This window comes from Symphalangus syndactylus, chromosome 16 (genome assembly GCF_028878055.3).
Source record: "Symphalangus syndactylus isolate Jambi chromosome 16, NHGRI_mSymSyn1-v2.1_pri, whole genome shotgun sequence".
Classification (NCBI taxonomy): Eukaryota; Metazoa; Chordata; class Mammalia; order Primates; family Hylobatidae; genus Symphalangus; species Symphalangus syndactylus.
Genome location: NC_072438.2, coordinates 55,987,443 through 56,059,531, shown reverse-complemented (window position 1 = coordinate 56,059,531; position 72,089 = coordinate 55,987,443). Strand labels below are relative to the sequence as shown.

The window sequence follows — 72,089 nt, the reverse complement described above, 5'->3', positions numbered from 1 at the left end:
GAGTGGAATGGAATGGGATGGAGTGCTATGGAATGGTATGGAATGGAGTGCAGTGGAGTGGAGTGGAGTGGAGTGGAGTTTAGTGGCGTGGAATGGAGTCAAATACAATGGGACGGAATGGAATGGAGGGGAGTGGAGTGCAGTGGAGTGCAGTGGAGAGGAGTGGAAAGTAGAGTAGTGGAGTGGTGTGTACTTGAATGGAGTGGAGTGGAGTGGAATGGAATGGATTGGAATGGAATGGAATGGTAAAGAGTAGAGTGGAGTGCAGTGGAGTGGTGTGGAGTGGAGTGGAGTGCAGTGGAATGCAGTGGAGAGGAGTGGAAAGTAGAGTAGTGGAGTGGTGTGTACTTGAATGGAGTGGAGTGGAGTGGAATGGAATGGATTGGAATGGAATGGTAAAGAGTGGAGTGGAGTGCAGTGGACTGGTGTGTAGTGGAGTGGAGTGCAGTGGAATTGAGTTCAGTTGTATGGAGTGGAGTGGAGTGTGCTGGAATTGAGTGGAATGGAATAGAACAGAATGGATTCGAGTGGAGTGGAGAGGAGTTTTGTGGAGTGTAGTGGAATGGAGTGTAGTGGAATGGAGTGGTGTGGAATGGAGTGTCGTGGAGTGGAGTGGAGTGGAATGGAATGGAATGGAATGGAATGGAATGGAATGGAATGGGATGGGATGGAATGGAATGGGATGGAATGGAATGGAATGGGATGGGATGGAACGGAACGGAACGGAACGGAACGGAACGGAATGGAATGGAATGGGATGGAATAGAATGGAATGGAGCAGTGAGGAGTTGAGTGGAGGGGTGTGGAGTGGAATGGAGTGGAATGGATTTGGATGGAATGGAGGGGAGTGGAGTGTAGTGGAGTGGAGTGGAATGGAGAAGAATGGAATGGAATGCAGTGGAGTGGAGTGGAGTGGAGTGGAGTGGAATGGAGTGGAATTAAATTGGATGGAATCGAGTGGAATGGGGTGGAGTACAGTGCAGTGGAATGGAATGTGATGGAATGGGATGTAATGGAATGGAGTGAAGTGGAGTAGAATGGAGTGGAGTGGAGTGGAATGGAGTGGAGTGAAATGGAATGGATTGGAGTGGAATGCAATGGAGTGGAGGAGAGTGGAATGGAATGGAATAGAATGTAATGGAATGGTGAAATGAAATGTAGGTGAGATTCTGCAACTGCACTCGAGCCTGTGTGACAGAGAGACATCTAGTCAAAAGAAAGAAATGGAATGGAGTGGAGTGGAATGGAATGGAACAGAGTGTAGAGGAGTTGAGTGGAGTGGAATGGAATGAAGTGGAGCGGAATCGAGTCAAATGGGATGGAATGGGATGGAGTGGACTCTAGTGGTGTGGAGTGGAGAAGAATGGAATGGAATGGAGTGCAATGGAATGAAATGGAAAGGAATGGAATAAGTGGATTGGAGTGGAGTGGAATGGAGTGGAATCGAATGGATGAAGTGGAATGTAATGGAGTGGAATGGATTGCAGTGGAGTGGAGTTGACTGGAGTGGAATGAAGTCGAGAGGTATGGAGTGGAATGGAATTGGATGGAATGGAGTGGAAAGGAGTGGAGGGCAGTGGAGTGGAATGGAATGGAATGGAGTGGAGTAGAGTTGAGTGGAGTGGAATGGAGTGGAGAGGACTGGAATTCAGTGGAAAGGAATGGGATGGAATGGGATTGAGTGGAATGGAGTGGAGTTGCATGGAATGGGATGGAACCAAGTGGAATGGAATGAGATGTAATGGAGTGGAGTGGAGTGGAATGGAGTGGAATTAAATTGGAAGGGATCGAGTGGAGTGGAGTGGAGAGGAATGGAATGGATTGGAATGGAATGGAATGGAATGGAATGGAATGGAATGGAATGGAATGGAATGGAATGGAGAAATGAAATGTGAGGTGAGATTCTGCCACTGCACTCCAGACTGGATGACAGAGTGAGATGTGGGCGAAAGAAAGGAATGGAAAGAAACGGAGCGGATTGGAATGGAATGAAATGGAGTGGAGTGGAGTGAAGTGGAGTGGAATGGAGTGGAATGGATTGGGGTGTAATGGAATGGAATGGAGTGGAGTAGAGTGGATTGGAGTGTAGTGGAATGGAGTGGAATCAAATGGGATGGAAAGTGATGGAGTGGACTGGATTGGAGTGGTCTGAGGTGGAGTGGAGCAGAATAGAGTTGAATGTAATGAAATTTAATTGAATGGTATGATATGGAATGGTGAAATGAAAAGTGTGCTGAGATTGTGCCACTGCACTCCACCCTGTGTGACAGTGTGAGATCCTGTCCCAAGAAAGGAACTTAATGGGTTAGAATGGAATGGGATGGATTGTTATGGAATGGAAAGGAGTGGACTGGAGTGGACTGGATTGGAGTGGACTGAAGGGGAGTGGAATGGGGTGAGATGGAATGGGATGGAACTGCGATGGAATGGGATGGAATGGAATGTAGTTAGTGTGTTGGAGTGGAGGGCACAGGAGTGTAGTGGACTGGAGTGGAATGGAATGGGATGGAATGGAATGGAGAAGTGTGGCATGGAGTGGAGTGGAATGGAGTGGAATTGAATTTAACTGAATAGAAGGGAGAAAAATGGAGTGCAGTGGAGTGGAATGGAATTAAATGCAATGGAATAGAATGGAATGGAATGGAATGGAATGGAATGGGATGGGATGGGATGGGATGGGATGGGATGGGATGGGATGGGATGGGATGGGATGGGATGGGATGGAATGGAATGGAATGAACTGGAATGGAATGGAATGGAATACAATGCAATGAAATGGAATGAAACGCAATGGTATGGAATGGTGAAATGAAATGTGAGCTGAGATGGTGCAACTGCACTCCAGACTGGGTGACAGAGTGAAAAACTGTGGAAAGAAAGGAATGGAATGGAATGGAGTGGATTTGAATGGAATAGAATGGAATGGAGTGGAGTGGAGTGGAGTGGAGTGGAGTGGAGTGGAGTGGAATGGAGTGTAATGGAATGGAATGGAATGGAATGGAATAGAATAGAGTGGAATGGAGAGGAGTGGAGTGGAGTGGAATGGAATGGAAAGGAATGTGATGAAATGGGATGGAGTGGAGTGGAGTGGAATGCAGTGCAGTGGAGCGGAATGGAATGGAATGGAGTGCAATGTAGTGGATTGGAGTGGAGATTATTAAAGTGGAAAGGATGGGAATCTAATGGGATGGAGGGGAATGGAAAGGAGTGGAGTGGAGTGGAGTAGAATGGAGATGAATGGAATGAGATGGAATGGAATGGAGAGGAGTGGAGTGGAATGGAGTGGAATGGAATGGAATGGAGTGGAATGCGATGGAGTGGGGTGGAATGGAGTGGAGTGGAGTGGTATGGAATGGAATGGAATGGAGTGGAGTTGAGTAAAGTGGAGTGGAATGGAATGGAATGGAACGGAGTGGAGTTTAGTGGAGTGGAGTGGAATGGAGCGTAATGGAAAGGAATAGAATAGAGTGGAGTGGATTGGAGAAGAGTGGAGTGGAGTGGAATGGAGTGGAAAGGAAAACGATGGAATAGGATGGAGTGGAGTGCTGTTGAGTGGAGTACAGTGGAGTGGAATGGAAAGGAATGGAGTGGATTGGAGTGGAGTGGATTAAAGTGGAAGGAATGGGAATCTAATGGGATAGGGTGCAATGGAATGGAGTGGAGTCGAGGTGAGTGGAGTAGAATGGGCAGGAAGGAAATGGGATGGAATGGAATGGAGTGGAGTGCAGTGGAATGGAATAGAATGGAGTGGAATAGGATGGAGTAGAGTGGAATGGAGTGGAGTGGAATGGAATGGAATAGAATGCAATGGAATGGAAAGGTGAAATGAAACGTTAGCTGAGATTGTGCCACTGCACTCCAGCCTGAGTGACAGAGTGAGATCTTGTCGAAGAAACGAATGGAATGGAATGCAATGGAATGGAATTGAATGGAATAGAGTGCAATGGAATGGAACAGAATGGAGTGGAGTGGAGTGGAGTCTAGTGGAGTTTAGTGGAGTGGAATGTAGTCGAACTGAATGGGATGGAATAGAATGGAGTGAAGTGGAGTGGAGTGCACTGGAGAGGAATGGAAAGGAGTGGAGTGGAGTGGAATGTAGTTGTGTGGAGTGGAGTGGAGTGGATTGGAGTGGAGTGGAATGGAATGGTATGGATTGGAATGGAATGCTACGCAATGGAGTGGAGTGCAGTAGAGTGGTTTGCAGTTGAAGGGAGTGGAATAGAGTGGAGTGGAATGGAGTGGGTTGGAGTGGAGTGGAGTGTGCAGGAATGGAGTGGAATTGAATGGAATGGAATGGAATGGAGTGGAGTTTGGGGAGTGGAGTGGAGTGGAATGGAGTGGAAAGGAATGGAACAAGTGCAGTGCACTGGAGTGGAGTGTACTGGAGTGAAATGGAGTTGAATGGAATGGGATGGATTGGAATGGAGTGCAGTGGAGCGGAGACAGTGGAGTGGAGTGAAGAGGAATAGAGTGGAAAGGAATGTGATGGAACGGGATGGAGTGAAGTGGAGTGCAGTGGAGTGGATTAAAGTGGAAAGTATTGGAATCAAATGGGATGGAGTGGAATGGAATGGAGTGGAGTGGAGTGGTGTGAACTAGAATGGAGTGTAGTGGAATGGGATAGAATGGAATGGAGTGGAGTGGAGTGAAGAAGCATGGAGTAGAAAGCAATGCAATGGAATGGGATGGAGTGGAGTGGAATGGAGTGGAGTGGAGTAGAATGGAATGGAAAGGAACGGAATGCTCAAATGAAAAGTGAGCTGGGATTGTGCCACAGCACTCCAGCCTGGGTGACAGAGTGAAATCCTGTCAAAGAAACGAGTGGAAAGGAATGGAGTGGAATGGAATGGAATGGAGTGTAATGGAATGTTATGTAATGGAGTGGAGTGGAGTGTAGTTTAGTGGATTGGAATGGAGTAGAATAGAATGGGATGGAATGGAATGCAGTGGAGCAGAGTGGAGTACAGTGAAGGGGAGTGGAAAGGAGAGAAATGGAGTGGTGTACACTTGCATGCAGTGGAGTGGAGTGGAATGGAATGGATTGTAATGGAATGGAATGGAGTGGAGTGGAGTGGTGTGGAGTGGAGTGGAGTTGAATTGAGTACAGTTGTATGGAGTGGACTGGAGTGGAAGGGAATGGAATGGAATGGGATGAAATGGAATGGAGTGTTGTGGAGTTGTGTGGAACAACTGGAACAAATGGAATGGAATGCAATGGAATAGAATAGAGTGGAGTGAAGTGGAGACGACTGGAGTGGAGGAGAGTGGCATGGAGTGGAAAAGAATACGATGGAATGGGATGTAGTGGAGTGGAGTGGAGTTGAGTGCAGTGGGGTGGAATGGAATGGAATGCAATGCAGTCGAGTTGATTAAAATGGAAAGGATGGGAATCTAAAGGGATGGAGGGGAATGGAATGGAGTGGAGAGGAGTGGAGTGGAGTATAATGGAGAGGAATGGAATGTGATGGAATGGAATGGAATGGAGTGGAGTGGAATGGAGTGGAATGGGGTGGAATGTAATGGAATGGAGTGGAATGAGATGGAGTGGGGTGGAATGGAGTGGAGTGGAATGGAGTGGAATGGAATGGAATTAAATGGAATGGAATGGAATAGAATAGAATGTAGTGGAGTGGAGAGGAGTGGAGTGGAGTGGAATGGAGTGGAAATGAATGCAAAGAAATGGGATGTAGTGGAGTGGAGTTAGTGGAGTGCAGTGGAGTGGAATGGAATGGAATGCAATGGCATGGAACGGAATGGAATTGAGTGGATAGGAGTGGAGTAGATTAAAATGGAAAGGATAGGAACCTAATAGGATGGAGTGGTATGGAATGGAGTGGAGTGGAGTAGAATGGAGAGGAATGGAATGGGATGGAATTGAATGGAGTGCAGTGGAATCGAAAGGAGTGGAATGGAATGGGATGGAATTGAATGGACTGGTATGTAATGGAGTGGAGTGGAGTAGAATGGAGAGGAATGGAATGGGATGGAATTGAATGGAGTGCAGTGGAATCGAAAGGAGTGGAATGGAGTGGAATGGAATGGAATGGAATGGAGTGGAATGGGATGGAGTGGGGTGGAAAGTGAGGTGAGATTTTGTCACTGCACTCTAACCTAGGTGACAGAGTGAGATCTGGACAAAAGAATGATATGGAAAGGAAGGGAGAGGATTGGAATGGAATGAAATGGAGTGGAGTGGAGTGCAGTGGAGTAAAGTGGATTTTAATGGAGTGGAATTGATTGGGGTGTAATGGAATGAAATGGAGTGGAGTGGAGTGGATTGGAGTGGACTGGAATTTAGTGGAATCAAATGGGATGGAATGTGATGGAGTGGACTGGAGTGGAGTGGTCTGAGGTGGAGTGGAGTGGAATAGAGTGGAATGGAATGGAATGGAATTCAATGGTATGGAATGGAATGGTGAAATGAAATGTGAGCTGAGATCTTGCCACTGCACTCCACACTGTGTGACAGTGTGAGATCCTGTCACAAGAAAGAAAGGAATGTAATGGGCTCGAATTGAAAGAGATGGAATGGTATGGAATGGAAAGGATTGGATTGGAGTGGACTGGATTGGAGTGGACTGGAGGGGAGTGGAACGGGGTGTGATGGAATGGGATAGAATGAGACGGAATGGGACGGAATGGAACGTAGTCAATGGATTGGAGTGGAGTGCACAATTTAGTGGAATGGAGTGGAGTGGAATAGAGTGGAATTGAATGCAACTGAATGGAATGGAGCGGAATGGAGTGCAGTGGAATGGAATGGAATGAAATGGAGTGGAATACAATGGAATGGAATGGAATGAATTGGAATGGAATGGAATGGAATGGAATGGAATGGAATGGAATGGAATGGAATGGAATAGAATGCAATGGAATGGAATGGAAGGCAGTGGTATGGTATGGTGAAATGAAATGTTAGCTGAGATTGTGCCACTGCACTCCAGACTGGGTGACAGAGTGAAAAACTGTGGAAAGAAAGGAATGGAGTGGAATGGAGTGGATTTGAATGGAATGCAATGGAAAGGAGTGGAATTGAGTGGAGTGGAGTGGAATGGAGTGTAATGAAATGGAATAGCATTGAATAGAATAGAGTGCAGTGGAGAGGAGTGGAGTGGATTGGAACAGAATGGAAAGGAAGGCAACGGAATGGGATGGAGTGGAGTGGAGTGCAGTGGAGCGGAATGGAATGGAATGGAGTGGAGTGGAGTGGAGAGGAGTCTAGTGGAGTAAAATGGAGTCGTATTGAATGGGATGGAACGGAAAGGAGTGAAGTGGAGTGGATTGGATTGCATTGGAGAGGAGTGGAAAGGAGTGGAGTGGAGTGGAGTTGAGTGGAGTGGAGTGGAGTGGAATGGAATGGATTGGAATGTAATGGTGCAATGGAGTGGAGTGGAGTGGAGTGCAGTAGAGTGGTGTGGAGTGGAGTGCAGTGGAATAGAATGGAGTGATATGGAGTGGGTTGTAGTGGTCTGGAGTGTGTTGGAATGGAGTGGAATTGAATGGAATGGAATTGAGTAGAGTGGAGTGGAGAGGAGAGGAGTGGAGTGGAGTGGAATGGAATGGAATGGAATGGAAAGGACTGGATTGGAGTGGAGTGGCGTGGAGTGGATTAAAGTGGAAAGGATAGAAATCTAATGGGATGGAGTGGAATGGAATGGAGCAGAGTGGAGTGGATTGGAGTAGAATGGAGAGGAATGAAAAGGGATAGAATGGAATGGAGTGGAGGGAATGGAAAGGAGTGAAATGGAGTGGAATGGAATGGAATGTTGTGCAATGGGATGGAGAGGGGTGGAACTGTGAGGTGAGATTCTGACACTGCACTCCCGCCTGGGTGACAGAGTGAGATCTGGTCGAAAGAAAGGAAGGGAAAGGAACGGAGTGGATTGGAATTAAATGAAATGGAGTGGAGTGGAGTAAAGTGGTTTGGAATGGAGTGGAATTGACTGGGGTGTAATAGAATGGAATGAAGTGGAGTGGAGTGGATTGGAGTGGATTGGAATGGAGTGGAATAAAATGGTATGGAATGTGATGGAGTGGACTGGAGTCGAGTGGTCCAAGGTGGAGTGGAGTGGTCCAAGGTGGAGTGGAGTGGAATAGAGTGGAATGGAATGGAATGATATGGAATGGAATGGTGAAATGAAATGGGAGCTGAGATTCTGCCACTGCACTCCAGACTGTGTGACAGTGTCAGATCCTGTCACAAGAAAGAAAGAAAAGTAATGGGTTGGAATGGAATGGGATGGAATGCTATGGAATGGAAATCAGTGGATTTGAGTGGACTGGAGGGGAGTGGAATGGAGTGGGATGGAATGGGATGGAATGCGATGGAATGGGATGGAATGGAATGTAGTGAGTGTGTTGGAGTGGAGTGCACAGGAGTGTAGTAGATAGGAGTTTAATGGAATGGGATGCAATGGAATGGGGAGGTGTGGAATGGAGTGGACTGGAATGCAGAGGAATTGAATATATCTGAATAGAATGGAGTGGAATGGAGTGCAGTGGAGTGGAATGAAATGAATGGAATGGAATGGAATGGAATGGAATGGAATGGAATGGAATGCAATGCAATGCAATGGAACGCAATGGTATGGAATGGGGAAATGAAATGTGAGCTGATAATGTGCAACTGCACTCCAGACTGGGTGACAGAGTGAAAAACAGTGGAAAGAAAGGAATGGCGTGGAATGGAGTGGATTTGAATGGAATGGAATGGGGTGGAATTGAGTGGAGTGGAGTGGAATGCAGTGTAATGGAATGGAATGGAACAGCATAGAGTGGAGTGGAGAGGAGTGGAATGGAGTGGAGGGGAATGGAATGGAAAGGAATGCGATGGAATGGGATGGAGTGGAGTGGAGTGCAGTTGAGTGGAATGGAATGGAATGGAATGGAATGGAATGGAATGGAATGGAATAGAGTCGAGTGGGGTGGACTGAAGAGGAGTCTAGTGGAGTGGAGTGGAGAGGAGTCTAGTAGAGTGGAATGAAGTTGAATTGAATGGGATGGAATGGAATGGAGTAAAGAGGAGTGCAGTGGAGTGCATTGGAGAGGAGTGGAAAGGAGTGGAGTGGAGTTGTGTGGAGTGGAGGGGAGTGGAGTGGAGTGGAACGGAATGGATTGGAATGCAATGGTATTCAATGGAGTGGAGTGGAGTGCAGTATAGTGGTGTGGAGTGGAGTGGAGTGGAGTGGAATAGAGTGGAGTGCAACGGAGTTGGTTGGGGTGGAGTGGAGTGTTTTGGAATAGAGTGGAATTGAATAGAATGGAATTGAGCGAGTGGAGTGGAGAGGAGTGGAGTGGAGTGGACTGGAATGGAATGGAATGGAACAGAGTGGAGTGGAGAGGAGTTGAGGGGAGTGCAGTGGAGTAGAGTGGAGTGAAATGGAGTTGAATGGAATGGGATGCAATGGAATGGAGTGCAGTGGAGTGGAGTGGAGACAGTGGAGTGGAGTGAAGAGGAATGGTGTGGAAAGGAATGTGATGGAATGGGATGGAGTGGAGTGGAGTTGAGTTGAGTGTAGTGTAGTGGAGTGGAATGGAATGGAATGGAACGGAACGGAACGGAACGGAATGGAATGGAATGGAATGGAATGGACAGGAGTGGAATGGAATGGAATGGAATGGAATGGAATGGAATGGAATGGAATGGAATGGAATGGAATGGAATGGAATGGAATGAAGTGGAGTGGAGTGGAGTGGAATGGAATGGAATGGAATGGAATGGAATGGAATGGAATGGAATGGAATGGAATGGAATAGAGAGATTGAGATCCTGTTGAAAGATAAGAACGGAAAGGGAAGGATTGGGATGGAATGAAATGGAATGGAATTGAGTGTAGTGGATTGAGGTGGAATGGAGTTGAATAGTGTGGGATGGAATGGAATGGAGTGTAGTGGACTGGAGTGGACTGCAGTGGAGTGCAGTTGAGTGGAATGGAGTGGAATGGAATGGGATGGAGCAGAGTAGAGTGGAGAGGAGTGGAGTGGAGTGAAGTGGAATGGAATGGAGTCGAATGGAATGTGATGAATTGGAACGAAGTGAAGTGGAATGCAGTGGAGTGGAGTAGAGTGGATTGGAGTGGAATTGAATGTGAATGAAATGGAACTGAATGGAGTGGGGTGGTGTGGAGAGGAGTGGAAAGGAGTGGAGTGGAATGTAGTGGAATGGAATGGGATGTAATGGAATGGAGTGGAATGGAGTGGCGTGGAATGCAGTAGAATGGAATGGAACTGAATGGAATTGAGTGGAGTGGAGTGGAGAAGAGTGGAATGGAGTGGAATGGAATAGGATGGAATGGAGTGGAGTGGAGTGTGGTGTAATGGATTGGAATTGAATGGAATGGAATGGATTGGAATGGAATGGAGTGGAGATTAGAGGAGTGGAGTGGAGAGGAGTGGAGTGGGGGGCAATGGAGTTGTGTGGACTGGAGCGGAATGGAGTGGAGTGCAGTGGAATGGAGTTTAGAGGAGTAGAGTAGGGTGGGGTGGCATGGAAAGGAATGGAGATTAATGGAATGGAATGGAATGTTATGGAGTGGAGTGGTGTGGAATGCAGTGGAGTGGAGTGGAGTTAAATGGAATGGAATGGCATGGAATGGAATGGAATGGGATGGTGAAATGAAATGTGAGCTGTGATTTTGCCACTGCACTACAGACTACAGGGAGACAGAGTGAGAACCCATCAAAAGAAATGAAAGGAGTGGAATGGAGTGGGATGGAATAGAATGGAATGGAACGGTGTGGAAAGGAGTGGAGTGGAGTGCAGTGGAGTGGAGTGGAGTGGAATGGATTGGAAGGCAGTGGAATGGAATAGGATGGAATGGAATGGACTGGAGTGGAATGGAGTGGAATGGAATGGAATGAAACGAAATGGAATAGAATGGAATGGTGTGGAATGGAGTGGAATGGACTGCAGTGGAATGGAGTGGAGTGGAGTGGAGTGGAATGGAGTGGAAGGGAGTGGAATGGAATGAGATTGAATAGAATGGAGTGGAGTTGAGTGGATTGGAGTGGAGTGGAGTGGAATGGAATAGAATGGAATGGAGTGGATTGGGGTGGACAGGAGTGGAGTGGAATGGAGTTGAATGGGATGGGATGGAATGCAGTGGAGTGGAGTGGAATGGAGTGGAGTGGAGTGGAATGGGATGGGATGGAATGGAGTGGAGTGGAGTGGAGTGGAGTGGAGTGGAAAGGGATGGGATGGAATGGAGTGGAATGGAATGGAATAGATTGGAGTGGAATGGAATGGAATGGAATGGAATGGAATGGAATGGAATGGAATGGAATGCAATGGAACGGAATAAAATGGAATGCAATGGAATGGAATGCTGAGATGAAATATGAGCTGACATTGTGCCACTGCACTCCAGCCTGGGTGACAGAGTGAGGTCCTGTCGAAAGAAAGGAAAGGAGTGGGATTGAGTGGAATGGAATGGAAAGCAATCGAACGGAGTGGGGTGGAGTAGAGTGGAGTTCAGTGGAGTTTAATGGAGTGTAATGGAATGGAATGGAATGGAATAGAATGGAATTTATTGAAGTGTAGTGGAGTAAAGGTGAGTGAAGTAGAGTGGAGTGGAGTTTTGAGGAATGGAATGAGATGGAATGGGAGGTAGTGGAGTGGAGTGAAGTTGAGTGGAATAGAGGTGAATCGAATGGGATGGAATGGGAGGGAGTGGAATGGAGTGGAATGGTGTTGAATGGAATGCAATGGAGTGGAGCAGAGTGGAATTGAGTGGAGTGGAGTGGAATAGAGTGGAATGGAATGGAGTGGAATAGAGTGGAATGGAATGGAGTGGAGTGCAGTGGAGTGGAGTGGAATGGTGTTGAATGGAATGCAATGGAGTGGAGCAGAGTGGAATTGAGTGGAGTAGAGTGGAATAGAGTGGAATGGAATGGAGTGGAGTGCAGTGGAGTGGAGTCGAATGGATGGAAAGGAATGGAGTGGAATGGAATGGAATGGTGAAATGAAATATGAGGTGAGATTGTGCCAGTTCACTCCAGCCTGGGTGACAGAGTGAGATCCCGTTGAAAGACAGGAATGCAAAGAAATGGAGTGGAATGGAATGGAATCGAATGGAGTGGAGTGGAGTGGAGAGGAGTTGTGTGGAATCGAATGGCATGGAGTGTAATGGAATGGAGTGCAGTGGATTGGAGTGGAGTGGACTGGAGTGGAATGGAGTAGAATGGAATGGAATGGAATGTAGTGGAGTACAGTGGAATGGAGTGGAGTGGAGTGTAATGGAGTGGTATGGAATGGAATAGAACGGAATGGAATGGAATGGAGTGAAATGTAATGGAATGGTGAAATGAAATGTGAGCTGAGATTCTGCCACTGCACTCCAGGCTTTGTGACAGAGTGACATCCTGTCGAAAAAAGGAATGAAATGGAATGGAATGGAACGGATTGTAATGGAACGGAATGGAACGAAGTGCAGTGGAGTGGAGTGGAGTGGAAGGCAGTGGTATGGAATGGAATTGAATGGAATAGAATGGAATGGTGAAATGAAATGTGAGCTGAGATTGTGCCACTGCATTCCACCCTGGGTGACAGAGTGAGATCCTGTCAAAAGAAAGGAATGGAATGGAGTGGAGTGGAGTGGAATGGAGTCGAATAGAATGGGATGAAATGGATTGGAGTAGAGTGGAGTGGAGTGCAGTGGAGAGGAGTGGAGTAGAACGGAGTGGAATGGAATGCAATGGAATGGAATGGAGTGGTGTGGAGTGGAGTGTAGAAGAATGTACTGGAAAGGAAAGGAGTGGAGTGGGGTGGTGTTTCCTCGATTGGAGTGGAGTGGAATGGAATGGAATGGTAAGGAATGGAGTGGAGTGGAGTGGATTGGAATTGAGTGGAATGGAATGTGAAGAAACAAAATGGAGTGTAGTGTAATGGAGTGTGGTGAAGTGGAATGGAGTGGAGTGGAATGGCTTAGAGTGGAGTAGAGTCAAGTGGGATGGAATGGAAAGGAGTGGAGTGGAGTGGAGTTCAGTGGACTGGAGAGTACTGGAATGGATTGGAATGGAATGGGGTGGATTGGAATGGAGTGGAGTGGAGTGGAATGGAGTGTAATGGGATGGAACTGAATGGAATGCAGGGGAATGGAGTGGAGTGGAGTGGAATGGAATCGAATAGAATGGAATGGGATGGGATGGAATGCAATGGAATGGTATGGTGAAATGAAATGTGAGCTATGATTGTTCCACTGTACTCCAGCCTGGGTGACAGAGTGAGATACTGTCGCAAGAAAGGAAAGGAATGGAATAGAGTGGAATGGAGTGGAGTGGAGTGCATTGGAATGGAGTGTAATGGAATGCAATGGAATGGAATAGAAGAGAGTGGAGCGGAGGGTAGAGGAGTGAAGTGGAGTAGAGTGGAATAGACAGGAAAGACTGGGATGAAATGGGATGGATTGCATTGGAGTGGAGTGGAGTGGAATTGAGTGGAATGGAAAGGAATGGAGATGAGTGGAGTGGAGAGTAATGGAGTGGAATGGAATCGAATGGAATGGAATTGAGTGGAGTGGAGTGGAGTGGAATGGAATGGAATGGAATGGTGAAATGGATGTCAGCTGAGGTAGTGCCAGTTCACTCCAGCCTGTGTGACAGAGTGAGATCCTATTGAAAGAAAGGAATGGAAAGGAAAGGAGTGAAATGGAATGGAAATGAATGGAATGGAATGCAGTCGAGTGGACTGGAGTGAGGTGGATTGGAGTGGAGTGGAATGAAGTGGAAACAAATCGGATGGGGTGGAATGGATTGGATTGGACTGGAGTGGAGTGGAGTGGAAGCGAGTGGAATGGAATGGAATGGAATTGTGACATGAAATGTGAACTGAGATTGTGCCACTGCACTCCAGCCTGAGTGACAGAGTGAGATCATGTCGATAAAAAACGAATGAAATGGAATGGAGTGGAATGGAATGCAATAGAATGGAGTGGAGTGAATTGGAGTGCAATGGAGTCGAAAGGAATGGGATGAAGTGGAATGGAGTCGAGTGGAGTGAAATGTAGTGGAGTGGAATGGAATAGGATGGAATGGAATGGAGTGGTGTGGAGTGGAGTGGAATGGAGTGGAGTGGAAAGGAGTGGAGTGGAGTGTAAAGGAGTGGAGTGGAGTGGATTTGCGTGGAGTGGATTAGAGTGGAATGGAATGGAATGGAATGGAGTGGAGTGGAGTGGAGTGGAGTGGAATGGAGTGTAGTGGACTGGATTGGAGTGGAGTCGAGTGGAATGGAGTGTAGTGGACTGGATTGGAGTGGAGTCGAGTGGAATGGAGTGTAGTGGACTGGATTGGAGTGGAGTCGAGTGGAATGGAGTGGGGAAGAATGGAGTGGAGTGGATAGGAGTGGAGTGAAGTGGACTGGGTCTCTGGGGTCCAGCACAGGCGCTGATGGGAAGACGGTTTCATTCGTGGAGGACCCAGGCTCCGATTCTCAGCAGCGCGGATTTCTTTTTCTCTGCCCGGGTACCTCACCTTCTCTGCCCGGGTACCACACCCTGGGTTCAAAACTGGGACACCAGGTTCCCCGGGGCCCAGCGCAAGGGCTGATGGGAAGTCAATTTCTTCCTTGGGGACCCAGGCTCTTCTCCGTGGTGTTTTGGTTTATCTTTGTTTTTTTTTTTTTGTTTGTTTGTTTGCCTGAAAATGTCTTTATTTTACTCTCACCTTTGAAAGACATTTTTGCAGTGTGTAGAATTCTAGACTGTAAGTTATTTCCTTTCACAAGTTTAAAAATACCATTCCAATATTTCTGGCCCTCATCGTTTCTATTGAGAACTCATCCATCAGTAATGTTATGGTTCTGTAATTTTCTTTTTATTCTTGGCTTTTATAGGCCTTCTTGAATCTGTAGCTTAATGTTTTCCATCAGTTTTAAATACTACTATCATATTTTCGTCAGCTATTGCTTTTTTACATTATCTTCCTCCTTTCTGTGACTCCACGCATATTCAAACTTTTCAGTGTTCTCTGTATCTCTTATTCTCTCTATCACATTTTAAAATCTTTTCATATCTCCATACTTCAGTTCTTATTTTCTTCTGATTTTTTCCAGTTCATTCTTTTTTTAAGGAAACGTACTTTGCTTTTATTTTTTTTATTTTTTTATTTTTCTCTTTTTTTTATTATTATACTTTAGGTTTTAGGGTACATGTGCACAATGTGCAGGTTTGTTACATATGTATCCATGTGCCATGTTGATTTCCTGCACTCATTGACTCGTCATTTAGCATTAGGTATATCTCCTAATGCTGTCCCTCCCCCCTCCCCCCACCCCACAACAGTCCCCGGGGTGTGATGTTCCCCTTCCTGTGTCCATGAGTTCTCATTGTTCAATTCCCACCTATGAGTGAGAACATGCGGTGTTTGGTTTTTTGTCCTTGCGATAGTTTACTGAGAATGATGTTTTCCAATTTCATCCATGTCCCTAAAAAGGACACGAACTCATCATTTTTTGTGGCTGCATAGTATTCCATGGTGTATATATGCCACATTTTCTTAATCAAGTCTATCGTTGCTGGACATTTGGGTTGGTTCCAAGTCTTTGCTATTGTGAATAGTGCTGCAATAAACATACGTGTGCATGTGTCTTTATAGCAGCATGATTTATAGTCCTTTGGGAATATACTCAGTAATGGGATGGCTGGGTCAAATGGTATTTCTAGTTCTAGATCCCTGAGGAATCGCCACACTGACTTCCACAATGGTTGAACTAGTTTACAGTCCCACCAACAGTGTAAAAGTGTTCCTATTTCTCCACATCCTCTCCAGCACCTGTTGTTTCCTGACTTTTTAATGATGGCCATTCTAACTGGTGTGAGATGGTATCTCCCTGTGGTTTTGATTTGCATTTCTCTGATGGCCAGTGATGATGAGCATTTCTTCATGTGTTTTTTGGCTGCATAAATGTCTTCTTTTGAGAAGTGTCTGTTCATGTCCTTTGCCCACTTTTTGATGGGGTTGCTTGTTTTTTTCTTGTAAATTTGTTTGAGTTCATTGTAGATTCTGGATATTAGCCCTTTGTCAGATGAGTAGGTTGCAAAAATTTTCTCCCATTGTGTAGGTTGCCTGTTCACTCTGATGGTAGTTTCTTTTGCTGTGCAGAAGCTCTTTAGTTTAATTAGATCCCATTTGTCAATTTTGTCTTTTGTTGCCATTGCTTTTGGTGTTTTAGACATGAAGTCCTTGCCCATGCCTATGTCCTGAATGGTATTGCCTAGGTTTTCTTGTAGGATTTTAATGGTTTTAGGTCTAACATTTAAGTCTTTAACCCATCTTGAATTAATTTTTGTATAAGGTGTAAGGAAGGGATCCAGTTTCAGCTTTCTACATATGGCTAGCCAGTTTTCCCAGCACCATTTATTAAATAGGGAATCCTTTCCCCATTTCTTGTTTTTGTCAGGTTTGTCAAAGATCAGATAGTTGTAGATATGCGGCATCATTTCTGAGGGCTCTGTTTTGTTCCATTGATCTATGTCTCTGTTGTGGTACCAGTACCATGCTGTTTTGGTTACTGTAGCCTTGTAGTATAGTTTGAAGTCAGGTAGCGTGATGCCTCCAGCTTTGTTCTTTTGGCTTAGGATTGACTTGGTGATGCGGGCTCTTTTATGGTTCCATATGAACTTTAAAGTAGTTTTTTCCAATTCTGTGAAGAAAGTCATTGGTAGCTTGATGGGGATGGCATTGAATCTATAAATTACCTTGGGCAGTATGGCCATTTTCATGATATTGATTCTTCCAACCCATGAGCATGGAATGTTCTTCCATTTGTTTGTATCCTCTTTTATTTCATTGAGCAGTGGTTTGTAGTTCTCCTTGAAGAGGTCCTTCACATCCCTTGTAAGTTGGATTCCTAGGTATTTTATTCTCTTTGAAGCAATTGTGAATGGGAGTTCACTCATGATTTGGCTCTCTGTTTGTCTGTTATTGGTGTACAATAATGCTTGTGATTTTTGTACATTCATTTTGTATCCTGAGACTTTGCTGAAGTTGCTAATCAGCTTAAGGAGATTTTGGGCTGAGACAATGGGGTTTTCTAGATACACAATCATGTCATCTGCAAACAGGGACAATTTGACTTCCTCTTTTCCTAACTGAATACCATTTATTTCCTTCTCCTGCCTGATCACTCTGGCCAGAACTTCCAACACTATGTTGAATAGGAGTGGTGAGAGTGGGCATCCCTGTCTTGTGCCAGTTTTCAAAGGGAATGCTTCTAATTTTTGCCCATTCAGTATGATATTGGCTGTGGGTTTGTCGTAGATAGCTCTGATTATTTTGAGATACGTCCCATCAATACCTAATTTATTGAGAGTTTTTATCATGAAGGGTTGTTGAATTTTGTCAAAGGCCTTTTCTGCATCTATTGAGATAATCATGTGGTTTTTGTCTTTGGTTCTGTTTATATGCTGGATTACATTTTTTGATTTGCATATGTTGAACCAGCCTTGCATCCCAGGGATGAAGCCCACTTGGTTATGGTGGGTAAGCTTTTTGGTGTGCTGCTGGATTCGGTTTGCCAGTATTTTATTGAGGATTTTTGCATCAATGTTCATCAGGGATATTGGTCTGAAATTCTCATTTTGGTTATGTCTCTGCCAGGCTTTGGTATCAGGACGATGCTCGCTTCATAAAATGTGTTAGGGAGGATTCCCTCTTTTTCTATCGATTGGAATAGTTTCAGAAGGAATGGTACTAGTTCCTCCTTGTACTTCTGGTAAAATTCAGCTGTGAATCCATCAGGTCCTGGATTCTTTTTGGTTGGTAAGCTATTGATTATTGCCACAATTTCAGAACCTGTTATTGGTCTATTCAGAGATTCAACTTCTTCCGGATTTAGTCTTGGGAGGGTGTATTTGTCGAAGAATTTATCCATTTCTTCTAGATTTTCTAGTTTATTTGCATAGAGGTGTTTGTAGTATTCTCTGATGGTAGTTTGTATTTCTGTGGGATCGGTGGTGATATCCCCTTTTTCATTTTTTATTGCATCTATTTGATTCTTCTCTCTTTTCTTCTTTATTAGTCTTGCTAGCGCTCTATCAATTTTGTTGATCATTTCAAAAAACGAGCTCCTGGATTCATTAATTTTTTGAAGGGTTTTTTGTGTCTCTATTTCCTTCAGTTCTGCTCTGATTTTAGTTATTTCTAGCCTTCTGCTAGCTTTTGAATGTGTTTGCTCTTGCTTTTCTAGTTCTTTTAATTGTGATGTTAGGGTGTCAATTTTGGATCTTTCCTGCTTTCTCTTGTGGGCATTTAGTGCTATAAATTTCCCTCTACACACTGCTTTGAACGTGTCCCAGAGATTCTGGTATGTTGTGTCTTTGTTCTCATTGGTTTCAAAGAACATCTTTATTTCTGCCTTCATTTCGTTATGTACCCAATAGTAATTCAGGAGCAGGTTGTTCAGTTTCCATGTAGTTGAGCGGTTTTGAGTGAGTTTCTTAATCCTGAGTTCTAGTTTGACTGCACTGTGGTCTGAGAGACAGTTTGTTATAATTTCTGTTCTTTTACATTTGCTGAGGAGAGCTTTACTTCCAACTATGTGGTCAATTTTGGAATAGGTGTGGTGTGGTGCTGAAAAAAATGTATATTCTGTTGACTTGGGGTGGAGAGTTCTGTAGATGTCTATTAGGTCCACTTTATGTAGAGCTGAGTTCAATTCCTGGATATCCTTGTTAACTTTCTGTCTCGTTGATCTGTCTAATGTTGACAGTGGGACGTTAAAATCTCCCATTATTATTGTGTGGGAGTTTAACTCCCTTTGTAGGTCACTCAGGACTTGCTTTATGAATCTTGGTGCTCCTGTGTTGGGTGCATATATATTTAGGATAGTTAGCTCTTCTTTTTGAATTGATCCCTTTACCATTATGTAATGGCCTTCTTTGTCTCTTTTGATCTTTGTTGGTTTAAAGTCTATTTTATCAGAGACTAGGATTGCAACCCCTGCCTTTTTTTGTTTTCCTTTTGCTTGATAGATCTTCCTCCATCCCTTTATTTTGAGTCTGTGTGTGTCTCTGCATGTGAGATGGGTTTCCTGAATACAGCACACTGATGGGTCCTGACTCCTTATCCAGTTTGCCAGTCTATGTCTTTTAATTGGAGCATTTAGCCCATTTACATTTAACGTTAATATTGTTATGTGTGAATCTGATCCTGTCATTATGATGTTAGTTGGTTATTTTGCTCGTTAGTTGCTGCAGTTTCTTCCTAGCCTTGATGGTCTTTACAATTTGTCGTGTTTTTGCAGTGGCTGGTACCGGTTGTTCCTTTCCATGTTTAGTACTTCCTTCAGGAGCTCTTTTAGGGCAGGCCTGGTGGTGACAAAATCACTCAGTGTTTGCTTGTCTGTAAAGTATTTTATTTCTCCTTCACTTATGAAGCTTAGTTTGGCTGATAGGAAATTCTGGGTTGAATATTCTTTTCTTTAAGAATGTTGAATATCAGCCCCCACTCTCTTCTGGCTGGTAGAGTTTCTGCCGAGAGATCAGCTGTCAGTCTGATGGGCTTCCCTTTGTGGGTAACCCGACCTTTCTCTCTGGCTGCCCTTAACATTTTTTCCTTCATTTCAACTTTGGTGAATCTGACAATTATGTATCTTGGAGTTGCTCTTCTCGAGGAGTATCTTTGTGGCATTCTCTGTATTTCCTGAATCTGAATGTTGGCCTGCCTTGCTAGATTGGGGAAGCTCTCCTGGATAATATCTTGCAGAGTGTTTTCCAACTTGGTTCCATTCTCCCCGTCATTTTCAGGTACACCAATCAGACGTAGGTTTGGTCTTTTCACATAGTCCCAAATTTCTTGGAGGCTTTGTTCATTTCTTTTTATTCTTTTTTCTCTAAACTTCCCTTCTCTCTTCATTTCATTCATTTCATCTTCCATCAGCGATACCCTTTCTTCCAGTTGATCGCATCTGCTACTGAGGCTTCTGCAATCTTCACGTAGTTCTCGAAACTTGGTTTTCAGCTCCATCAGCTCCTTTAAGCCCTTCTCTCCATTGGTTATTCTAGTTATCCAGTCTTCTAATTTTTTTCAAAGTTTTTAACTTCTTTGCTATTGTTTTGAATTTCCTCTCGTAGCTCAGAGTAGTTTGGTCGTCTGAAGCCTTCTTCTCTCAACTCGTCAAAGTCATCCCCGATCCAGCTTTGTTCCATTGCTGGTGAGGAACTGCGTTCCTTTGGAGGAGGAGAGGTGCTCTGCTATTTAGAGTTTCCAGTTTTTCTGCTCTGTTTTTCCCCATCTTTGTGGTTTTACCTACTTTTTGTCTTTGATGATGGTAATGTAGAGATGGGTTTTTGGTGTGGATGTCCTTTCTGTTTCGTAGTTTACCTTCTAACAGACAGCACCCTCAGCTGCAGGTCTGTTGGAGTTTACTAGAGGTCCACTCCAGACCCTGTTTGGCTGGGTGTCAGCAGTGGTGGCTGCAGAACAGCGGATTTTCGTGAGACCACAAATTCAGCTGTCTGATAGTTCCTCTGGAAGTTTTGTCTCAGAGGAGTACCCGGCCCAGTGAGGTGTCAGTCTTTCCCTACTGGGGGAGTGCCTCCCAGTTAGGCTGCTCAGGGGTGAGGGACCCACTTTAGGAGGCAGTCTGTCCGTTCTCAGATCTCCAGCTGTGTGCTGGGAGAACCACTACTCTCTTCAAAGCTGTCAGTCAGACAGGGACATTTAAGTCTGTGGAGGTTCCTGCTGAGTTTTTGTTTGTCTGTGCCCTGCCCCAAGAGGTGGAGCCTACAGAGGCAGGCAGGCCTCCTTGAGCTGTGGTTGGCTCCACCCAGTTCGAGCTTCCTGGCTGCTTTGCTTACCTAAGCAAGCCTGGGCAATGGTGGGCGCCCCTCCCCCAGCATCGCTGCCGCCTTGCAGCTTGATCTGTGCTAGCAATCAGCGAGACTCCGTGGGCATAGGACCCTCCGAGCCAGGTGAAGGACACAATCTCCTAGTGTGCCGTTTTCCAGGCCCGTTGGAAAAGCGCTGTATTAGGATGGGACTGACCCGATATTCCAGGTGCCGTCTGTTATCCCTTTCTTTGACTAGGAAAGGGAACTCCCTGACCCCTTGCGCTTCCCGAGTGAGGCAATGCCTCCCCCTGCTTCGGCTCGCGCACAGTGCGCTTCACCGACTGTCCTGCACCCACTGTTTGGCACTCCCTAGTGAGATGAAACTGGTACCTCAAGCAGAAATGCAGAAATCACCCGTCTTCTGTGTCACTTGGGCTGGGAGCTGGAGACCGGAGCTGTTCCTATTCGGCCATCTTGGCTCCACCCCGTGGCGTTTTGTTTTGTTTTGTTTTGTTTTGTATCGCTTGTCCCCAGGTGCCTCACCTTCCCCTCATGGGCTTTCTGCCCGCCTTGAGGTACCCCTAGCGGGCTCGAAGTGCACCCTGGTTTCTAGCCAGGGACGCTAGGGTCTCCGGGGCCCAGTGCAGGCTGATGGGTAGGGACGTTCATCCGTGGGGGACCCAGGCCCCACTTCTGGACGACGCAGTTTTTAATGTTTTTCTGTGCCCCAGGTGTCTCACCTTTCCCTCATGGGCCTTCTCTCTGCCTTGGGGTACTCCTAGCAGGCCGAGGAGCACCCTGGGCTCAACCCAGGGATACCAGGGTCCCCGGGGCGCAGCGCAAGTGCTGATGGGAAGACAGTTTCCTCTGTGGGGGACCCAGGCCCCGCTTATCCGCGGTGCGGTTGTTTTTTTGTCTGCCTGGAGTGCATCACCTTCCCCTCATGGGCCTTCTGCCTGCTTTTGGGTACCCCTAGCGGCCTGAAGTGCACACTGGTCTCGAACCAGGAATGCCAGGGTCCCCGAGGCCCAGCCCATTGGCTGCTGGGAAGACACTTTCGTCCGTGGGAGACCCAAGCCCCGTTTCTCGGTGGCGCAGTTTTTATTTCTCTGCCCCAGGTGCCTCAACTTCCCCTCAGGGGCCTTCTGCCTGCGTTGGGGTACCCTAGCATTCCGGAGGCACACCCTGGGCTCAAACCATGGACGCCAGTGTCCCCAGGGCCCAGCGCAGGGGCTCATAGGAACGCACTTTCGTCCATGGGGTACCCAGGCCCCGCTTCTGGGCGGCACAGTTTTTTATTTTTTTCTCTGTCCCAGCTGTCTCACCTTCCCCTCATGGGCCTTCTGTCCGCCTTGGGGTACCCCTACGAGGCCGAGACGCACCCTGCGCTCTAACCAGGGAAAACAGGGTCCACGGGGCCCAGCTCAGGGGCTGATGGGAAGACACTTTCGTCTGTGGGGGGACCCAGGTTCCGCTTCTCTGCAGGGTTTTTTTATTTTCTCTTCCCCAGATGCCTCACCTTCCCCTCATGGGCTTTCTGCCCGCCTTTGGGTACCCCTAGTGGGCCGGAGGCTCACACTGGTTTGGAGCCAGAAATGCTAGGGTCCCCGGGGCCCAGCGCAGCGCTGATGCGAAGGGACTTTTGTCCGTGGGGGACCCAGGGCCCACTTCTCCGAGGTGAGCATTTTTTTTTTTCTGCGCAGGTGCCTCACCTCTCCTCCCTCAAACCTCACCTTCCCCTCATGGGCCCTCTGCCCGCCAAGAGGTACCGCTAGTGGCCCAATGCGCACCCAGGGGCCAAACCAGGGACGCCAGGGTCCCTGGGGTCCAGCGCCAGCGCTGATGGGAAGACACTTTCGTCCGTGGATGACCCAGGCTCCGCTTCTCAGCGGCGCGGTTTTTTTTTCTCTTCCCAGGTGACTCACCTTCCTCTAACGGGCCTTTTGCCCGCTTTGGGGTACCCCTAGCGGGCCCGACTCACACCCTGGGCTCGAACCGGGGTCACCAGTGTCCAGGAGGTCTAGCGCAAGGCCTGATGGGAAGGCACTTTCATCAGTGGGGGACCCAGTGCCTGCTTCACTGCGGCGCGGTTTTTGTTTTTTTTTCTGCCACAGGTGCCTCACCTTCCCCTCATGGGGTTTCTGTCCACCTTGGGATATCCCCAGCAGCGCGAGGAGCACCCTGGGCTCGAACCAGGGACGCCAGAGTCCCTGGGGCCCAGCGCAGGATCTGATGGGAAGGCACTTTCTTCCGTGAGGGACCCAGGCCTCCCTTCTCCGTGGCGACGTTTTTTTGTTTTTTTTTTTTCTCTGCCCCAGGTGCCTCACCTTCCCCTCATGGGCTTCTGCCCGCTTTGGGGTACCGCTAGCAGCCCCAGGCGCACACTGGGTTCGAACCAGTGTCGCCAGCGTTCACGGGGCCAAGCGCAGGGGCTGATGGGAAGGCACTTTCGTCCGTGGTGGACCCAGGCACCCCTTCTCCGTGGCGCGGTTTTTTTTTTCTTTTTCTGCCACAGGTGCCTCACCTCTACTCCCTCAAACCTCACCTTCGTCTCATGGGCCATCTGCCGGCTTTGGGGTACCCCTAGTGGACCGAGGCACACTCTGGGCTCGAACCAGGGACCCCAGGGTCCCCGGGGCCCAGCACAAGGGCTGATGGGAAGACACTTTGGTCCGTGGCTGACCCAGGCCCAGCTTCTCTTAGGCGCGGTTTTTTTCTTTGTTTTTTTTTTTTTTTTCTGCCACGGGCGTCTCACCTCTCCTCCCTCAAACCTCAACTTCTCCTCATGGGCGTTCTGCCCGCCTTGGGGTACCCCTAGCTGCCCGAGGCGCACCCTGGGTTTGAACCAAGGTCTCCAGGGTCCACGGAGCTCAGCGCAGGGCCCGATGCGAAGGCACTTTCGTCCGTGGGGGACCCATGCCCTGCTTCTCCGTGGCACGGTTTCTTTTCTTTTTTTTTTTTTTTTTCTGCCACAGGTGCCTCACCTCTCCTCCCTCAGACCTCACCTTCCCCTCATGGGCCTTCTGTCTGCCTTGGGGTACACCTAGCAGCTCGAGGTGCACTGTGGTCTCGAACCAGGGACGCCAGGGTCCCTGGGGCCCAGCGCAAGGGCTGATGGGAAGATACTTTCGTCCGTGGGGGACCCAGTCCTCGCTTCTCCGCAGCGAGGATTTTTTGTTTTTTTTTTTTCTCTGCCCCAGGGGCCTCACCTTCCCCTCATGTGCCTTCTGCACGTTTTTTTTTTTTTTTTTTTTCTGCCACACGTGCCTCACCTCTCCTGCCTCAAACCTCATTTGAAACTTTTGGGCCTTCTTTCCTCCTTGGGGTACTCCTAGCAGCCTGAGGGGCACTGTGGGCTCGAACCAGGGACGTCAGCGTCCTCGGGGCCCAGCGCAAGGGCTGAGGGACACTTTCGTCAATGGGGGACCCAGGCCCCGCTTCTCCGCGGCGCGGTTTTTTTTCTTTCTCTGCCCCAGGTGCCTCACCTTCCCCTCATGGGCTTTCTGCTCTTCTTGGGGTACCCCTAGCGGCAGAGGCGCACCCTGGGTTCCAGCCAGGGACACCAGGTTCCCCAGGGCCCAGCGCAGGGGCTGATAGGAAGGCACCTTCGTCCGTGGAGGACCCAGGCCCCGCTTCTTTGCGGCGCGGTTTTTTTTTTCTCTGCCCCTTGTGCCTCACCTTCCCCTCATCCCCTTCTGCCCGCATTGGGGTACCCCTAGAGGGCCCAAGGCATACCCTCGGCTCGATCCTGGGTAGGCAGGGTCCCCGCGGCCCAGGGGAGGGGCTGGTGGGAAGGCACTTTCGTCCTTGGGGGACCCAGGCCCCGCCTCTCTGCAGCGCGGTTTTTGTTTTTCTACCTCAGGTGCCTCACCTTCCCCTCATGGGCCATCTGTCCGCCTTGGGATACCCCTATTGTGCACGAGGCGCACCCTAGGCTCTATCCAGGGTCGCCCAGGTCCATGGGGCCCAGCGCAGGGGCTGATGGGAAGGCACTTTCGTCGGTTGGGGACCCGGGCCCCGCTTCTCCGCGGCGTGGTTTTTTTTTTTTTTTCCTGCCACAGGTGCCTCACCTATCCTCCCTCAAACCTCACCTTCCCCTCATGGGCCTTCTGTCCGACTTGGGGTACCCCTAATGGCCAGACGCACACCCTGGGTTCCAAACTGGGACACCAGGTTCCCCGGGGCCCAGCGCAAGGGCTGATGGGAAGACACTTTCTTCCTTGGGGACCCAGGCTCTGCTTCGCCAGGGAGTTTTTTAGGGGGTTTTGTTTCGTTTTCTTTTGTCTTCTTCTGTTTTGCTTTTCCCCAGGTGCCTCACCTTCCCCTCATGGGCTTTCTGCCCGCCTTGAGGTACACCTAGCGGACTCGAGGTGCACCCTGGTTTCTAGCCAGGAATGCTAGTGTCTCCGGGGCTCAGTGCAGGGCTGATGGGTAGGGACGTTCATCTGTGGGGAACCCAGGCCTCACTTCTGGGCGACGCAGTTTGTAATGTGTTTCTCTGCCCCAGGTGTCTCACCTTTCCCTCATGGGCCTTCTCTCTGCCTTGGGGTACCCCTAGCAGGCCAAGGCGCACCCTGGGCTCGAGCCAGGGATACCAGGGTCCCCGGGGCGAAGCGCAAGCGCCGATGGGAAGACAGTTTCCTCTGTGGGGGACCCAGGCCCCGCTTATTAGCGGCGCGGTTGTTTGCTTTTTTCTCTGCCCCGGGTGCCTCACCTTCCCCTAATGGGCCTTCTGCCGGCTTTTGGGTACCCCTTAGCGGCCTGAAACGCACCCTGGTCTCGACCCAGGAACACCACAGTCCCCTAGGCCCAGCGCAGTGACTGATGGGAAGACACTTTCGTCCGTGGGGGACCCAGGCCCCGCTTCTCAGCGGCGCAGTTTTTTTTTTTCTCTGCCCCAGGTGCCTCACCTTCCCTTCAGGGGCCTTCTGCCTCCGTTGGGGTACCCTAGCAGTCAGGAGGCGCACCCTGGGCTCCAACCAGGGAGGCCAGTGTCCCAAGGCCCAGCGGAGGGGCTCATCGGAAGGCACTTTCGTCCGTGGGGGACCCAGGCCCCGCTTCCGGGCGGCACGGTTTTTTATTTTTTTTCTCCGTCCCAGGTGTCTCACCTTCCCCTCATGGGCCGTCTGTCCGCTTTGGGGTACCCTTAGCCCGAGGAGCACCCTGGGCTCTAACCAGGGACAACACGGTCCACGGGGCCCAGCTCAGGGGCTGATGGGAAGACACTTTCGTCTGTGGGTGACCCAGGCTCCGCTTCTCCGCAGGGTTTTTTTTTTCTCTTCCCCAGATGCTTCACCTTCCCCTCATGGGCTTTCTGCCCGCCTTTGGGTACCCCTAGCGTGCCCGAGGCTCACCCTGGTGTGGAGCCAGGGATGCTAGAGGCCCCGGGGCCCAGCGCAGCGCTGTTGGGAAGGGACTTTTGTCCGTGGGGGACCCAGGGCTCGCTTCCTCTAGGTGAGCTTTTATTTTTTTTTTTTCTGCCTCAGATGCCTCACCTCTCCTCCCTCAAACCTCGCCTTCCCCTCATGGGCCCTCAGCCCGACTAGAGGTACCGCTAGCGGCCCGAGGCGCACCCTGTGGCCGAATCAGGGACACCAGGGTCCCTGGGTTCCAGCACAGGCGCTGATGGGAAGACAGTTTGGTTCGTGGAGGACCCAGGCTCTGCTTCTCAGCGGCGCGGTTTTTTTTTTCTCTGCCCGGGTGCCTCACCTTCTCTGCCCGGGTACCACACCCTGGGTTAGAAACTGGGACACCAGGTTCCCCGGGGCCCAGCGCAAGTGCTGATGCGAAGACAATTTTTCCTTGGGGACCCAGGCTCTGCTTCTCCGCGGCGTTTTGTTTGGTTTTGTTTTGCTTTTCCCCAGTTGCCTCACCTTCCCCTCATGGGCTTTCTGCCCGCCTTGAGGTACCCCTAGCGGGCTCGAGGTGCACCCTGGTTTCTAGCCAGGGACGCTAGGGTCTCCGGGGCCCAGTGCAGGCTGATGGGTAGGGACGTTCATCCGTGGGGGACCCAGGCCCCACTTCTGGACGACGCAGTTTTTAATGTTTTTCTGTGCCCCAGGTGTCTCACCTTTCCCTCATGGGCCTTCTCTCTGACTTGGGTTACCCCTAGCAGGCCGAGGCACACCCTGGGCTCAACCCAGGGATACCAGGGTCCCCAGGGCGCAGCGCAAGCGCTGACGGGAAGACAGTTTCCTCTGTGGGGGACCCAGGATCCGCTTATCCGCGGCGCGGTTGTTTGTTTTTTTCTCCGCCCCGGGTGGGTCACCTTCCACTCATGGGCCTTCTGTCCGTTTTTGGGTACCCCTAGTGGCCTGAAGGGCACCCTGGTCTGGAACCAGGAACGCCAAGGTCCCCTAGGCCCAGCGCAGTGACTGATGGGAAGACACTTTCGTCCGTGAGGGACCCAGGTTCAGCTTCTAGGAGGCGCTGTTTTTTTTTCTCTGCCCCAGGTGCCTCAACTTCCCCTCAGGGGCCTTCTGCCTGCGTTGGGGTACGCTAGCAGTCCGGAGGCGCACCCTGGGCTCAAACCATGGACGCCAGTGTCCCCAGGGCCCAGCGCAGGGGCTCATCGGAAGGCACTTTCGTCCGTGGGGTACCCAGGCCTCGCTTCTGGGCGGCAAGGTTTTTTATTTTTTTCTCTGTCCCAGGTGTCTCACCTTCCCCTCATGGACCTTCTGTCCGCCTTGGGGTACCCATAGCAGGCCGAGGCGTGCCCTGCACTCTAACCAGGGACAACAGGGTCCACGTGGCCCAGCTCAAGGGCTGATGGGCGGACACTTTCGTCTGTGGGGGACCCAGGCTCCACTTCTCCGTAGAGATGGCATCTCTTCCCCAGATGCCTCACCTTCCCCTCATGGGCTTTCTGCCTGCCTTTGGGTACCCCTAGCGGGCCGGAGGCTCACCCTGGTTTGGAGCCAGAGATGCTAGGGTCCCCGGGGCCCAGCGCAGCGCTGATGCGAAGGGACTTTTGTCCGTGGGGGACCCAGGGCCCGCTTCTGGGAGGTGAGCTTTTTTTTTTTTTTTCTGCCGCAGGTGCCTCACCTCTCCTCCCTCAAACCTCACCTTCCCCTCATGGGCCCTCTGCCCGCCTAGAGGTACCACTAGTGGCCCAAGGCGCACCCGCGGGCCGAACCAGGGACGCCAGGGTCCCTGGGGTCCAGCACAGGCGCTGATGAGAAGACACTTTCATCCTTGGAGGACCCAGGCTCCGCTTCTCAGCGGGCCTGTTTTTTTTTTTTTTCTCTGCTCGGGTGCCTCACCTTCCTCTAATGGGCCTTTTGCCCGTTTTGGGGTACCCCTAGCGGGCCCGACTCACACCCTGGGCTCGAACCAGGGTCACACGTGTCCAGGAGGTCCAGCACAAGGCCTGATGGGAAGGCATTTTCATCAGTAGGGGACCCAGGGCCTGCTTCACTGCGGCGCGGTTTTTGTTTTTTTTTCTGCCACAGGTGCCTCACCTTCCCCTCATGGGCTTTCTGTCCGCCTTGGGGTACCCCCAGCAGCCCGAGGCACACCCTGGTCTCGAACCAGGGACGCCAGGGTCCCTGGGGCCCAGTTCAGGGTCTTATGGGAAGGTATTTTCTTCAGTGGGGGACCCAGGCCTCCCTTCTCCGTGGTGAGGTTTTTTTGTTTGTTTGTTTCTCTACCCCAGGTGCCTCACCTTCCCCTCATGGGCTTCTGCCCGCTTTGGGGTACCGCTAGTGGCCCCAGGAGCACACTGGGTTCGAAACAGGGTCGCCAGGGTCCACGGGGCCAAGCGCAGGGGCTGATGGGAAGGCACTTTCGTCCGTGGTGGACCCAGGCCCCCCTTCTCCGTGGCGCGGTGTTCTTTTTTCTGCCACAGGTGAATCACCTCTCCTCCCTCAAAACTCACCTTCGTCTCATTGGCCATCTGCCAGCTTTGGTGTACCCCTAGTGCACCGAGGCACACCCTGGGCTCCATCCAGGGATGCCAGGGTCCCTGGGCCCAGCACAAGGGCTGATGGGAAGACACTTTGGTACGTGGCTGACCCAGGCCCCGCTTCTCTGAGGCGTGGTTTTCTTGTTTGTTTGTTTTTTCTGCCACAGGTGCCTCACCTTTCCTCCCTCAAACCACAACTTCCCCTAATGGGCTTTCTGCACGCCTGGGGGTACCCCTAGCTGCCCGAGGCGCACCCTGGGTTTGAGCCAAGGTCGCCAGGGTCCACGGGGCTCAGCACAGGGCCTGATGCGAAGGCACCTTGGTCCGTGGGGGACCCATGCCCTGCTTCTCCGTGGCGCAGTTTTTTTTTTTTCTGCCACAGGTGCCTCACCTCTCCTCCCTCAGACCTCACCTTCCCCTCATGGGCCTTCTGTCTGCCTTGGGGTACACCTAGCAGCTCGAGGTGCACTTTGGGCTCGAACCAGGGACGCCAGGGTCCCTGGGGCCCAGTGCAAGGGCTGATGGGAAGATACTTTCGTCCGTGGGGGACCCAGTCCCTGCTTCTCCGCGGCGAGGTTTTTTGTTTTTTTTTTCTCTGCCCCAGGTGCCTCACCTTCCCCTCATGTGCCTTCTGCACGCTTTGGGGTACCTCTAGCGGCCTGAGGTGCACCCTGGGCTCGAACCATGGAAGCCAGGTTCCACAGGGCCAAGCGCAGTGGCTGATGGAAAGGCACTTTCGTCCGTGGGGGACCCAGGCACCGGTTCTCTGCAGCGCGTTTTTTTTTTTTTTTTTTTTTTTGCCACACGTGCCTCACCTCTCCTCCCTCAAACCTCAGCTGAAACTTTTGGGCCTTCTTTCCTCCTTGGGGTACACCTAGCAGCCTGAGGCGCACTGTGGGCTCGAACCAGGGATGTCAGCGTCCTCGGGGCCAAGCGCAAGGGCTGACGGACACTTTCGTCAATGTGGCACCCAGGGCCCGCTTCTCCGCGGTGCCGTTTTTTTTTTTCTCTCTGCTCCAGGTGCCTCACCTTCCCCTCATGGGTTTTCTGCTCTCCTTGGGGTACTCCTAGCGGCAGAGGTGCACCCTGGGTTCCAGCCAGGGACACCAGGTTCCCTAGGGCCCAGCACAGGGGCTGATGGGAAGGCACCTTTGTCCGTGGAGAACCCAGGGCCCGCTTCTTTGCAGCGCGGTTTTTTTTTTTTCTCTGCCCCTTGTGCCTCACCTTCCAGTCATCCCCTTCTGCCCGCATTGGGGTACCCATAGAGGGCCCGAGGCATACCCTGGACTCCGGGACTGAGGGGCACGCCGGATTCTGAGCACCAGGGGCAGAGCCAGCCAGACAACCTCAGGGAGGAGTGTCCTGGTGTCCCCGCCCTCCAAAGGGCCTGGGCCCGCCCGGAGCGTGCAGTGAGAGGAGCTTCCCCATCCCCAGTCAGTCCACCCTGCCCCGTCCACTTTCCCATCTCCTCGGTATAAATCATGTTTATAAGTTATGGAAGAACTGGGACATTTTACAGAAAAAAGATATGTATATACGTGGGGGAAAAAAAAGATACACCATGCTTATTTAAGGCTTTTAGTACCTCCTGTCATAGTTGCATATATGCCAGATTGAGGGGCACAGAACTAGAGGAATTTGGTAAAATGCTCATTATACAGAACTGTAATACCTTTTGTGGCATTTTAATTATGTAAAAGCTTAATGAAATACTTCATAAAAAGATACTGTTTATTTTTCTGGTAGATTTCATAGCACTCCGTGGTACTGAGATTTTCTAAAATTTAGAGAACAACATTAGTAATTATGTTTGTCTACTATAGTAATTATGTTTTTCTTCTTTCACTCTCAGGTTTTCCATTAATGTAAAAAGTAAAATTTTCATGCATTTCCATTTATTTTAAATCAAAGTAGTGTCAACAAATCTACATTACCTATAGAATATAAAGAGAAGTATGTGAAACTTTATAAACATTTAAGTTATACTTTCCTGACAGACAACCCCATACCTGCTATCATGTCATCTACAAACTCATTTTCAGCAATACTTGTTCATTTAGCCCAACTTCTGTGCTAGTTTGTACATTCTGAACACTTTTTCATAGAATGGCTGTAAACATGCTCCCTATTTATGCTTGACATGTTACATCACAGTGCTCTAAAAGCTCTGTCATGCATGCTATACTCTCAGCATCCTGGATAATAAAGTTCATCTCCAGTTCAAGTTCTCCAACCGGCTGAAAGTAAACAGAAAGAAACAATAGTGTTAACATGGGAGGTTCCTGATAACAGTAGAATAAAATAATAACAAGAATTCACAAGTACCCTAAAACCTAAAGTATAATAAATAAAAAGAATTCAAAGCTACTACTACTCTAAAAAAATTTCAAGGCTTTCGGTATAAAATTATTTTTTCTAAAAAGTATAAGAGCTACAGATAAATGACAGGTTACTGGTAACAGTAGAATAAAATAATCACAAGAATTCAAAGCTACTACTCTAAAAAAATTTCAAGGCTTTTGGTATAAAATTATTTTTATAAAAAGTATAAGAGGTACAGATAAATGACAGACATTGTAAGCATTGAAACTAGCGAACACTGAAGGGGTGGCCTGCCCCCTACACCTGTGGGATATCTCATCAGGTGAGACGAGAGACTGAGAAAAGAAATAAGACACAGAAAGCATAGAGAAACAACAGTGAGCCCAGAAGACCAGCACTCAGCATACCAAGGACCTGCACCAGCACCGGTCTCTGAGTTCCCTCAGTTTTGATTATTATTTTCATTATCTCAGCAAGAGGAATGCGGTAGGAGAGCAGGGTGATAATAAGGAGAAGGTCAACAAAAAAAGTGTGAGCAAAACAATCTATGTCATAATTAAGTTCAAGGGCAGGTACTATGCCTGGATGTGCACGTAGGCCAGATTTATATTTCTCTCTGCCCAAACATCTCAGTGGAGTAAAGAATAACAAGGCAGCATTGCTGCCATGTCTCGCCTCCCGCCATAGGGCGGTTTTTCTCCTATCTCAGAATTGAACAAATGTACAATCGGGTTTTATACCGAGACATTCAGTTCCCAGGGGCAGGCAGGAGACAGTGGCTGAAAGGGGCCGAGTGGAGACCAAACTACACCGGTCGCGGTCAAGATATCTTTATTGGAGGTATCGAGCGGCACCAAACAAGGAGAAGGAAGAGAAGAGAGAGAGGGCTGCTGGTGTGCTGGGTTTTATATCCCTTGGGCCTACGTGGATTGGGCTAGGGGCAGGCCCAAGGGAAGGCGGGAGATGCTTCTTTGTGATTGGCCCTCCTTTGACGGGTTCAGACAGTGCCCGGTCAAGGAGGGGAGAAGAACCCAGAACCAGCCCCATCTTAAGGTATGGCGCCATTTTAAGGTACCCCATGTTACCTAACATTCTTCCCTTTTTGTTTTCTTAAATGGGGGAAAATGGGCATCGTGGTTCATCTGGCTGCTTCCTGCTGAGTGGGGCTGCTGTGGGGAGAGGGCACAGGGAGAACTGTCAGGGTTGTGCATGGGGTAATGTTCCTTGTAGGTAAAGATCCTCCAGTGCCATGAGCCAGTTGAGGGGCAGGGATGGGTTGGCGATGAGCCAGCCATTGGCACGGAGATCATTGAGAAATGTGTGGAATTGGTTGGTGGTTGTCATGACTGGCTTGGGTTAGCAGGTTCTGAGCCCATCTGTGGAATCTGTCCAGTCCTCGCTGGTGGCTAAAAGTTGGTAGTTTCTGAGGAGAAGCTGGTTAAATGTTTGGCTAGATATGGAAGAGAAACTTAATGAGGCAGGGGAGTAGTGTGCAGAAAGCGAGGATACCCATTAGGGGACCTAAAAAGGGAAGGAGCCAACCTAAGAGGGGGGTTTTGCGGGTTTCCCAAAGGGAGGGAGTAGTGCTAGCATTCATTAGTTTACGTTTTATCTGATGTAGGTTTTAATGGTAGTTTCGATTACTTGGGACTCATTAATGTAATAACAACAGTTCTCCTGTAAGAAGATGCAAGTACCACCTTTTTCGGCTGTGAGTAGGTCGATGGTGCGGCGGTTTTGAAGGGTGACACCAGCTAGAGATGTGATTTGTTGTTGGAGGGCAGCTAGAGACTGAGCCGTTTCCTCAATGGCCATCTGAAAATTGGGATACACTGTATACCTATGAGAGAGGTTGTTAGAGAGATTCCAAGCATGATAGGTAGGATGATTGCTTTTTTTTTTCCGAGGGTCCTCAGGACAGTTGGGTTTAGGGTGATCAAACTGATAGGCTTGAAGGCCTTCAGAGAAGGAGAGCAATGTGAGTTGAGGGACTAGTGTGGTGGGTATGCAGGGGCCAGGGATAGAGGAATTAATGGCCATTACACCAAAAAAAAAGGCTGTCTGCAGCTGGAAAGTTGGGGGGAGTGACAGTTTGTTTGCATGTTACATTGTGGGGCGATGGGGAGTGGTAGCTGGTGTTGTAACAGGTAGGAATAGGGACGCTGAGGTTGGCAAGGAGGGGGACATGGGAGATTACAACGCCGGTGGTCGGGAGGGGAGGAGTTGCTTGTGTTTATGGAGCTAGATAGTGGAACCGCAGTAAGAGAGGGTTTGTTGATATTTGCACATAAGAAACAATCAGAAGTAGGGACCTGAGAGGTGTTGTGTTAATTTCAGCTAGAACCTGTTGGGAGTCAGCTTTTAGGGTACGGGTGATGGTTATAGTTTGTGCTGGATAAGACCAGGCATTGCTTGGGTATATTCCCCCTGTGGCTGCCTGGCCCCAGATTGCGTTGGCTGGGTCAATGATGTGAATTGCTTGAGATGAGGCATTGTTTTGGTGACATAATATAGGAATGGGGTCTGTCTGTCTGTTTTTTTGGTGATTTAATTCATAACACAGCTGGTCCAGGGACACCCATAGTTTTGGGGCCATTCAGTTTTACAGTTGCTGCGGGATTGTTGGTGTGGAAAGCAAATGGCAAAGTGGAACATGTGGAAATAAGGGTCCTAACCGCTATTTATTATGATGAGTTTAGGGAGGGGAAGGTTTACTGAGGATGCATCGATGGAGCATCAGGTGTAACTGATGACGTTGGTGTGTGACCTCCGGTTAGCGTTGTAGGTTTCTTTGAGGGTGAACAGGTAGTAGGGTTGTGAAGGGGGCCTGTTGGCGGAGGAGGGTCCGTAGAAGAAGATGTAAGAGGTGGAGGGCCAGAAGAGCAGGCTTGGAGCAGGCATGAGGGCAGCAGCTTATGCCTTAGGAATAGTAGGAAAGGAAGGCATTTTAGAAATGCGAACTTTGAGATGGTTGTGGGGTACGGGTGTGCCTGGCTTTAGAGGGGTTTGTGGGTTTGTGTTTAAGGAGAGACAGGCAGGAGGGTGGCGGGATTGAGGGGTGCACATGTTTGGAAAGTTACAGCGGAATCGTGCAGGAAGGAAACTAGTAGAGACAGTACGCGACAAGGGGGAAGGGTTTGTAGACTTTTGTAGGTCAGGAGTTCCTTGAGTTGATGGGGGGAAGTAATGACGACAGCTGCCCTAAACGTTAATTTCTTTGACTCTTGAAGTAGTAGGTAGGCTGCAGCCAGGGCCCGAAGGCAGGGGGCTCATCCTCGCACGGTGGGGCCTAGTTGGCCAGCAGGGATGCAGAGCCTCCCATGGTGAGAGAGGAAGGGGTATATGTATATGGCGGCTGGCTGAACAGGGCGTCCCCTATTAGCCGATGGCTGTGTTGTGAGTCAGAACCTTTGAGCCCTCATCACCGAAACAAAAGAACTGATGGGCCTCTGTAAGGCCAAGGGCCGTGGGTTACCTGGTACCAGGATTTTTTGAGCAAGAGAAGGGAGGAAACCCAGGCCGGACGAGTGAGGAGGGAAAGGAGAAAACTCAGTTCCCTGAGGGCCGAGTTCACTCTCAGAATTGTTTGGATAGGTATGCAACTGCCGCAAAGATGGGTCCATGCATCTGACCTAGGACTCCAAGAGCCAAGCCATTGTGCTCATGTACATAGAGAATGAAAGGTTGTTGTAAGTCTGGAAGATGTAGGGCTGGGGCTTTGAGTAGTGCCTGTTGGAGTGACAGGAAGGGCTGCTTGACTGTGGCCTCTACAGGCTCAGATGGGGTACCTCGGGAGAGATCATATAGGGGCTTTGCTAATAAAGAGTAGTTGGGGATCCAAGTTCTAAAGTAGCCTGCCAGTCCTAAGAAGGAGAGTATCTCTTGTTTGGTTTTTGGGATGGGAAGACTTCTAATGAAGCACTTTCAGTCTAGGTTGATGGCCTTTGAGTCATGGGCAAGGAGGACTCCTAGATAGGTGACTTGAGTGAGGGAGAGCTGGACCTTTTGGGGGGATACTCGGTAGCCTCGGTCAGCAAGGAAGTTGAGAAGAGTGGTGGTGTCAGTGTGTGAGACAGTTAGAGAGGGACTGCATAGGAGGAGGTCATTAATGTATTGTAGGAGGGTGGACTGGGGAAAGTGTAATTTTTGTAGGTCTGAGGCAAGAGTTTGACCAAAGATATGGGGGCTATCTCTGAACCCTTGGGGAAGCACTGTCCATATGAGCTGTTGTGACTGTTTAGTGTCTGGGTCAGTCCAAGTGAAGGCGAACAGGTCTTGTGACTGAGGGGAGAGGGGAATCGTGAAAAAGGTATCTTTAAGATCTATGACTGAGAAATGAGTGGCACTAGGAGGAATAGAAGAGCTGTGGTCTTGGACAAGGCGGAATGTACCATTGGGTTTTTTTACTGCTAGAATAGGGGTGTTAAATGGAGAATGGTTTGGCCTGATGAACCCTTTTCTTAAGAGGTCTAAAATAATTTGTTGTAATCCTTTCAGGCTGGAGATGGGGAGAGGATATTGGGGTTGGCTGGGGAAGTGGTGTGGGTTTTTAAGGAATATTTGTACGGGAGGACAGAGTGCTAATGAGGGGGTGGTGGTGTCCCACACTATGGGGTTGACGCTGGCTGGGAGCGAAGGCAGAGTAGGAGCAGTAGTTTGATCTATGGAACTCGCCACCAAGGCAATGAGTGAGGTGGATTGCAGGAGGGTGATTGGGTTGAAGGTGATGGAGGTTTTAAATTTAGAGAGCATGTCTCTTCTTAAGAAAGGGAGTGGGCATTGTGGCATGACTAGGAATCGATGGGAAAAGATGTGACTGGAGAAAGTGCAGGAGAGGGGAGGAGTTGCTCTTGGATGTATGGTTTGGCCTCTGACCCCGACTATGGGAGATCCAAAGAGGGAAGTGTCACCCCAAAATTCACCTAAAACCAAGAAAATAGCTCTGGTGTCTAAGAGAAAGGTGATGGGATGTCCATCCACTGTTAAAGAGACCCTGGGCTCCTGTGTGGTGACGATTTGTGTCAGGAAGGAAGTCCCAAGGCCCTGTCAGTCTTGAATGGCCAACCCTAGAAGATCAGGAGTTGGGATGGTGGCTGGCCCAGCCCCCCTTCAGGAGCCGGGTCAGTCTATGCCCCAATGGCCAGATTGGTGGCATTTAGGACATGGCCAGTTGGGGGGCCTGGGATTTGGGAACTCTCAGACCCAGTGTCCTTCCTTTCCACATTTGAAACAGGGCCCTGGGGGCTGACGTTGGGATGGATGGGCAGATGACAACTTATGGCCGTGTGATCGAGGGGAGGCTTGAAGGGCTTTTGCCAGTAACTGGTAGTTTTGCCTCTTTGCCTTCTCATCTCGATTGTGATACACCTTAAATGCCATCACTAAGATCTTGGTTTGAGGGGTGAGGGGGCCTTTGTCCAGTTTTTTTTAGTTTACCTTTGATATCAGGAACACTCTGAGCAAAAAAATGGGACATGAGGAGTTGCCTACCATCTGGGGTTTCGGGGTCTATGTTGGTGTATTGTTGAAGTGCCTGTGTAAGGCGGTCTAGAAAAGCAGACGGGTTTTCATTTTTAAGCTTGGATGAGGTATAGGAATTCTTTGATATATAAAGCAGAATTGGAAGTGTAGGAGCCTAGGCGTTTTTCTATTTGTGATAAGTCAGCCATAGAAAAGGGGACATGGACTCAGACAATACCTTCAGCTCCTGCCACCTCTCTAAGGGGGGCAAGGTGGGGGGTGTGACTTTGAGCGAGTGGTGGGGGGGCTGAAGGCCGGGGCTGACGGGATAGGTGGTTAAGGGCGTGGAGGGGGGGGCAGTGGGAGGATGGGTGACTTCCGGTTGGGTGGCGGCCAGAGGGTGCGGCGGAGGGTGGTGGTATGGGGGGGTTCGTTGGCTGGGTAGAAGTCAGGAGCAGAGGGAGAGGTTGGTGGTTTAAGAGCTGCAAGGAGCTGCTGCGGTTTGCAAGGGAGAAAAAGGCTAGGTCTATCCCATAGGAGAAAGAAGCTGCAAATATATGGGATCTCTACCCATTTTCCTGTTCATGCACAATAATTGTAGAGACCCTGGAGAATGTTAGGAGAGAGACCCATAAGTGGGCCATTTGCTTTGGTTGTCTAGGGGATATGTGGGCCAGTTTTGCTATTTGGGATCTACTTTGACCTTAGGGGCTTGAGGCGAGGTGCTTCATGGGGTCTCCTGCCTGCCTAGAGAGGTAGACCCCGGTGGGGAAGACTCACCGAGATGAGACCGGCATTGGGCGAACAGCTTGATGAACAGGAGAATGAGCGAAGACGGGCCGGGGTGTGGACTGAGCCTGAAAGGGATCGGGGTCCCACCGAGGGGGGTGGGGAGTCCCGATCCGAGTCATGGCACCAATGAAAGGGGCCAGGTGGAGACCAAACTACACCGGTCACGGTCAAGAGATCTTTATTGGAGATATCGAGCGGCACCACGCAAGGAGAAGGAAGAGAAGAGAGAGAGGGCTGCTGGTGTGCTGGGTTTTATATCCCTTGGGCCTACATGGATTGGGCTAGGGGCAGGCCCAAGGGAAGGCAGGAGATGCTTCTTTCTGATTGGCCCTCCTTTGGCGGGTTCAGACAGTGCCCGGTCAAGGAGGGGAGAAGAACCTGGAACCGGCCCCATCTTAAGGTACCCCATGTTACCTAACAGTGGCCTTCCTCTATCTCAACTGCAAGAGGCTTTCCTCTTTTACTCATCCACCTCAGTACATACCCTACACGAGTCATAATCTCCATATATAGAAGATGAAGAAATATGAAATTGATACGACTTACAATAAATGTTGCAATAATGAAATGAATGTTAAAAATAAGTTAAACAGAAATATGCAAGTTCTTGTAATGCTTTTTTGTTTTTTAAGCACAAATGCGAATTGGGTAAAGAAAGCTGATTTAACAGCAACACATTTGACTTCAGCATTATGGCAAATGAGTCCAAAGTCATACTGCCCCTCCCATTTGGTATTTTAAGTACAGTAATAAACAAATACACACAGAATAAAATAACATAATAATACTCTGTTACTCTCTGTTGATCGAATCCCATAGGAAGTATTATATTCAGTTATAAGCATCATTCTTAAAAAAGAACACTGTCAAACTGGATATTCTTTTGGTCTAAGGAATGATAAGATTTAGGAATAAAATAATCACAAATTTGAAGTCATTAATTCCTTTGTTTATTCAATAAATAATTTATTAAGGTCTAGAAGTTACTGTTCTAGGAACTAGAATATATGAACATCCAAGATAAAGACAATGCACTAACAGTGCTAAAGTCTAGGAACAAAGATTTATATGTATGTATGCATACTCTACTTTATTCCAAAAAAAAACACTGAAGGTGGCTCCAAGTTATATAAAGCATGAAGGAAGGCATAAAATATGAGTAGACGAGAAAAGAGGAAGCAAAGGAAAAACAAGATTAGGAACAGACAGGGAGTAGAATTAGGATCAAGAAGTAGAATTAATTTCCTATCACTGAAACATATTCACAAATACTGACAGATCACCACAGAATATGATATAAATAAGATAAATAGTAATAATACCACCACCTAACCTTACATGGCATTTAGTAGAGTTTTAAAGGTTTACATCCATTATGACACTATTATTATCTTCATTTTACAGAGAAGGAATCATAGGCACAGAGTTGTAAGTATGTTGAAGAATGTTCCAAAATGGGTAAGAGACCCAGGATCCAAGCACAAGAAGTCTGTCTTCATGCAAGTTCATACAAACATTACAATCTTATTTAAGAATATTTTTTTAGGAGGGAGGTGAGACAAGATGGCAGAACAGAAAACTCCACAGATCATCCCCCTACCCCTACCATAAGGACACTAAGTTATCAAACAACTACACAGAAAAAAGCATCTTCATAAGAGCTAAAAATCAGGTGAGCACTCACAGTACCTGGTTTTAACCTCATATCACTGAAAGAGACACTGAAAAGATAGAAAAACAGTTCTGAGTCTCTGACGCCACCCCTCCCTCAACCCAGCAGCATGGCTTGGTGCCAAGAGCATCTCTGGGTGCTGGTGAAGGGAGAAGAGAGCAATTGTGAGACACTGAACTCAGTGCCATTTTGTTGCAGCAAAAAGAAAAACCTGACCAAACTAAGCTGAAGTCCACCCAAAAGAAGGCATCTCAACCAGCCTTAGCCAGAGGGCAATCACTGATACCAGCGGCCCAAACCTGACTGCCCACAAACCTCAGTACCAAAGGCCACAGTGCTCTTGTTGTCTAAGTAAACTTGAAAGGTAGTCTAGGCCATAAGGACTGCACCTTATAGGTGAGTCCTAGTGCTGAACTAGGCCCAAAGACAATGGACTAAAGTGGCATGGGACATATTGAGATACCAGCTGGGGCAGCTAAGGGAATGCTGGCATCACCTCTCCCCTAACCCCAGACTGCACAGCTTGTGGATCCAAAAGAAACCCCTTCCTTCCACTTGAGGAGAGGGAAGAGTTGGGAGGAGTTTGTCTTGCATCTTGCTTATCAGCTCTGCCACAGAAGGACAGGGCACCTTGAGGTCATGAGGCCCTTGTTCCAGGCTCTAGCTCTGGGATGACATCTCTAGATACACCCTGGGCCAGAAGGAAACCCACTGCCTTGAAGGAAAGGACCCAGTCCTGGCAGCATTCATCATCTGCTAACTGAAGAGCCCTTGGCTCCTGAATAACCAGCAGTGATACCTGGGTACTATGCTGAGGGCCTTGGTGAGCTTCTGAGACTTGGCTTCAGGTGAGACTATGCACATTACCAGCTGTGGTGGCTATGGGGCAAAACTCCTTCCGCTTGATAAAAACACAAGGAAGAGTAAAGGGGACTTTGTCTTGCATCTTAGGTACCAACACCACCACCGTGGGGTAGAGCACCAAGTGGGCTCTTGGGGTCCCCATTTCTAGGACTTGACTCTTGGACAGCATTTCTAGACCTGCCCTGGGCCAAAGGGGAGCCCACTGCCCCAACGAGTGAGTCCCAGGCCAGGCAGTATTCACCACAAGCTGACATAAGAGCCCTTGGCCCTTAAGGGAACATCGGTGGTACTTTGGCAGTACTCCTCATTGCCAGGAGTGGCGGTGGCTACGGGGCGAGGCTCCTCAGCTTTCAGGAAGGGGAAAAAGTGGAAAGAGTGGGAAGGATTCTATCTTATGGTTTGAGTGCCAGCTCAGCTGCAATACAACAGAATGCCAGGTAGATTTCTAAGGTTTTTGACTCTAGTCCCTGACTCCCATATGGCATCGCTGGACCCACTTGTGGCCAGGAGGACTTTGCCACCCTGAAGAGAAGGACACAGGCCCAGCTGAATTTGCTACCTGCTAATTGTAGAGCTCCAGGGCCTTGAGTGAATATAGGCTATAGCCAAGGAGTGATTAAGGCAGGCCTTGGGCAAGACCCAGCACTGTGCTTGCTTCAGGTGTGACCCAGCACAGTCATGGTGGTGGTGGTCATAGGGGTGCTTGTATCATACATCATACCAGCCCCAGCTTTAGGTGTCTCAGAACAGAGAGAGAGAGAGACTCTATGTGCTTGGGAGAAAATAAGGGAAGAGAAAAAGAGACTCTGCCTGGTAATCTAGAGATTTATCCCAGATCTCATCCAAGGCCATCAAGGCAGTTCCTGTACAAGTCTGCAAGAACCGCAGTGTCACTGGAAAGCCTTCCCAAGAAGGATGGCTACAAATAAGCTCAGGCAATGAAGAGTACAATAAATACCTAACTTCACTGCTCAGGCCCTGAGGAACATCTACTAGCATTAACACCATCCAGAAAAACATGACCTCACCAAATGAACTAAATAAGGCACCAAGAATCAATTCTTGAGAAACAAAGATATGTGACCTTTCACATGGAAAATTCAAAATAGCTGTGTTGAGGAAACTCAAAGAAATTCAAGATAACACAGAGAAGGGATTCAGAATCCTATCAGATAAATTTAACAAAGATATTGAAACAATTTTTAAAAATCGAGCAGAAATTCTGGAGCTCAAAAATGCAATTGGCATACTTAAGAATGTATCAAGTCCTTCAAGAGCAAACTGGATCAAGCAGAGGAAAGAATTAATGAGCTTCTGAAGAAAGGCTATTTGAAAACACACAGAGGAGAAAAAAGAATAAAAACCAATGACACAGGCTTACATGATCCAGGGAATAGCCTCAAAAGGGCAAATCTAAGAGGTATTGGCCGTGAAAAAGAGGTAGAGAACAGGGTTAGAAAGTTTATTTTGAGTAAACCTTCAAATAACAGAGAACTACCCAAACCTAGAGAAAATATCCAAGTACAAGAAGGTTATAGAATACCAAGCAGATTTAACCCAAAGAAGACTACCCCAAGACATTTAATAATCAAATGCCCAAAGGTCAAGAATAAAATAAGAATCCTAAAAGCTGCAAGAGAAAAGAAACACTAACGTACAAAGGAGCCCCAATACATCTGGCAGCAGACTTTTCAGTGAAAACCTTATATGTCAGGAGACAGTGGCATGACATATTTAAATTGCTGAGGGAAAAAAACTTTTACACTGGAATAGTATATCCAGTGAAAATATCATTTGACCACGAAGAGGAAATAAAGACTTTCCTAAATAAATAAAAGCTGAGGGATTTCATCAACACCAGACCTGTCCTACAAGAAATGCTAAAGGGGGCACTTCAATCAGAAAGAAAAGGGCATTAATAAGCCATAAATGATCACCTGAAAATACAAAATTTACTGGTAATATAAGTACACTGAAAAATACAGAATATTATAAACACTGTTACTGTGGTTTTCAAACTAGTCTTATCCTAGGTAGAAAGACTAAATGATGAATTAAACAGCAATAATAACTACAACAACTTTTCAAGACATAGGCAGTATAATAAGAATATATAAACAGAAACAACGAAAAGTTAAAAAGCAAGGAAATGAAGTTAAGGCAAGGTTTTACTAGTTTTCTTTTTGCTTGTTTGTTTGCTTATGCAAATAGTGTCATGTTATCAGGTTAAAATAATGAGTGATAAGATAGCTTTTGCAAGGCTCATGGTAACCTCAAACCAAAAAACATACAATGGACACACAAAAAAATAAAAATCAAGAAACTAAATCACCAGAGAAAATCATCTTCACTAGAGGAAGACAAGAATGCAAGAAAGAAGACCACAAAACAACAAGAAAACCAAAAACAAAATGGCAAGAATAGATCCTTACTTAATAATAACAGTGAATGTAAATACACTAAACTCTCCAATCGAAAGACACAGACTAACCATTAACTAAATGGATAAAAAACAAGACCTATTGATCTGTTGCCTAAAAGAAACATATTTCACCTATAGAGACACACAAAGACTGAAAAACAACAGATGGAAAAAGATATCCCATGCCAAAGAAAATAAAAAAAAGAGCAGAAGTCACTATACTTAGACAAAAGAAATTTCAAGACAAAAACTAACTGTAAAAAGAGACAAAGAAGGTCACTAAATAAAGATAAGGGGGTCAATTAAGTAAGATGATATAATAATTTCAGTATATATGCAGCCAACACTAGAGCACCCAGATATATAAAGGAAATATTATTACAGCTAAAGACAGCTATAGGCTCCATAATATCTGCAGACTTCAAAACCTCACTTTCAGCATTGGACACATCTTCCAGAAAGAAAACAAGGAAACATCAGAATTAATCTGCACTACAGACCAAATTGAGCTAATATATATTTACAGAACAGTTCATCCAGAAGCTGCAGAATACACATTATTTTCCTCAGCACATGGATCAGTTGAAAAGACAGACCATATGTTAGGTCACAAAACAAATCTTGAAACATTCCAAAAAAATCAAATAATATAAAGCATCTTCTCTGACAACAATGGAATAAAACTAGAACTACCAAGAGAAATTTCGGAAACTATAAAAATACATGGAAATCAAACAATATGCTCCTGAATGACAAGGGGGTCAATGAAAAAATTAAGAAGGAAATTGAAAAATTTCTTGAAACAAATAATAATAGAAACACAACATACCAAAATCTACGGGATACAACAAAAGTTGTACTAAGAGGGATGTTTCTAAGTGCCAATATCAAAAAAGAGGAAAAATATCAAATAGACAATCAAATGCTGCATCTTAAAGAACTGAATGATCAAGAGCACACCAAATCCAAAATTAACAGAAGAAAAGAAATAATAAAGATCAGAGCAGAAATAAATAAAATTGAAATGAAAAAACTACAAAAGATCAAAGAAATGAAAAGTTTATTTTTTGGAAAGCCTAACCAAAATTGACAAATCTTTAGCCAGACTAAGACAGAAGATCCAAATAAAGAAAATCAGAAATAAAAAAGGAGATATTACAACTGATACTGCAAAAATTCAAAGGAACATTAGCGGCTACTGTGGGCAACTACATGCAAATTAATTGGAAAATCTAGAAGAAATTAATGAATTGCTACACACATTAAACTACTAAGATTGAACCAGGAAGAAATCCAAAACCTGAACAGACTAATAACAAGTTACAAGACTGAAGTTGTAATAAAAGTCTCCCAGTAAAGAAACGTCCGGGAAATGATAGCTTCACTGCTGAATTCTAACCAAACATTTAAAGAACTAATAATAATCCCACTCAAACTATTCTGAAAAATAGAGGAGAAGGGCATACTTCCAAATAGAGGAAGAAGGAATACTTCCAAACTCATTGTATGAGGCCTGTATTACCCTGTTACCAAAACCAGTCACAGACAAAAATTTTTAAAAATATATTTATTGACTGACCAAAAAATAGAACAAATGAAGGATTCTTACCCCAATTTTGTTTGTTATAAATATTTATAATATGTCTCTAGTTCTACAGTAAGGATATAAGCTTGTTTAGTTACATGGCTTTAACCAGTTTACATCAAAAAATACCTCATAAGCCACTGGCACTCTGAAAAGGGTACCGTGATGCATTTCATTGGTTTCATTATCATAAGGTCTCTTGTAAAAATTGTCACTAAGCAAAAAATAACATAACTCTGGGCTACTAGAAAATCCTTCTTAGTTCTTCATAAGTACAACAAACAAGCACTCAACAGTAGAAGTAAGTTGGACATGCTGCCAGAAACTACAACAATGAATGCAAATTTGAATACTAGCTTCATAGTTCTCAGCCTCAAAAGTGAGAACCTTAAAAGGTAAAAAGATTTTGGGATGACGGTTTCAGTAACAGTTAGTTGGGAAAAGATTGGTAAAAATACAAAGAATAACTTTATTCTTAGTTTTTCCTAAAAATGAAGTATTAGGCAAAAATATAATGGATATCACGTCTGTAACTCATAAATTACTGACATTACACAGCATAAATATTTTTAAAAAACTACATTTACATGTAAGAGTTTTTGATATATTAGCTTGCTGGTCTAGAAGCGAAATAATTACCACTTGGGGAATAATAATAAGGAACAATGAGTTCATATATCAATGTGCAAAGGAATCAGAGTATCCATATTTTAAAACTGAAAAAGATGTTACAAACCATCTATTGGAATTGCACCCTTCATGGAGAGCCTAGCTAGGCTTTCATAGAGTCAAATGGATGCTGTTTAAATGACTTTTAATATTTCAAAAAGTATCACATATCATGTTCTTGAGAACTAGAACTACATGAGCTAAGTGAAACGTCATCTTTTATTCTTCACTGACTATAAAGGCAATGTTGTCAATCTAGCTATCTCTCACTGGAAAACAAAGTCATCTTTATTTAATAGAAATAACGGTAGAAACGAGAAGAAGGTAAGGTAAGAAATAATTTTAAAAATTAAATGTTGGTAATCATGGAATCCCTACACCAAGGTCAAAAACTAAGGTAACAGACACGTAGAATATTCAAATTTCCTGACTAGTCCAATGGTCTTGCCTATCTCCACACTACTTTGAATACAGGACATAAATAATAGATTTAACAAATGTCAAATGTTTACAATAGTGACCATAGAGCAATGAGATTGCTGGCGACTTTCCATTTCTTCTTCACATATATTTTTAAATTATTTGCAATGAGCATATATACTATTATAATAAAAATATACACACACGGACACACACACTCACACACATTTAATAGTGAGTCTTCCTAAAGCAAAACCTGATACTCGTACAAATCATGTTCAGAAATATGATTTTCCCATGATTCCTTTTCCATTCACATAATCTTGGAGTATGTTTCCTCATTTATAAAACAAGGGTAATGGTTGGTTCTTACACTATGTTTCACTAATTATTGCTGGGACCACTCAAAAGATAGATGTAAAAGTAAATCTACTAACTGATTATGCAATGAGTGCCACTCATGTGGTATCTAATAAATAGTCTTCATTCACTAGAAACATAAGAGAATTTTTTTTTTTTTGAGACGGAGTCTTGGTCTGTCGCCCAGGCTGGAGTGCAGTGGCACGATCTCTGCTCACTGCAAGCTCCGCCCCCCGGGGTTCACGCCATTCTCCTGCCTCAGCCTCCCCAGTAGCTGGAACTGCAGGTGCCCTTAAAAGCCTAAAGGAGAACTAACATTTTATTCCTTACTACACTATCTATTGAATGTATTTTGCAAGCCATGTGTAGTTTCAAGGTACAGGAAATATAGCAGTAAATGAAACAAAGTCCCTGTCCTCATATAGCTTATGTTCTAATACAGGTCACAGACAATAAACTAGTAAAATGTATATAAATAATATGATTTCAGAAAATGATACTTTTTTATGGTATTTATTTTTATGAAAAAAATATAGTCTTGTAGTAATTTGTTATACAATTTTTTCCTGACTACATTAGCACTACTTGAAGGCAGGGACTATAGCTTATAAATAAACTCTGCAGCAATAAGCTATGCTCATTGATTGATACATGGTAAATACTTGATAAATGTCTCAAGGAAAGAAATGAGGAAAGAATTTAAAGGTAAAAATTCTAAAAATTCAATACATTCAATAGTTTGATACAGATTACTTACATTACAAGGCAATATCACATATTAAAGGAAGAAAAACAAAAGGTTTTAAAGTCAGAATAAAATCATTCCCCTAAAGGACTGTTAAATTCTCTAAAACGTGATTTTGGGGGAATAATAAGGTCCTCAAAACTAGCATTCAAAGTATTAAATCGTCATTGTTGTGTTAAGTAAATTATTTGGCCCCTTGGAGTCTTGATTTTCTTACCAATGAAATAGGAATGAGAGCATAGGAATGAACAGCTCTCACTATAGAAAGGGGTTGTAAGCACAAATGAGATAAATTATGATCCTTTGACAAGTACAAAGTATTACAGAGAAAGCAACAGCATTAATTCTGGCAGCAGTCTGGAATGGAGCAGTAATTCCAGTCATCTGGAAATACAGGCAGTAGTGAGTCATGGCTGTAGACTCAGAGCAGGGAACTGGTTTGGATAAAGTGTGTGACAAGTTGTGGGGGATGTTAAAAGGAGAGAGGCAAGGCCGACCACGGTGGCTCACGCCTGTAATCCCAGCACTTGGGAGGCCGAGGCAGGCGGATGACCTGAGGTAGGAAGTTCGAGACCAGCTTGGCCAACATGGGGAAATCCCGTCTCTACTAAAAATACAAAAATAAGCCAGGAGTGGTGGCACATGCCTGCAATCCCAGCTACTTGGGAGGCTGAGGCAGGCGAATCACTTGAACCTGGGAGGCAGAGGTTGCAGTGGCCACTGCATTCCAGCCTGGACAACACAGAAAGACTCTGTCTCAAAAAAAAAAAATCAGAGCTAGGCAGGTTCCACACCCAGAGCTAGAGTCAGGAATCAAATGGCAAAGAATCAAAACTAGTCACACAAGCCACAGTTGGGGCAAACCTGAAAAGACAGTTGCAGTGACCATGGATCCTCAAGAATGGAATAGGAATGCAATATAAAGTTTGGTAAACAGTCAGGAATCTGGAAATGTGATGAACAAAATGAAGGATAAGGTAAACGAGAGGCCAAATTTGAGATCTTCAAAAATGCAGCAAGGCAGTTTTGTGCATCAGCTCCAGTGTATGTATAAGGATCCTTTGAAGGAAAGTATTGACTCTTGAGGAGCAGGTGCTCAGGATTGCATGATTGAGGTAAGGGAATGTAGGTGGAGCCGAACCAACAGTTTCTCCTCAAGAAAATTCTGGCAATAAATAGCCAGTTTTTAGAAGAATCTTTCCAGTCATCCATTTTCTAATTGGACAGCAAGATAAAGCTTCATCAAATCTCTAGACAAATTTCCCTTGGGATTTACACTATGTTTTCATGGTACCACAAAATATTTTGAAAGCAAAAAAACTCAATTGTTGATGTATGTGCTCATTATTAGATCCTCAGTATGTATGGTTTCAGCCAGGAATGAAAGCATTGCCTCCTCTCTTGTTGACCTGAGTTTACTAAATAATTGGCTAAAGTTAATTAATGAATCAATTGTACTGTAGCAACATGCCTGTGAATGTTAGGTAAAACCCTCCTGTGGATGAGAGAGAATTACTGTCTTTAGGTAACTGTTTGTTTGCTTTCTATCTCTACATTCAAAACTGACCAAGGAATGCCACTAGCTAGACATGTGTAGTGATTACCAGCGAACCTCAGGCCAGGCTCACTCAGGACTGGCTACCCCCAGGATGGAGGGTGGCATGCCAGTAAGGAACCTGGCCTTAGCAGCAAGTTGGTTTTTTTTTCCTGCAAGTATCGTATATTTCTTCTCCAACCAATTTTGTTCCCCTTGGTTCCTGGGAACCATTATACTGTTAGGCTAATGGATCATTGGTTTATCCACCTGTACGTTTCCTGAATTTTGGCCATTCAACCATGAATTCCTGGTGATTGCGTTTACAAGTACTAGTTTCCTAGGTCCAACATCACATTCAGATATCTCTTAACTATAAATTGGTGTAGTAACCGTGATATATCAGCATAGGGATGGCTCCATCCATTAAAAATATATTGGTATTGGTGGCTTCAAAAAATTGTATATTTGTTACTGGCATACAAAACAAATAAATGGCCAGATACAAAATTGTGCAGAACCCAGATTAGCATCTAATAAAGAATTAATAAAGAATATGTATTAATGTAGATATATTTATTCATATATTAATTTTTTTTGAAATTGGCCAAATTTTTCAAAACAATTACATATTAAAAATTGAGATATATGGAAATTCTAACTAAAAGATTTATAGTCATTCCTAGGGTAGGCATTAACACTTCTTGGTAAATTCTGTAAGTTAATTATAGTTTAACTTCCTAATTAATTCTGTAAGTTAGTTTATAGTTTAACTTCCCAGAGGCTTTGGTGTCTTTTTTTACCCTCACTTTAAAATACACATAATAGTATATAATATATCACATTTGGTCAACAGTTTAAATTTTTTTATTCTTTAAACCATGTACGGCGTCCGGTTTGCTGGAAGCGTTCGGAAATGGCAACTTGCGCGGTGGAGGTGTTCGGGCTCCCGGAGGACGAGTTAATATTTGTTCCTCGAGGGTGGAGCCAAGATGGCTGAATAGGAACAGCTCCGGTCTCCAGCTCCCAGCCCCAGCGACACAGAAGACGGGTGATTTCTGCATTTCTGCTTGAGCCACAGGTGCTGACACCCAGCCAAACAGGGTCTGGAGTGGACCTCTAGTAAACTCCAACAGACCTGCAGCTGAGGGTCTTGTCTGGTAGAAGGAAAATTAACAAACAGAAAGGACATCCACACCAAAAACCCATCTGTACATCACCATCATCGAAGACAAAAAGTAGACAAAACCACAAAGATGGGGAAAAAACAGACCAAAAAAACTGGAAACTCTAAAAAAACAGAGCACCTCTCCTCCTCCAAAGGAACGCAGTTCCTCACCAGCAACGGAACAAAGCTGGATGGAGGATGACTTTGATGAGTTGAGAGAAGAAGGCTTCAGACGATCAAACTACTCTGAGCTACGAGAGGAAATTCAAAACAATAGCAAAGAAGTTAAAAACTTTGAAAAAAAATTAGAAGAATGGATAACTAGAATAACCAATGGAGAGAAGGGCTTAAAGGAGATGATGGAGCTGAAAGCCAAGTTTCGAGAACTACGCGAAGAATGCAGAAGCCTCAGTAGCAGATGCGATCAACTGGAAGAAAGGGTATCGCTGATAGAAGATGAAATGAATGAAATGAAGAGAGAAGGGAAGTTTAGAGAAAAAAGAATAAAAAGAAATGAACAAAGCCTCCAAGAAATTTGGGACTATGTGAAAAGACCAAACCTACGTCTGATTGGTGTACCTGAAAATGATGGGGAGAATGGAACCAGGTTGGAAAACACTCTCCAAGATATTATCCAGGAGAACTTCCCCAATCTAGCAAGGCAGGCCAACATTCAGATTCAGGAAATACAGAGAACGCCACAAAGATACTCCTCGAGAAGGGCAACTCCAAGACACATAATTGTCAGATTCACCAAAGTGGAAATGAAGGAAAAAATGTTAAGGGCAGCCAGAGAGAAAGGTCGGGTTACCCACAAAGGGAAGCCCATCAGACTAACAGCTGATCTCTCAGCAGAAACTCTACAAGCCAGAAGAGAGTGGGGGCCGATATTCAACATTCTTAAAGAAAAGAATTTTCAACCCAGAATTTCCTATCCCGCCAAACTAAGCTTCATAAGTGAAGGAGAAATAAAATACTTTACAGACAAGCAAACGCTGAGTGATTTTGTCACCACCAGGCCTGCCCTAAAAGAGCTCCTGAAGGAAGCACTAAACATGGAAAGGAACAACCGGTACCAGCCCCTGCAAAAACATGCCAAATTGTAAAGACCATCGAGGCTAGGAAGAAACTATAGCAACTAACGAGCAAAATAACCAACTAACATCATAATGACAGGATCAGATTCACACATAACAATATTCACGTTAAATGTAAATGGGCTAAATGCTCCAATCAAAAGACACAGACTGGCAAACTGGATAAGGAGTCAGGACCCATCAGTGTGCTGTATTCAGGAAACCCATCTCACGTGCAGAGACACACATAGACTCAAAATAAAGGGATGGAGGAAGATCTATCAAGCAACTGGAAAACAAAAAAAGGCAGGGGTTGCAATCCTAGTCTCTGATAAAACAGACTTTAAACCAACAAAGATCAAAAGAGACAAAGAAGGCCATTACATAATGGTAAAGGGATCAATTCAACAAGAAGAGCTAACTATCCTAAATATATATGCACCCAACACAGGAGCACCCAGATTCATAAAGCAAGTCCTCAGTGACCTACAAAGGGACTTAAACTCCCACACAATAATAATGGGAGATTTTAACACCCCACTGTCAGCATTAGACAGATCAACGAGACAGAAAGTTAACAAGGATATCCAGGAATTGAACTCAGCTCTACATAAAGTGGACCTAATAGACATCTACAGAACTCTCCACCCCAAATCAACAGAATATACATTTTTTTCAGCACCACACCACACCTATTCCAAAATTGACCACATAGTTGGAAGTAAAGCTCTTCTCAGCAAATGTAAAAGAACAGAGATTATAACAAACTGTCTCTCAGACCACAGTGCAATCAAACTAGAACTCAGGATTAAGAAACTCAGTCAAAACCGCTCAACTACATGGAAACTGAACAACCTGCTCCTGAATGACTATTGGGTACATAATGAAATGAAGGCAGAAATAAAGATGTTCTTTGAAACCAACGAGAACAAAGACACAACATACCAGAATCTCTGGGACACGTTCAAAGCAGTGTGTAGAGGGAAATTTATAGCACTAAATGCCCACAAGAGAAAGCAGGAAAGATCCAAAATTGACACCCTAACATCACAATTAAAAGAACTAGAAAAGCAAGAGCAAACACATTCAAAAGCTAGCAGAAGGCTAGAAATAACTAAAATCAGAGCAGAACTGAAGGAAATAGAGACACAAAAAACCCTCCAAAAAATTAATGAATCTAGGAGCTGGTTTTTTGAAAAGATCAACAAAATTGATGGACCGCTAGCAAGACTAATAAAGAAGAAAAGAGAGAAGAATCAAATAGATGCAATAAAAAACGAAAAAGGGGATATCACCACCGATCCCACAGAAATACAATCTACCATCAGAGAATACTACAAACACCTCTATGCAAATAAACTAGAAAATCTGGAAGAAATGGATAAATTCCTCGACAAATACACCCTCCCAAGACTAAACCAGGAAGAAGTTGAATCTCTGAATAGACCAATAACAGGTTCTGAAATTGTGGCAATAATCAATAGCTTACCAACCAAAAAGAGTCCAGGACCTGATGGATTCACAGCTGAATTCTACCAGAGGTACAAGGAGGAACTGGTACCATTCCTTCTGAAACTATTCCAATCGATAGAAAAAGAGGGAATCCTCCCTAACACATTTTACGAAGCCAGCATCGTCCTGATACCAAAACCTGGCAGAGACATAACCAAAAAGGAGAATTTCAGACCAATATCCTTGATGAACATTGATGCAAAAATCCTCAATAAAATACTGGCAAACCGAATCCAGCAGCACATCAAAAAGCTTATCCACCATGATCAAGTGGGCTTCATCCCTGGGATGCAAGGCTGGTTCAACATACGCAAATCAATAAATGTAATCCAGCATATAAACAGAACCAAAGACAAAAACCACATGATTATCTCAATAGATGCAGAAAAGGCCTTTGACAAAATTCAACAACCCTTCATGCTAAAAACTCTCAATAAATTAGGTATTGATGGGACATATCTCAAAATAATAAGAGCTATCTACGACAAACCCACAGCCAATATCATACTGAATTGGCAAAAACTGGAAGCATTCCCTCTGAAAACTGGCACAAGACAGGGATGCCCTCTCTCACCGCTACTATTCAACATAGTGCTGGAAGTTCTGGCCAGAGCAATCAGGCAGGAGAAGGAAATAAAGGGTATTCAATTAGGAAAAGAGGAAGTCAAATTGTCCCTGTTTGCAGATGACATGATTGTATATCTAGAAAACCCCATTGTCTCAGCCCAAAATCTCCTTAAGCTGATTAGCAACTTCAGCAAAGTCTCAGGATACAAAATTAATGTACAAAAATCACAAGCATTCTTGTACACCAATAACAGACAAACAGAGAGCCAAATCATGAGTGAACTCCCATTCACAATTGCTTCAAAGAGAATAAAATACCTAGGAATCCAACTTACAAGGGATGTGAAGGACCTCTTCAAGGAGAACTACAAACCACTGCTCAATGAAATAAAAGAGGATACAAACAAATGGAAGAACATTCCATGCTCATGGGTTGGAAGAATCAATATCGTGAAAATGGCAATACTGCCCAAGGTAATTTATAGATTCAATGCCATCCCCATCAAGCTACCAATGACTTTCTTCACAGAATTGGAAAAAACTACTTTAAAGTTCATATGGAACCAAAAAAGAGCCCGCATCGCCAAGTCAATCCTAAGCCAAAAGAACAAAGCTGGAGGCATCACGCTACCTGACTTTAAACTATACTACAAGGCTACAGTAACCAAAACAGCATGGTACTGGTACCACAACAGAGACATAGATCAATGGAACAGAACAGAGCCCTCAGAAATGATGCCGCATAGCTACAACTATCTGATCTTTGACAAACCTGACAAAAACAAGAAATGGGGAAAGGATTCCCTATTTAATAAATGGTGCTGGGAAAACTGGCTAGCCATATGTAGAAAGCTGCAACTGGATCCCTTCCTTACACCTTATACAAAAATTAATTCAAGATGGATTAAAGACTTATATGTTAGACCTAAAACCATTAAAATCCTACAAGAAAACCTAGGCAATACCATTCAGGACATAGGCGTGGGCAAGGACTTCATGTCTAAAACACCAAAAGCAATGGCAACAAAAGCCAAAATCGACAAATGGGATCTCATTAAACTAAAGAGCTTCTGCACAGCAAAAGAAACTATCATCAGAGTGAACAGGCAACCTACACAATGGGAGAAAATTTTTGCAACCTACTCATCTGACAAAGGGCTAATATCCAGAATCTACAATGAACTCAAACAAATTTACAAGAAAAAAACAAACAACCCCATCAAAAAGTGGGCAGAGGACATGAACAGACACTTCTCAAAAGAAGACATTTATGCAGCCAAAAAACACATGAAGAAATGCTCCTCATCACTGGCCATTAGAGAAATGCAAATCAAAACCACAGTGAGATACCATCTCACACCAGTTAGAATGGCCATCATTAAAAAATCAGGAAACAACAGGTGCTGGAGAGGATGTGGAGAAATAGGAACACTTTTACACTGTTGGTGGGACTGTAAACTAGTTCAACCATTGTGGAAGTCAGTGTGGCGATTCCTCAGGGATCTCGAACTAGAAATACCATTTGACCCAGCCATCCCATTACTGGGTATATACCCAAAGGACTATAAATCATGCTGCTATAAAGACACATGCACACGTATGTTTATTGCGGCACTATTCACAATAGCAAAGAGTTGGAACCAACCCAAATGTCCAACAACGATAGACTGGATTAAGAAAATGTGGCACATATACACCATGGAATACTATGCAGCCATAAAAAATGATGAGTTCGTGTCCTTTGTAGGGACATGGATGAAACTGGAAAACATCATTCTCAGTAAACTATCGCAAGGACAAAAAACCAAACACCGCATGTTCTCACTCATAGGTGGGAATTGAACAATGAGAACTCATGGACACAGGAAGGGGAACATCACGCTCCGGGGACTGTTGTGGGGTGGGGGGAGGGGGGAGGGACAGCATTAGGAGATACACCTAATGCTAAATGACGAATTAATGGGTGCGGGAAATCAACATGGCACATGGATACATATGTAACAAACCTGCACATTGTGCACATGTACCCTAAAACCCTAAAGTATAATAAAAAAAAAAAAAAAAAAACCATGTACAAAAAATATACTAGTTAGAATTCCTGTGAAAAATTCTACTACAGAGGAATTATATGGCTATGTTTGAAAAGATAATACTTCTTTAAAAATGTGTGGTTTTTTATGTTTTATGTTTGCAATAAGCATTATTTAAGTTTGATTGAAGAACTTCATGATGTTTACGTATTACTTTCTTGTATTGAGAAATAGTGGTCCATTGTTGGGCTGTATTTAAAATTAATGGGTAAAAAACAAGAAATCTTTAATTAGAGTTATTAATTTTGCACAAGTAATATGTGTATTTGACCTAAATCAGTATCTTTTATCATATCAGCCTCACATATAACAAGAATAATAGCAAGGACAACAACAACAAATTTGAATGTTTCCTTTGTGCCTATGCTCCTATCATGTTATACTCATTCATATAAACCTAACAATTAATCTGAAGTTAGACACACAGGATTTACTCATCAGTATTAGAGCATTCGCTGTTATCCAGGAAGAAAACTATCCCTGGTGCTGAAACTGCTCTGTGTAGTCCTTGTGGTTGAAGAATTAAAACAGTTTCTTTTAGCCATTTCCTTTCATTGAAATTATGAATTGTATAAGTGTTCATACCTTAAAGGAAGTATGAAATTTCATATATGTTAACATCTTAATTAATGTAAGATTAATATTCTACTTATGACTATGTTTTAATATTGAAAAATGAGTTTATGATGAGTTTTTTTTTTTTCGAGAGAACTTCACTATTCTTTTATTAGGTCTGATTTCTACTTTAAAGTTTTTCTTTTTTTTATTATACTTTAGGTTTTAGGGTGCATGTGCACAATGGGCAGGTTCGTTACATATGTATCCATGTGCCATGTTGATTTTCTGCACCCAGTAACTCGTCATTTAGCATTAGGTATATCTCCTAATGCTGTCCCTCCCCCTAACCCAACCCCACAACAGTCCCCGGAGTGTGATGTTCCCCTTCCTGTGTCCACGAGTTCTGATTGTTCAATTCCCACCTATGAGTGAGAACATGCGGATTTTGGTTTTTTGTCCTTGCGAAAGTTTACTGAGAATGACGTTTTCCCGTTTCATCCATGTCCCTACAAAGGACATGAACTCATCATTTTTTATGGCTGCATAGTATTCCACGGTGTATATGTGCCACATTTTCTTAATCCAGTCTATGGTTGTTGGACATTTGGGTTGGTTCCAAGTCTTTGCTATTGTGAATAGTGCCGCAATAAACATATGTGTGCATGTGTCTTTATAGCAGCATGATTTATAGTCCTTTGGGTAAATACCAAGTAATGGGATGGCTGGGTCAAATGGTATTTCTAGTTCTAGATCCCTGAGGAATTGCCACACTGACTTCCACAATGGTTGAACTAGTTTACAGTCCCACCAACAGTGTAAAAGTGTTCCTATTTCTCAACATCCTCTCCAGCACCTGTTGTTTCCTGACTTTTTAATGATGGCCATTCTAACTGGTGTGAGATGGTATCTCACTGTGGATTTGATTTGCATTTCTCGGATGGCCACTGATGATGAGCATTTCTTCATGTGTTTTTTGGCTGCATAAATGTCTTCTTTTGAGAAGTGTCTGTTCATGTCCTTCGTCCACCTTTTGATGGGGTTGTTTGTTTTTTTCTTGTAAATTTGTTTGAGTTCATTGTAGATTCTGGATATTAGCCCTTTGTCAGATAAGTAGGTTGCAAAAATTTTCTCCCATTGTGTAGGTTGCCTGTTCAATCTGATGGTAGTTTCTTTTGCTGTGCAGAAGCTCTTTACTTTAATTAGATCCCATTTGTCAATTTTCGCTGTTGTTGCCATTGCTTTTGGTGTCTTAGACATGAAGTCCTTGCCCACGCCTATATCCTGAATGGTATTGCCTAGGTTTTCTTGAAGGATTTTAATGGTTTTAGGTCTAACATTTAAGTCTTTAATCCATCTTGAATTAATTTTTGTATAAGGTGTAAGGAAGGGATCCAGTTGCAGCTTTCTACATATGGCTAGTCAGTTTTCCCAGTACCATTTATTAAATAGGGAATCCTTTTCCCATTTCTTGTTTTTGTCAGGTTTGTCAAAGATCAGATAGTTGTAGATATGCGGCATCATTTCTGAGAGCTCTGTTCTGTTCCATTGATCTATGTCTCTGTTGTGGTACCAGTACCATGCTGTTTTGGTTACTGGAGCCTTGTAGTATAGTTTGAAGTCAGGTAGCGTGATGCCTCCAGCTTTGTTCTTTTGGCTTAGGATTGACTTGGTGATGCGGGCTCTTTTTTGGTTCCATATGAACTTTAAAGTAGTTTTTTCCAATTCTGTGAAGAAAGTCATTGGTAGCTTGATGGGGATGGCATTGAATCCATAAACTACCTTGGACACTATGGCCATTTTCACGATATTGATTCTTCCAACCCATGAACATGGAATGTTCTTCCATTTGTTTGTATCCTCTTTTATTTCATTGAGCAGTGGTTTGTAGTTCTCCTTGAAGAGGTCCTTCACATCCCTTGTAAGTTGGATTCCTAGGTATTTTATTCTCTTTGAAGCAATTGTGAAGGGGAGTTCACTCATGATTTGGCTCTCTGTTTGTCTGTGATTGGTGTACAAGAATGCTTGTGATTTTTGTACATTGGTTTTGTATCCTGAGACTTTGCTGAAGTTGCTAATCAGCTTAAGGAGATTTTGGGCTGAGACGATGGGGTTTTCTAGATATACAATCATGTCATCTGCAAACAGGGACAATTTGACTTCCTCTTTTCCTAATTGAATACCCTTTATTTCCTTATCCTGCCTGATCACTCTTGCCAGAACTTCCAGCACTATGTTGAATAGGAGCGGTGAGAGAGGGCATCCCTGTCTTGTGCCAGTTTTCAGTGGGAATGCTTCTAGTTTTTGCCCATTCAGTATGATATTGGCTGTGGGTTTGTCATAGATAGCTCTTATTATTTTGAGATACGTCCCATCAATACCTAATTTATTGAGAGTTTTTAGCATGAAGCGTTGTTGAATTTTGTCAAAGGCCTTTTCTGCATCTATTGAGATAATCATGTTGTTTTTGTCTTTGGTTCTGTTTATATGCTGGATTACATTTATTGATTTGCATATGTTGAACCAGACTTGCATCCCAGGGATGAAGCCCACTTGATTATGGTGAATAAGCTTTTTGATGTACTGCTGGATTCGGTTGGCCAGTATTTTATTGAGGATTTTTGCATCAATGTTCATCAAGGATATTGGTCTGAAATTCTCTTTTTTGGTTATGTCTCTGCCAGGATTTGGTATCAGGACGATGCTGGCTTCATAAAATGTGTTAGGGAGGATTCCCTCTTTTTCTATCACTTGGAATAGTTTCAGAAGGAATGGTACCAGTTCCTACTTGTACGTCTGGTAGAATTCGGCTGTGAATCCATCAGGTCCTGGATTCTTTTTGGTTGGTAAGCTATTGATTATTGCCACAATTTCAGAACCTGTTATTTGTCTATTCAGAGATTCAACTTCTTCCTGATTTAGTCTTGGGAGGGTGTATTTGTCGAGGAATTTGTCCACTTCTTCTAGATTTTCTAGTTTATTTCCATAGAGGTGTTTGTAGTATTCTCTGATGGCAGATTGTATTTCTGTGGGATCGGTGGTGATATCCCCTTTTTCATTTTTTATTGCATCTATTTGATTCTTCTCTCTTTTCTTCTTTATTAGTCTTGCTAGTGGCCTATCAATTTTGTTGATCTTTTCAAAAAACCAGCTGCCGGATACATTAATTTTTTGAAGGGTTTTTTGTGTCTCTATTTCCTTCAGTTCTGCTCTGATTTTAGTTATTTCTAGCCTTCTGCTAGATTTTGAATGTGTTTGCTCTTGCTTTTCTAGTTCCTTTCATTGTCATGTTAGGGTGTCAATTTTGGATCTTTCCTGCTTTCTCTTGTGGGCTTTTAGTGCTATTAATTTCCCTCTACACACTGCTTTGAACGTGTCCCAGAGATTCTGGTATGTTGTGTCTTTGTTCTCGTTGGTTTCAAAGAACATCTTTATTTCTGCCTTCATTTCATTATGTACCCAATAGTCATTCAGGAGCAGGTTGTTCAGTTTCCATGTAGTTGAGCGGTTTTGAGTGAGTTTCTTAATCCTGAGTTCTAGTTTGATTGCACTGTGGTCTGAGAGACAGTTTGTTATAATTTCTGTTCTTTTACATTTGCTGAGGAGAGCTTTACTTCCAACTATGTGGACAATTTTGGAATAGGTGTGGTTTGGTGCTGAAAAAATATATATTCTGTTGATTTGGGGTGGAGAGTTCTGTAGATGTCTATTAGGTCCACTTTGTGCAGAGCTGAGTTCAATTCCTGGATATCCTTGTTAACTTTCTGTCTCGTTGATCTATCTAATGTTGACAGTGGGGTGTTAAAATCTCCCATTATTATTGTGTGGGAGTTTAAGTCCCTTTGTAGGTCACTCGGGACTTGCTTTATGAATCTTGGTGCTCCTGTGTTGGGTGCATATATATTTAGGTTAGTTAGCTCTTCTTGTTGAATTGATCTCTTTACCATTATGTAATGGTCTTCTTTGTCTCTTTTGATCTTTGATGGTTTAAAGTCTATTTTATCAGAGACTAGAATTGCAACCCCAGCCTTTTTTTGTTTTCCATTTGCTTGATAGATCTTCCTCCATCCCTTTATTTTGAGTCTATGTGTGTCTCTGCGCGTGAGATGGGTTTCCTGAATACAGCACACTGATGGGTCCTGACTCCTTATCCAGTTTGCCAGTCTGTGTCTTTTAATTGGAGCATTTAGCCCATTTACATTTAACGTTAATATTGTTATGTGCGAATCTGATCCTGTCATTATGATGTTAGTTGGTTATTTTGCTCGTTAGTTGCTGCAGTTTCTTCCTAGCCTCGATGGTCTTTACAATTTGGCATGTTTTTGCAGTGGCTGGCACCGGTTGTTCCTTTCCATGTTTAGTACTTCCTTCAGGAGCTCTTTTAGGGCAGGCCTGGTGGTGACAAAATCACTCAGTGTATGCTTGTCTGTAAAGTATTTTATTTCTCCTTCACTTATGAAGCCTAGTTTGGCTGGATAGGAAATTCTGGGTTGAATATTCTTTTCTTTAAGAATGTTGAATATCGGCCCCCACTCTCTTCTGGCTTGTAGAGTTTCTGCCGAGAGATCAGCTGTTAGTCTGATGGGCTTCCCTTTGTGGGTAACCCGACCTTTCTCTCTGGCTGCCCTTAACATTTTTTCCTTCATTTCAACTTTGGTGAATCTGACAATTATGTGTCTTGGAGTTGCTCTTCTCGACGAGTATCTTTGTGGCGTTCTCTGTATTTCCTGAATCTGAATGTTGGCCTGCCTTGCTAGATTGGGGAAGTTCTCCTGGATAATATCTTGCAGAGTGTTTTCCAACTTGGTTCCATTCTCCCCGTCATTTTCAGGTATACCAATCAGACGTAGGTTTGGTCTTTTCACATAGTCCCAAATTTCTTGGAGGCTTTGTTCATTTCTTTTTATTCTTTTTCCTCTAAACTTCCCTTCTCGCTTCATTTCATTCATTTCATCTTCCATCAGCGATACCCTTTCTTCCAGTTGATCGCATCTGCTACTGAGGCTTCTGCAATCTTCGCGTAGTTCTCGAAACTTGGCTTTCAGCTCCATCAGCTCCTTTAAGCCCTTCTCTCCATTGGTTATTCTACTTATCCATTCTTCTAATTTTTTTTCAAGGTTTTTAACTTCTTTGCTATTGTTTTGAATTTCCTCTCGTAGCTCAGAGTAGTTTGATCCTCTGAAGCCTTCTTCTCTCAACTTGTCAAAGTCATCCTCCATCCAGCTTTGTTCCGTTTCTGGTGAGGGACTGCGTTCCTTTGGAGGAGGAGAGGTGGTCTGCTTTTTAGAGTTTCCAGTTTTTCTGCTCTGTTTTTTCCCCATCTTTGTGGTTTTATCTACTTTTTGTCTTTGATGATGGCGATGTACAGATGGGTTTTTGGTGTGGATGTCCTTTCTCTTTGTTAGTTTTCCTTCTACCAGACAGGACCCTCAGCTGCAGGTCTGTTGGAGTGTACTAGAGGTCCACTCCAGACCCTGTTTGGCTGGGTGTCAGCAGCAGTGGCTGCAGAACAGCGGATTTTCATGAGGCCACAAATTCAGCTGTCTGATAATTCTTCTGGAAGTTTTGTCTCAGAGGAGTACCCGGCCGAGTTAGGTGTCAATCTGTCCCTACTTTGGGATGCCTCCCAGTTAGGCTGCTCAGGGGCGAGGGACCCACTTTAGGAGGCAGTCTGTCCGTTCTCAGATCTCCAGCTGCATGCTGGGAGAACCACTACTCTCTTCAAAGCTGTCAGTCAGACAGGGACCTTTAAGTCTGTGGAGGTTTCTGCTGACTTTTTGTTAGTCTGTGCCCTGCCCCCAGAGGTGGAGCCTACAGAGGCAGGCAGGCCTCCTTGAGCTGTGGTGGGCTCCACCCAGTTCGAGCTTCCTGGCTGCTTTGTTTACCTAAGCAAGCCTGGGCCATGGCAGGCGCCCCTCCCTCAACCTCAATGCCGCCTTGCAGCTTGATCTGAGACTGCTGTGCTAGCCATCAGTGAGACTCCATGGGCATAGGACCCTCTGAACCACGTGTGGGACACAATCTCCTAGTGTGCCATTTTCCAGGCCCGTTGGAAAAGCACAGTATTCGGGTGGGACTGACCCAATATTCCAGGTGCCGTCTGTTACCCCTTTCTTTGACTAGGAAAGGGAACTCCCTGACCCCTTGCGCTTCCCGAGTGAGGCAATGCCTCGCCCTGCTTTGGCTTGCTCACAGTGCGCTTCACCGAATGTCCTGCACCCACTGTTTGGCACTCCCTAGTGAGATGAAACCGGTACCTCAAACAGAAAGGCAGAAATCACCCGTCTTATGTGTCGCTCAGGCTGGGAGCTGGAGACCGGAGCTGTTCCTATTCGGCCATCTTGGCTCCTCCTCGTTTATGATGAGTTTCATTAGTTTCTAGAGAAAACAATGGTTTAAAAAATTTCAGTACATAAGACATTGAAGAGTCTATGAATGTTCCAGAAATCTGAAAACATATACCACTAATCAAAAGTTTCTCCATTCATGTTGACTAGCATTTGCCTTAGGTGTTAGAATTAATGGGTTTGTGTTAAAAATAAACACCTGAAATCTAATTCCCTAACTGCATTATAACACACTTGATTACAAGTACTTAGCTTTTATTTAATACTTATAATAACTTTAAATGGTAGCGAAATGGGCTTCCCCCAAGAGGACTGCTTTGTTGATCCTGAGTTGGGGTCCTAAGCCAGAAGTTAACTATGCTTTCATATATTCCTGCAAGTAGAAATACAGTATTGGTGTAAATTCTCTTTAGATGGATAGGTAAGCCCAGAGGAAATAATGGTAATTGGCACCATATGACCGTATGCAATTCATGTGCATATTTATATCAAGAAAAGAACATTATAGGTCTGGTGAGACCCTATTTTGTTCGACAATGTCATCTGCATGTGTCTGTTTCAGACATTTGGAAGTCAAGGGATTCTGTGCTTCTGCACAGAAGCAAAGCATGTGCTTCTGCTTGATGTAGCTACTCAATTTTGTATTCTTGACTAATAAAGTCATAAACATAACTCAACGTCTGTGTGTGTGCTCTCGTTCCATTAATTTATACTTTACCAAAAAGTATTGAATGTGTGTGTTATGTAACAGTTTCCTGTAAATGATACTAAATGATTTATTAGCTTTATTCAATTAAAGTTTTAAGTGTTTTCTTCTATGACTACATTACTTGTTAACAAGAAATTTATTTAACTGAAAACTTCAAGCAAGATTATCTGGGTAACTCTTTCAAAAAGAATTGTACCTGTATTTTGGGATTGAATATATTAATTTCTTTTACTGTTTTAATAGGACATAATTTTACAAGACGAGGCACTTTTTCAAAGCCTGCTTCTCCTCCCATTTTCCCTATCTCTGTAATTGACACCTCCAACATCTGTAGCCTGCCTCTGCTCTCTCTTAACAAAGTCCTACTGATACTACTTCCTAAGTATTTTTCAGCCCTGTCCTTCCTCTCCATCATGATGGACTCATTTCCAGTTGAAATCCTTATGGCACCCTCCCTGGATTACTGCAGTAATCAGAGAGCTGGTCTCCTTAACTCAAGATTCATTTCTTCTCATCTCTTGTTCACAGTGACATCATAAAGATATTTTAAAATGATGAACTAGAATTAATTACATAAAACACACATACACACATAAATAATATTTAAACCTTACAATGATGTTCCAATTACATAAAATATAATATAGGAAGCACTTTATGTTCTGGCCTCAATCTTTCAATTCAAACTTATCTCCTGCCACTATCTCCTTTGAACATTGTATTCCAGCTACTTTAGAATAATAATAATATATAATATTCATAGAGCCCTTCCTGGATTCCTATCACTGTACAAAATACTTCACATATAACATTTGATCTTTGATAACTTTATTAGGCAGGTAGTATTATTATCTATCTATGTATCTATATCTATACATATAAAATCTATATTTCATAGATAAGAAAAAAGAGAGTAAAAACTTGCCAAAATTACAAAGCTTAGAAGTGTAGCAGTTGGGATTTGAATCTAGGCATCCTGCCTCTACAGTCCACAGTGGCTTTCTTGTGCCAAAAGGCTTGCAGTTCCCTAGACTTGACATTTCTCGAAATCTGTGTCTTTCATATGCTCTTCCAATTGTCTGGAAAATCTTTCCCAACCTCAGTCTGCCTGTGGTACTCATGTTCACCCCACAAGAATTGACTCCATCTGTCCCCTCTCCATGAAAATTTCTCTGAATCTCAGCACTTTGGGAGGCCGAGGCGGGTGGATCACCTGAGCTCAGGAGTTTGAGACTGCCCTGGGCAACATGGTGAATCCCCATCTTTACTAAAATACAAAAAACTCGCCAGGTATGGTGGCACACGCCTGTAATTCCAGCCACTCCGGAGGCTGAGGCAGGAGATTACTTGTGCCTGGGAGGCAGAGGTTGCAGTGAGCCAAGATTGCACCACTGCACTCCACCTTGGGCTACAGAGTGAGACTCTGTCAAAAAAAAAAAGAAAGAAAGAAAGTTTCCCTGGTAAGGGCCCATGCCTTGGCACTGAGGGCATCTTGCAAAACTCAAGGATGCCACTTGGCATAGCAGATAGAAAATAATTGTGATATGAGGCAGGCCTGAATTGGATTTATGGCTCTATTGCATATTGGTTTTGTGATTTTGGGAAAGTCATTTAATCTCTCTGAATTTTAGTTTCTTTAGGGATTAATAGTACCTTTTCCAGGGAGCTGTTATTCGGATGAGACAACGACCAGAACATAGCAAGAATTCATTAGTGCTCTCACCACCCTTCCTCCGTTGCAGCTCTCAGTACCCGAATGGCAATCGTGCATCTTCTCATCAGCCTGTGAATTGCTTCCCCTTTCATCTTTGGCTCTGCAGTATTCAGTGTCACTAGTGAAATGTGTGAAATGAATGAATCGACAACTGATCCTTAATACCTAATGAGAGAAGGGAATGAATCCTTTTGTTCATTTTATGGCCAGAATGATAGTGTAATTAAGTAATAACAACTGGCAAAAAAGAGAAACTCCACCTATACTTTGTCCTTTTCTCAAGTAGCATCTAAAACTTTTTCCTTCTGATTAAAAAATTATCACTGAAGGATCTCTTTGAATGTGTGTCAAATTTTATATAAGCAGATGATCACAGCTCAGCATAATATTAGAAGATTATATGATTTTAAAAATTGGTTCATAGTTTTATAGTCTTGGAATAGCTATCTATCTATCTATCTATCTATCTATCTATCTATCTATCTACCTCTCTAGGTATCTATCTACCTACCTACCTACCTACCAATGTGTCATCTTCAAATATATTTAGGCTGCTTTCCTGAGGCTAATTTTTTATTCCATTCTTTCATTTTTTTCAAGATCCCTGTATTCCCAGGTGTATTGGGTCCAGGTATTTATGAATAGGAGAAGAAATGATTCAGTGGCAGCTCCCCAGGATTTTGAATTATGAGATATGAAATTAGAAATGGCAACATAGGTGGATTGCTTGAGAACACCGTGTATTACTGCTTCTGTACCAACTTCTCTTCTCCCTTGTTCATACTTTTTTAATATGCATTTCAAGCACTATGTATTGGTGAACATTTGAACCCAAATCATATAACAATAGAAGATGCCATAGTTGGAAAGGCATAAAAGGTCATTCTAAATGTGTGAACAAGTTAGAGAACTACAAAATTAGAGATCATCATTGCTATATTGCAGACAGACTTCATTGCTTTTCACAGAAATTAAGCCATAGATAACAATGACAGGTTGAAATAGGTCATGATTTCTAAAAATAATGTCATGTAAATTACCTATGTAAATACATTAAAATACGAATTATTTGAAAAAAATGAATAGTCGGTCCTCAGAATAGCCCTACACATAAGTATATAATAAAAGCATGAGTTCAAGAGTAGAATGTTAATGAAGCTCCCTGTCTTGGTTTCTTTAATAAGATTCTTCTATTCTGCTTTCCGGAACTATTATGTTCCCATTATAAACTTTGTACCAAGTTGCCCCTTTTTTCTGTCTTCCTGGCTCTCTAGTCCTAGGGAGTTAAAAAGAGTCAGAAAATCCCATCTTTTCTTCTATGAAGTTTCGGAGAAAAGTCAAGATAGGCTATAAAGTGTTGCACTTGATAATCCAAACATCCTTCTACTGATAGTAGAGTCTCATTATCCTTCCTCAGATATATGCAATGATGAAAATAGATAATGAGAAAGCATGCACCCAAGTAACTCTTTGAGTGTATAAGGGCTGATTAAGTTGAAAGAAGATTGCCAGGCGAGGTGGCTCATGCCTGTAATCCCAGCACTTTGGGAGACTGAGGCAGGCAGATCACTTGAGGTCAGGATTTCGAGACCAGCCTCGCCAACATGGCAAAACCCCGTCTCTACTAAAAATACAAAAAGTATTTGGGCGTGGTAGCACGTGCCTATAATCCCAGGTACTCGAGAGACTGAGGCAGGAGAATCACTTGAACCCAGGAGGCGGAGGTTTCAGTGAGCTGAGATGATGCCACTGCACTCCAGCCTGGGCAGAAGAGTGAGACTCCATTAAAAAAAATTGCAAAGTATCTACTAATCTAAAAAATACTCACAGCCTCAGTTCTCAAAGAGTTTATGTTGTAGGATCATGTCAGTTCCATATATAATTTGTTTATCACAACTGCACACTGTTACGTAAAGGAAATGCACAACTTGAGATATTTATTTTGACTAGAAAACTGAGAAACATTAATAGAGGCAATTTGTGAACTGTCTTTTCAAGGAGGTCTTTAAATGGAATGTATTCATGATAATGTTAATGCAGGGCTACCTAGAGACAGAGGGAAAAATTAAACAAGTTTTTTTTTTAACTTAACTTTTGGACTCAGCTATTAAGAAAGCATTTAAAAGTAAAGTCAAATTCAAATCTTTCTATCCTGTGAGCTCTGCCTCTCATCTCTGTCAGGCTGGAACTCCATCAAAGACTGGTGGTCACATGAATGGAGTGGAAAATATTCTCTAGTTTATTTGTTTGTGTATTTTTTCTTTAATGTTCCAACTCACATAATAAGCTTAATATGATAATTAAAAGTGATCACAAGTAATTCTCAATATCAGAGTAGATGAGAGTGGCTGCCTTCTCACCAATATCCAGAATGCATTGCAGCTTTCCCAGCTGCCCTTGCACCTTCTCAATAGCCATGTGACCAGCTTTGGTGACTGCTGTATGTCAGTGAAGGGAGTATTTTCCCCTTTCCCTAGCTAACATTCAGATGTGGTGATGAGCTCTTTTTGGCCACAAAAGCCATGCCGTAGTGATTGGATAAAAGAAAAATAGAAGATACCCAAGCACTGACCTCCCTGTAAAGCTATGATGCCTTAATAACTTGTTCTATTATGTGACTGGGAAATAGTCTCTTTTCTTCTCTAAGCCACTCTTATTTTGAACTTCTATCACAGCCACCAAACCTGTATCTTAACTAACACAAAACTTTGTACCTGGAAGAGGAGCTGAACAGAAGAGAATCTGAAATGCGTAGCATTTACTCAGAATTCCCCAGCATGTGACAGTGATAAAGCTGGTGAGTTTTGCTAGGCCATGGACAAATGTTTGTTAAAACCACCATCTATGATGTCATGGAAGGTAGAGCACATGGCATCTGAACCTCTAACTCCAAAGAACATGGAGGAAAACATTTCAAGTGTTTGGTATAAGATGCTTGCTTCTTGCTACTTTTAGTAAAGGCTCCAAGAGAGGAACTCGAACTGGAGCTAACCAACATAAAACAGGGCAGGAAAGGACTATAACTACACTAAGAAGACTCTCTGCCTGTGGCTTGAGATTGAAGTTGGCTAAAGTCTGGGAGGAGCTTCACAGTAAGCCTGCCAACTACTTCCCTACACTGACGCAGCTGGAAGAAGTGAGTCTGAAGAGCCTGCCCTAGCAGGAGATAAAATTGTGGCCCCAAGCCAAGGCAGCCAAACAATGAATATCCCTAATCTGAAAATCTGAAATCTGAAATGCTTCAAAATCTGAAAGTGTTTAAGCACTTACATGATGCTCAAAGGAAATGTTCATTGGAGCATTTCAGATTTCAGATTTTCAAATTAAGGATACTCAACTGGTAAGTATAATGCAAATATTCCAAAATCTGAAAAATATCCAAAAGCCAAAATACTTCTGGTCCCACTCATTTTCGATAAGGGATACTCAACAAGTATTTTAAAAGATCAAAATAAGGGTAAGAGAATATGGATATTTAAGCTTATGGTTCTTTACATGGAACAGTTGAGGCCATTAAAAAATGTCTAAGACATAGGCAGTGGAAGGCTGAATTCAAGAAAAAGTCTCAGAGCTGAGGAAACAAAGAACCTATGAGGTTAAGGTGTTAGATGAGCCGACCACATGAGTGTGAAAGGGAGGCCAAATGAGAAAATGATGTTGCTTGGGTGGAGAGGAAGTTCTGGAATAAATGTGGCAGTTGTTAGAAGACATTATGGTTAGATGGATAGACAGTAAAGAAGGGGCTTTTGTATTAAAATGGAGGAATAGTGGTTGGGAATAGGAAATATGGAGCTAAAATTATGCCAACCCACTTCTATTAAATAAATTCTATGACACCTTAACCTTTAGGAAAATGACTAGCCTTCAGTGGAGCACATGTCAAGGGAAGCAATGTCCCCATAGAGATAGTATGAATTTTAATTAAAGCAAAGAAATGGAGTCGATGTCCTCTAATGAGGTTTCCAGAAGTCACACTGAAAATATTTGGGAGGGAGGGAAGATTGATTCAGAAGTAAAACACAGAGCAGTATGGAGATAAGACACTGGAGAGCATAAATGAGTCGAGCTTTCAAAAAAATAGAACAAAATTTTTTGAAATCAGTTGCCTATTATCTTCCCTCATAGTTCTTAGGGAGATATAACTAAAGGCCTCCAAAGAATTTGTGTCTGTCCATAGGGTACAGAATAAATTTATTTCAAAGATCTTCTCCTCCCACAGTTGATTATTTGACTTAGGGCAAAAGACTGAATGTAAATAGTAGTGAAACTCTCTCTGATATTATTCTAAGGAATAAAATAATTTTGCTTTGTAAATAAAATAGAATATTTTCTAGAGAGAACTGACCCAAACTCAGTTTCAGGAATGGTCCTGAAATTCAGAAATGCCTTTCCCATATTGCCTAACTGTGCCTTTTTCACTGGAAATAAAAGTGCTGCCTTCATGGAGCATGCCTCCCCAGAGATCAGTGAAGTCAATGAGAAATGCAATGTCCATTTGTCAGTAAATACATGTGAAGTTTGATGGGTTTCTTGGGACTGGACAACTAGCTAAAGATTCTAAAGAAAAATTAAGTGGGGCAGAGAAACCAAAAATCTCAAGAGATCTTTGAAGAAGGAAACATGAAAAATGGGACAAATGGAAGAACATTCCATGCTCATGGATAGGAAGAACCAATATTGTGAAAATGGCCATACTTCCCAAGGTAATTTATAGATTCAATGCCATCCCCATCAAGCTACCAATGACTTTCTTCACAGAATTGGAAAAACTACCTTAAAGTTCATATGGAACCAAAAAAGAGCCCGCATTGCCAAGTCAATCCTAAGCCAAAAGAACAAAGCTGGAGGCATCACGCTACCTGACTTCAAACTATACTACAAGGCTCCAGTAACCAAAACAGCATGGTACTGGTACCACAACAGAGACATAGATCAATGGAACAGAACAGAGCCCTCAGAAATGATGCCGCATAGCTACAACTATCTGATCTTTGACAAACCTGACAAAAACAAGAAATGGGGAAAGGATTCCCTATTTAATAAATGGTGCTGGGAAAACTGGCTAGCCATATGTAGAAAGCTGCAACTGGATCCCTTCCTTACACCTTATACAAAAATTAATTCAAGATGGATTAAAGACTTATATGTTAGACCTAAAACCATTAAAATCCTACAAGAAAACCTAGGCAATACCATTCAGGACATAGGCGTGGGCAAGACTTCATGTCTAAAACACCAAAAGCAATGGCAACAAAAGCCAAAATCGACAAATGGGATCTCATTAAACTAAAGAGCTTCTGCACAGCAAAAGAAACTATCATCAGAGTGAACAGGCAACCTACACAATGGGAGAAAATTTTTGCAACCTACTCATCTGACAAAGGGCTAATATCCAGAATCTACAATGAACTCAAACAAATTTACAAGAAAAAAACAAACAACCCCATCAAAAAGTGGGCAGAGGACATGAACAGACACTTCTCAAAAGAAGACATTTATGCAGCCAAAAAACACATGAAGAAATGCTCCTCATCACTGGCCATTAGAGAAATGCAAATCAAAACCACAGTGAGATACCATCTCACACCAGTTAGAATGGCCATCATTAAAAAATCAGGAAACAACAGGTGCTGGAGAGGATGTGGAGAAATAGGAACACTTTTACACTGTTGGTGGGACTGTAAACTAGTTCAACCATTGTGGAAGTCAGTGTGGCGATTCCTCAGGGATCTAGAACTAGAAATACCATTTGACCCAGCCATCCCATTACTGGGTATATACCCAAAGGACTATAAATCATGCTGCTATAAAGACACATGCACACGTATGTTTATTGCGGCACTATTCACAATAGCAAAGAGTTGGAACCAACCCAAATGTCCAACAACGATAGACTGGATTAAGAAAATGTGGCACATATACACCATGGAATACTATGCAGCCATAAAAAATGATGAGTTCGTGTCCTTTGTAGGGACATGGATGAAACTGGAAAACATCATCCTCAGTAAACTATCACAAGGACAAAAAACCAAACACCGCATGTTCTCACTCATAGGTGGGAATTGAACAATGAGAACTCATGGACACAGGAAGGGGAACATCATGCTCCGGGGACTGTTGTGGGGTGGGGGGAGGGGGGAGGGACAGCATTAGGAGATACACCTAATGCTAAATGACAAGTTAATGGGTGCAGGAAATCAACATGGCACATGGATACATATGTAACAAACCTGCACATTGTGCACATGTACCCTAAAACCCTAAAGTATAATAAAAAAAAAAAAAAGAAAAAAAAAAAGATATGCTGAGATTGCTAACATCTAGGGTAAGAACTAATCTTTTATATGTACAATTGTGGAAAAGGAAAAATAAATTCTTGCTAGTTTCACTTTTGTACCTCAAACTTCAAAAGTTACAGCCACAGTGTGTGGTAAGTGCTAATGTAGGGTTCAGTATTATCCATGGCTCAAGACATCTACTGGAGGCCTTCCAAAGTATGCCCCACAGATAAAGGGGGAATACTGTAGTCTTTCTATGCTAATTCCAGTATCTGGATAATGTATTTATTCTATTGACTGCATGCTTTAATATCACTATAAGCTCAACGATTTAAAGATATCAGGTGTGCACCTGCTCATTGCAGTCACCGTCATCATCATCACCATTATTTCTGTTTGTTTGCTTTTGAGACAGATCTTGCTTTATGGCCCAGGCTGGAGTGCAGTGGCATAATCACAGCTAACCGCATCCTCAGACTCCTGGGCTTAGGTGACCCTATCACCTCAGCCTCTCAAGTAGCTGCGACTACAGGCACAAGCTACTATGCCTGGCTAATTTTTTTGCTTTCTATTTTTGGTAGACAGAGGATTTTACCATGTTGTCCAGGCTTGTCTTGAACACCTGGGCTAAAGCAATCCACCTGCCTTGGCTTCCCAAAGTGTTGGGCTTACAGGTGTGAACCACCGTGCCTAGCTTGTGGTCATCAATATTATTGATGCTTATATTAGTTTGGATAGTGGGACCTCCTTCAAGTTGCCTCTTGGATCCTATGGACATGACCCTGGGGTGTGTAAAAGTGCCTTTGCATAACAGTATGACAAGGTGCTCTAGATTGATTTTGCATATTGCCTGCCTGCAGCCAGAAAGCAGCCATTTCTCCAAGAAGCTTTGGTTCCTTTTAGTGAATTATGATATGGAGAATCCAAACTTATGGCACCAAGGTGCTTTCTGCTTCTGTTTTGTTTAATGCTTCCAGGACATTTTAGTGGATAAGTCTAAAAGATAAGTGTATTTTTTAATAAAAATTTATAATTTTTAAACAAACCTTTCATTTAACAGTCTTGATTAGAGGATTTTAATTATGCTCAGAGATATTACATCTGTATCTTCTCCTATTTCATTAGAAAAGTACCAGTTTTCAATGTCACACCCATAATGAGATGGAGTCTAGCTCTGTCACCCTGGCTGGAGTGCAGTGGTGTGATCTAGGCTCACTGCAACCTCCACCTCCCAAGTTCAAGCAATTCCCTACCTCAGCCTCCAGAGTAGCTGGGATTACAGGCAAACTCCACGACACCTGGCTAATTTTTGTAGTTTTAGTAGAGACGGGGTTTCACCATGTTGGCCAGGCTGGTCTTGAACGATTGACCTCATGATCCACCCACCCCGGTCCCCCAAAGTTCTGGGATTACAGGCATGAGCCACTGCACCCGGCGTTTTTTGTTTGTTTGTTTTTTGTTTTTTGTTTATTTTTTTGAGATGGAGTCTCGCTCTGTTGCCCAGGCTGGAGTGCAGTGGCATGATCTCGGCTCACTGCAACCTCCACTTCCTGAGTTCAAGTGATTCTCCTGCCTCAGCCTACTGAGTAGCTGGGACTATAGGCACGTGCCACCATGCCTGGTTATTTTTTTGTATTTTTAGTAGAGACAGTATTTCACCGTATTAGCCAGGTAGGTCTTGATCTCCTGACTTCGTGATCCACCCGCCTCAGTCCCCCAAAGTTCTGGGATTATAGGCGTGAGCCACTGTGCCCAGCCAATTTTTTTGTATTTTTAGTAAAGATGGGGTTTTCATCATCTTGGCTAGGCTGCTCTTGAACTCCTGATCTCGTGATCCACCCACCTTGGCCTCCCAAAGTGCTGAGATTACAGGCATGAGCCACTGCGCCCAGCCCCAAAACTACTCTTTTTTTTTTTTTTGAGACGGAGTCTCACTCTGTCACCTGGCTGGAGTGCAGTGGCATCACCTCGGTTCACTGAAACCTCCGCCTCTGGAGTTCAAGTGATTCTCCTGCCTCAGCCCCCTGAGTAGCTGGGACTACAGGCAAGGGCCACCACACCCAGATAATTTTTGTATTTTTAGTAGAGAGGGGGTTTCACCATGTTGGCCAGGATGGTCTCAATCTCTTCACCTTGTGATCTGCCCGCCTCAGCCACTCAAAGTGCTGGGAACTAATCATTTTTTTAAAATCCTGCAATATAAGACAAACCAATAGCCTAAGACTAAAAATACAGCCTTCTGAAAAATAATAAGCAATCTGAGATTATTTTTGTGCATTATTTTGTTCTTAGGCTATATTACATCATGAATATACAGTCACATTATTGCTTTTTAAAGTCAGTGTAATTCTGATTGACAGATGACATAAATATATTAATTAGAAAATAAAATATTATTTTCCAACCATTCCTAGACAGTGTTCTAATATGATTAACTTTAATGCCAGAAGTAAAATCTTTTATTTTACATGATTGCACTTCATTGTACTAGAGTATATCACAATCTCTATTTCCTTGAGACAAACAGTTTCCCTAATATGTTATTATAAAACTGTTT

The 72,089-nt window shown here is 44.4% G+C and overlaps 1 long non-coding RNA gene across 1 annotated transcript; it reads right to left on the bottom strand.

Annotated features, from left to right (window-relative positions):
- Positions 1–60,670: 60,670 nt before the first annotated feature.
- LOC134732748 (uncharacterized) lies at positions 60,671–66,634 on the bottom strand. Its single transcript, XR_010116230.1, has 3 exons — positions 65,966–66,634; positions 63,261–63,416; positions 60,671–60,859 (listed from the first exon to the last, which is right to left on the bottom strand). It is a non-coding gene; the product is annotated as an uncharacterized lncRNA (long non-coding RNA).
- Between the last annotated feature and the right edge of the window lie 5,455 nt (positions 66,635–72,089).